The sequence below is a fragment of the Dipteris shenzhenensis genome, chromosome 31 (genome assembly GCF_047967505.1).
Source record: "Dipteris shenzhenensis isolate YYH24624 ecotype China chromosome 31, Dip_SZ_1.0, whole genome shotgun sequence".
NCBI classification, from domain to species: domain Eukaryota; kingdom Viridiplantae; phylum Streptophyta; class Polypodiopsida; order Gleicheniales; family Dipteridaceae; genus Dipteris; species Dipteris shenzhenensis.
The window spans coordinates 14,662,412-14,734,500 of record NC_141626.1 but is presented as its reverse complement, the minus strand read 5'-3'; the positions used below and the strand labels follow the sequence as shown (position 1 = coordinate 14,734,500).

The following is a 72,089-nucleotide window of genomic DNA, read 5'->3' as shown; positions in this document are numbered from 1 at the left end:
TAAAGTTAGTTCATTTGGTCAATTTGACCATCCAAATTGTGGTTAGTAGTAGCTTAAGAGCTTCTAATGTGTTTAGGGTTTAAGGTTTTTGTTTGCTTGTGGAGGTCCTAAATGTTCTTGTCTTTTGTTGTGGAAAGCCTAAATGGTTTTGTATTTTGTTCGGTGTTTCTCTCTAAAGATAGAGGCTCTCTTTGTCTCTTGTATGACACCACCTTTATATTACTCTTGCCAAAATAGGCACTTCCCCACTTTTATGTAATGGTCCTTCCACCACACACATCTTTCACCTCTTTTCTCTCTCTCTTTCACTTCCCCCGTATTCCTTCACCTTCACTTGCTTTTTCTCTTTTCCTTTCCTTCCAATTTACACCCATCGTTCCATTGGAAATATTTATGGAGCTTACACTTAGACTTATAATGTCACTCCAAAAGGCAGGGCCTTAGTGCGATCCCCACCTTGTTTGACCATCCCGAGCAGTTGGAGAAAAGAGCAGAGGATGTCCTTTTCTTACACAACTCATATTAGCAGACAACTACAGCTAGACGCCTTGTCCTAGAGTCCCTTGCAGGAGCGCCACTAGCTGGAGCAACAAGTGCCACGTGAGGTCATAATCGAATTTTGGTCCCGCCTCTAGATTAGGACAAATTTTTGTGTTTCTTCAGGCTTGTGGGCAATAGAGGCGTACCTATTTGCCCTTATTTGAGGAGCAGACAAGGAGAGATGGAGCTTACTGTGAGGCAGGTGACTTGGAGATGATAGCTCACTCGCCTTTCAAAGGATCCGTTAGGTTACACCTCAGGTATGGTCGTGTGGTGGCTAGAAAGGCAGCATGCTTTCTCCATAGAGAGATGATATCCCCAGTCGATAGATGAGAGCATGTCATCAGCCAAGATATCCAAGATCCCTCCCCTCTAGCTCGACCACACCTCAAGCTCTCGTTGGAGGACAGTGTTTGGAGTTGCATAGGATGCTGCAGTCTTGTGATGAGGGGCAGCAAGTTTTGCCGCAGCTATCCTTGATATGATATCATCTATACCCTGAGCCATTTAGGAGCAAGGCACAAAGGGCTCTAGGAAGACCACTGAAAGGCGAGAGGGCATGGCCCGTAGGTATCTTCTATATTTTCACAAATCGAGGCATCCTTTGGTGGCATAACCGTCCACACTGGTTGTTGACACTGGCTTTTGGGGTCCTCTAGGCAGACCCCTAGAAGTGGGCTTCTTGACAGCCAGCACCCCCTTTTTCTGCACCTCATACCTGTGGATTGTTCTCGAAGCTTCTATATTGTTCAATGGAGGTTAGATGGCTCGTGAAGGGACTTGTCTACGGTCTTATGGCTTTGTATCTCCAACATAGTATCTAAAGAGAATTATGGCAGTTTGTTCTTGGCCCATTAATGTGGCATTGTGTATCTTAATCGTAGAATTCTCAGAAATGTCGAGAGGTATTTGATGCTCTTCTGCTGCATTTTATGCGTTGTATGTGAAATTTTTTGAAGTGTGTTGAGTCTCTAGTTTAACGAAATAGATGTGGTGATTAAAGGCTGCATTTGTTGTCGGCGCATCCCTTTGCCGACATGGGAAGAATTTTAACGTATTGGATGCACTAAGATGTCCAAAAAGTGGCAACTGTCTCTTCACGCCAAATACTGGGTGTAATTTGAAGGAACGCAACACCTGATGAGACAATGAAAACCAGTAAGATTGGTTTAAACTGCTTTTTGGATCTCGTCTGAGATTTTTCGTGTTAAACCAGGACGGACTCGTAACCTAGGTCTTCCTGGGTATCTCCTTTCAGACAATGATGTGATCTCAGGCCACTTTTCCTATCGCAGCTTTCACTTTTTGATGAAAAGAAAATTAACAAATCTTAGTGGCATGTTAAAATGAATCAAATGTCGTTTTAAAAAAATGGAATTGAAGAAGAGCCCCGTGATCTCTTCTCCTTGCTTCTACCATTCTTAGGATAATAAAATGGTATCCGTAGCTAATCGGGAAATTTATTGTTTCTGCCTATCCTAGCATGTAACAAGCAAAGTAAAGACCCATAAATTTCCGATTGAAAATTGACAGTGTGTGCAGGCAGTTCCCAATGCAGCTCGTGACGTTTAGCCACTTCACACGAACGACGGTACTTTCTTTGTGTTACTTTGTCTGCGATTATACGCGGATGCTCTCCGTCTAATTAGCACAACCTGACGTAGGAATGTTTCAAATACTTTACAGCAGAAAACTCACGTATAATGATCCACTATCGTAGCATCGGGTTTGTTGTAGCGCGCTGCAAGGTGCTTTTCAGCTAGCGCCAGACCCACTGCATTTGCGATGCCTTGTCCAAGTGGACCTAATTATCCAAGGGAGATCTTCATAAATGCTTGCACCAGCAGCTATCTCTTATAGCGAATGTGCACAAAAAATGGACCCAGTAAAAGAGAGTGCGGGAAAAAATTATTCACCTGTTGTGACCTCTATACCAGGAGTCTCGAAATTCTCCGGATGGCCAGGCGTCTTGCTCATCCATTGCCGAAATTGCTTCAGATCTTCCTCCTACAAAAGAGAGACACAGACACCAAAGAAACACATCACAATGCCAAATACTTCACATAAAAAGAGGTCGAAAGCCGTGTGCCATTTAGCTTAGAGCGTCCACGATCGGACGCCGATCGGAGTGACACGAGATTTCAAAAACACAAAAGTGGTCTTCTACCGGAAGAAAAACGCATTTTCAAAAGGTGAGTGAAGCGATGAGAACCATGGGACAAGCCAAGCTGTTGCGATCACAAAATTGACGCGATCTCGTTTAAAATGCTCCAGATCACTTGCGTACATTCGTGATCGAGCAAGCTGCTCACAAAAATACTGCAGAAATGCATAGCTCACAGGCCTTCAGAACCGCTGATTGCATGAATTACCTGCACGCTGTCGTACCCCGCAAGATGTAGCAAAGCGTAGAGCAACATGCATCCATGCCCAGCGGACAGGACGAAGCGATCCCTGTTGAACCAGTACGGGTTCTTGGGATTGTACTTCATCACCTCGTCGTAGAGGATGTGGCCGACAGGCGCGCAGCCCATGGGGAGGCCAGGGTGGCCGGAGTTGGCCTTCTCGACGGCGTCGATGGAGAGGAAGCGGATGGAGTTGATGGATAGATCGATGAGGGAGGAATCGGCGGAGGTGAGGACGGTATGGGAGGAAGGAGAGGAGGAGGCAGAGATACGGAGGGGGGAGCTGGGAGAAGGGATGATGGGAGGGGAGAACGATGGAGAGAAGGAGCGGGAGAGCAGGAGGCTTGAGGGGGAGGAGGAAGGTGAATGATGCATGGCGAAGCTGGAAACGAGGAGGGAATGGAGAGAGGAAGAGTGCATTGCGAGGGACGCCATAGCCACAGAGCTTGAGAAGAAGGAGGAGAAGATGAAGAAGAAGAAGAAGGGAGACTAGAATTGTTTAGCCAAAAAGCTTCAAGAGCTTAATTTGATGCTCTTGAGAGGTGGCGAAGAAGCTTATGATGAAGAAGAAAACAAACCAACAAACACTCGTCGACTTTGCCTTCACACCACCTTCCCCCCCCCCTCTCTCTCTCTCTCTCTCTGCCTTGGAGTTGCCACTCGCCACTCTCTCTCTCTGTCTCTCTCTCTGCCTTGGAGTTGCCGGTCGCCACTGACAACGCTCTCTCTCTCTCTGCCGAGTGGCCACTGGCAACTCCTGGTCAATGGCAACTCTCTCTCTCTCTCTCTCTGTCTCTCTCTCTCTCTGTGCTTGGGAGTGGCCACTGGCCACCCTCTCGAAGCCACACTCGTCCTCACCTGTCACCCATCTCTTGTCCCTTTGATGCCCATCCCCGCGACATCCCCCCATCATTGATCACACTATCTCCTATGTCATCACATCGTCTCGAGGTCAAGCGCCACCAGGCTTCCATCACACCATCTTGTTGCTGGACGCTTTGAGTTCGATCCGACGCTTCATCACCATGAGGGCCCTCTTGCCTTGTGACCTGACATTACAACATTCTTCTTCTTCCACTTCTCGCCCGTCTTTATTGTTGGTCTAACCAGTTCAATTATGTAAGTCTATGCAAACTAGCCAATTTTGCTCACAATAGGTGTCCGCGTTTATGACTGTGGACAAGTTTTGATCAGATGGTCGAGATAAAATTCTCACCATTGATGAGATGTGCACTTTGCCGACACCCACTCATTAGACAAGTTATCTTTAAACCAAGGCCACATTGTGTGCCATAGGCAGGTTTTCGATTAGGGATGACTGGTTGAGGCTACCCACGCTCACTAATGGCCCCCTTTTTATGGATTGGATCAACATTACACACGTGGCAACCACGTCAGGGCATGTCCCTTTTGCGCACTTCAGTCATTGGCATCGTCCTCCCTCATCCCATCCCCCACACCACCCCAACCATCCCAACATTCTCCTTCTCATTCCTTCTACCCTCCAAATCCCCTCTCACCATGACATTCACCCAAGGACACCAAGTCAACAACCACCTGTAGCTTGCAATCGTTTGTCTCACACAAGTGTGTACCAACAACTAGTCACATATTTATACAACATCAAATGTAACCACACCTATAAAAGTCTATTTCACCATCTCCAATCTTATATGATTTAAACCCCACAAAATTATTTTCTTACCTCCCTTGGACACTCCATGTGGGAAATGAATCAACATTGGACACTACTCTCCTAAGAAAGTCCTCCTTCAGGCCATTCCCCTATATAGTACAGGACGAGACACTAGTCATCTCCCAAGTGCCATCGATCACATGTCACTAGAGGATTGAGAGTCCCTTCCTTACTCTAGCAAGCAATCCATCTTGAGTCAAGTTAAGTCTTCTAATTTTGACTTGAGTCGAGGTTCATTTCTTGCTTAGTCTATAAAACTATATGCTCATGCCTGTGCACCTCACCCAATAGCCCTTCATGGCAGCCCTCAACGAGCACCAATGGGACTATGCAAAGTGAGGCAACTCTTTCCACGTATTATTGATTTAACTCTACCCGCACCCACATCTAAGAGATTTCCTATAGTGTAGTCATTTGAGACCATCCACACGTGTTTCAAACTTTCGAGACTAGTACTCGCTAACGACAATCAAAATTATAGGCTCCCTTAGATGCCCACTTGACAAGACCAAAAAGTCTGTCTCTAGCAAAGCAAGCCAATGCCAAAGTAATGGCACCTACAGATATGAGGTAGTTTGAGGCTGTGTAGCTAGAATTGGACACGTGCTATTTATTGTCCTCCCTACCGTCTCCACAATGTTGCCAAAATAGGTTACTATTTGCAACAAACCTCACACTTGTCTTTATGGGCACTCACATTGTTTCCTCCCCTTAGGAGGTCATTTCCCTCGTGTTCACTCCTATCCCCACCTCAACCATGCCTCTCATGTCCCTCACTTGCAACAAAAGCTCCTTAACGTTTTTCTTGCTTCTATCTCCACAAGCAATTTTGTCATCTTGCTCCCTTTGTTCTTACTCTCAAAAACCACAACGTCCCATCTACAAATCTTGATTGGTCATCTTCCCTTCAAATCATGCATGGCCCTATACTCCTAGCACTAATTCTCTCGAACTTTGTCACGTCCTTTTACATGTGATCCCCTACCCTTTCTGTCATCGGGCCAAGGAATCCTATAGATCTTGTCATGTGGGTACTTGGGGTAAAAAGAAAGGCCTCTTTGAATATGGATTTCATGAAAAAATATATATGCTTTTGAGTATACTATATGTAAATGCATGTGGCTACACCTTAAACTTTTGTGAGTTTCCCCCTTGCTTTTCTTACATGCACGTGGTTGCATAGCAAACCTCTCAAGCCATTCAATGGACAATCCCACATTGAATGTAGCTCTACCTAGCACAATAAGTCTACCATATCATACTAAGTAGTCCTTCCTTAATGTAGAACACTCCACATTTGTCAATCTTACCTATAAGTTTAACACATGCATTATACTACATACTAAAATACACAAACTAAACGGAAACAACTTAATTATGGATGCAGACTAAAACCCAGTGCCATAGGTAAACATTTCGTGCATTTGCCACTAGACCTATGATTATTAAAGAAAGAAGATAAAAACAATGTGCATTATGTGTTTCCCATTATTATTAAATTGGAATTCTAGCTCTACAATTGGTGTGAAAGGAGGTTAATATAGCTCTCATAGAAAAAAGACTCATCTCCTCCCCTTCTTTTTCACTTGAAACAACATGATCTTGCAATATAGCTCCTACAATTAATTTGGAAGGAGGTAAATATAGCTCTCATAGAAAAAGACTCATCTCCTCCCCTTCTTTTCCACCTCAAACAACATGATCTTGTAAGCCCTAACCTTAGCCTATCCTCTTCCATTCGCATGATTCATACCTCTAGTATCACTTTTAGGAGTTATCACTAACAATTGCCCAACATAACCACTCATGCCCTTTTGTGCATTGTGCTCCATGCTTCTAATGCTATGCATCTACCCTTCTACCCTAGTCAAATCAATTGACATGCATTTCTAGATATCATCGAGTTGTTGACAATGTTGGATGAAATGTCAACTTTATAGTTTTTCAGGTGCTCTTATTCCACTAGAAATATAATAGCTAGATAAGAATATTAAGCCATATCAATTTAAGACTAAAAGACTAGTCAATAGGTACTTTCTTGATTGACTAAATACCATATATCTAATCCTATTTCCAAAGTCTTGTGTCACGCATGATGGTAGCAATAAATATATGTATTTTAAACCAACCCAATTTATATAACAATGTGTGCAATGAAGTTTGCAAAATACCCTCCAATAAGTCTTCTTAGGAAAATAAAATAACTTTATTTACATAAAAGGCTTTACATTAGGAAATTTTGAAATTCGTTTATTGAAGTAGTGGCATGGATGTACATTATCTAAAGTCTGTTTTTTGCATTACTTGATCATCTTTCAATAGTGCATTCCCTCTCTTTAAAATCTTGCTCACGTAAGACTCTTTTTTGACGGGCTTTTGAGCAAACAATGGATCCGATATTTATTATTCTATATTTATCACATCAAGGTATTTTGAAACACCTCAAAAGCTATATTTTTAATTATTATTCTACATTTATCTGATATTTATTATTCTACATTTATCACGTCAAGGTATTTTGAAACATCTCAAAAACCATATTAGGAATTTGCATTCGCAAATAGTTTTTTATTTACATAAAGCTAGGGAGAAAAAGGGGAAGACAAGTGTAAAAATTGAGTGGCAATAATTGTTAGATATTCTAAGTAAGTTTTAAAGGTAAAATAACGTTCAAACTTAGTACAATTTTCAATAAGCCAAACAACTTGACCAACAAAAAGTTCATCCCAAATGTACTACCATGCATAGTAGGGTCTAAAAGCATTTATTGTGATAAATATATTGTTTTGGCTTTTGGCCCTTGAGACTAGAGAGATGCTTTCTTGGCTTCTACCCTCATATTGCCATTATCGGTAATCTGAGAGAGAGAGAGAGAGAGATGCTCAATAGGGTTAAGATTCCCTAGAACTTTTTTGATAGTCCGCTTTAAGCCATTGAGTTAAATAAATAAGTGAGTGCATCTTATATTGAAAAAACTATGAGGCTCAAGAAATGGAGTAGTGACATACACTTGATTCTCTCTCTCTCTCTCTCTCTAATAGATTAAGTCATTACTCCCCCTCTTAAGTTATCACTATTTTTATAAATACCATCTTCTTATTATGTTTTGTACCCTTTTTTCAATCAATATATTTTCTTTAATAAATTCATTAATAATGATTTGATATGTTTTGTCCTAGCATAAAGCATATTCTTGCATGTTGTATGCGACTCATGTTGTCAAAGTAACAAAATTTCATTTTGTGGTAATACTCAATAAAACCGTACTTCAGATGTAGTAAATAGATTCCCTCAATGTCTTGAAAACTCAAAATTTACACAAAAGGCAAACAATGTCATAGCAAAGTAGGAATTTAATACTATAACAACATATTTCACAACATTCTAGTCACCGACATTATAGATATATTACTTTCAAGCTGTATGTTTTTTATGTCCTTGCTTCTCTTCCTTTGCATCTTCTATAATAAATATTGTTCACTTTGATTTATACCTTATTGTAAATGCATACAGAAGGATCCCACATTAACCAAGCTCATGCTCCATGAAACTCGTCCCACAATTTCAAAACATGTTTCTTTGCATGCAAAAATGACAACATTCTTAAGATTTGATTATTTTTAACATCACCAACACTACATATGATATGGTGTGGTTGATATTTACTCATCTAACCCTCCCCTTCAACAGCTCTCAAAAGAGTTTAGCTTTTGTATTATGCCTACTTCAAACAGTCAATATTCATGATAGAAATGTAGTTTTCTATCTTGATGAAAAGGAGTCTACATTTCAATTATCAAATATTGTAGCCCCTCTAACATGCTTTACTAGGTGAAAATAGAATACAAGGTCATGTTTTAAGATTTATAGAGCATTATGATTTGTAATGAGATCTATAAAGTGCAATTACAGACATTGCATTGAATTTTTCCATTATTGTAAGCATTTGAAGCTCCCACAATACCTAAGATAATGGTAATTGGATTCAATTTTTTTAAACATTTCACTTATCAAGGAGAGAATGCTAACATTTACCTTTCCAATCGTCTTAGAATCCATATTAAAATTTGAAGTCTATATTACATAACTTTCATTAAAGCAAAAATCCCTATTACAAATTCCATATTCTTTTCATTCTTAATCAAATATCATAAGTGCCATGGTACAAATTTCATACCTATACATCCACTATATGAACCTCTCTATATTGTCAATACCCTTTTCAAGGTGATTAACCACAATTGGACATGTACCAACTCACTTTGGTGATGCCTATTTAACAAGCATCAAAATAGTGTACTTATAGTGACTTTATTTTGAACAAATATTTAATCATAAAGTTTGATTTCAATTTTAGTTTCTAGCAAAGTCACTAACTTTGTCATTTCTTGAGTCACTATGCAACTCTTCTAGTGACTAAAAACACATGAGTTCTTAGGGGTTTGAGGCTCAAATAAGCTTTGATGGCACTCCTAGTGACTCCTTTTTCTCCATGATATTATTGAAAAAATGATTCAAAGCCCTAACCTCCTCCTCTCAAACACTTCCCTCTCCTCCAACTTAGCCTCTTGCTCTAAGATATAACCTCCAACCTCTCTTTTACTCCATCCTAGAACCTCTCTTGCACTCCAACTTCCATTGCCATCTCCACTCCATCCTCTGTCACTATTTCAACCTAATGGATTCTAATATCAATTATGATCCTAATCTCAATAGGGGAGACTTTTAGACCTTTTATATTCCTTGATGCTTGCCACAATCCTTCCTTCTTTCATTGCAAAAATACAATGGCCACTTTTTCTAATCAAATTGAATGCTTACAACTATCCCCAAAACTTCTCAATGCAACCTTGCCCAGTGAACAAATTAGAGCCTACACTACCAAGTCAAATCCTTATGCTCGAAGCACATAAACTAAAAACTCACTACCAAACAAGCCCCTCTCATGTTTGATAGTGAAGGATATAAGAGTGCTTATCATGACACCCATGTCAAAGGACATATCATCTCTCTTCAAGGGCCCATGCAAATACAAGAGCTAGAATCTTCAAGAGTGGAGACGTATTTTAGTGGTGGGAATGGTGATAATGATAAAACAAGATGAGTAACCTAACCTGTCTACGACGAGCTAGCGACCCGCTTCGCTAGGTCTCAAGGATGGGATCCTTAGGTTCCTTTAAGTTCAAGGAGTAAAATTTCAGGTTTTAATTTACAAATCTAATGCTTTTTACAAATTATCAAATTGGATCTTTAGCATTGCCTTTAGTGGGGGAAAATGTTTTCAGTAACATTGCATCCCTCTCTCTCTCTCTCTCTCTCTCTCTCTCTCAATCTGAAAGTTTACAAATCTCAACATTTGTAAGCTTGCAAATTTTCAACCAAATCCTAATGAAGCCCTAACAATGCCTTTATTTGGAAAAAAAATATTTTATACCAATAGTGTGTGTGTGTGTGTGTGGAAATCACCCATTATATGATGACCTCTTATACCAACAACATAACAACAAAACTTTTATAAACACAACAAACATACTAATATCTAAATGCAAATGACAATTTAACAAAAAATGTGTTCTATGAATAAGTATACTTAGTATACTTCAAATGACACATCTGAGAGCAATGTATGAGTATGCAAGAATATAATATGTGCATAAGTTTTCCAGAGACAAAACCCCAAAGCCCACATAGTCCCTGTATCCTAAAAAGAACATAGAGGTGCTATGTGCTCTAATGATCCTAGCAACTCCTTAAAGAATCACACCACAAAATCCAAAGTGTATCCGTCCCCCAAAAAGTATGTCACAGATATGGACAGATAAACATAGAAACAGAGCCTTATATGAGGTAAGGGGCAACAAAATGAACTGCCCTAATAAAAAAAGCCTGCATCTATTTACTGCAATCCCATGCGGGAGTCATTCACGGTTGTACTCTAGAGAGAAGTGCCGGATCACACCTATGCAAGGCAAATAAATCAAGTTAAAGAATTACAATTACCAAACCAAAAGACTTTTGCAAGTCATTAGTTAGAGTACTTACGTGTAGGAGAACAGATAAGGTGCAAGAAATGATATATATATATTCTCCATTTTCCCCACGAAAGAAAGCATTCCATCCTACATGCTCTTCATAACCCAAAAAGCACACAGAGATCCTCTGAGGTCCATAGGCCCCCGCAACTCACCGAGTAAGGATATGATAGTATCTGAGGTGCATGTACCCCCCAAAGAAATGATCTTCGACTTGGAGCTCCAACAAAAAACTCCGAATCTATAAGAAAAAATAATATCAATCTTACACACTAATCTATAGCCAAAATCAGAATCACTTATTGCAAAAAATATAAAGCCACAAAAAGGATAGTTTATTCACCCAAGATAAGATGCAAACTCTAGCAAGTCAATCAGCAGCTGTGGTATCATCAGAGCTGACCAATATCTGGGACCTGTATATTTCTAAATGTCAACAAATATATATTATTAAATAGGTCGGGTTAGAATTTAGCTATCAAACAAGCATGTACCTCTGATATTAGCCGCTAAGTCGGTGGTGAATATGAATGATTCATCCATCCTACCATAGTGCAATAAAGATACACAGTGTCAGAGTATATACAGAGGAGAAAACCACTGAAATCACTAAGCCATAATATTTAGGGAATATACTATGCACTTTATAATATTTCTAAAGAGAATATGAATGGAATATGGTCACCAAAGAAAGTCTGAAGAGGGTTTGAAAGACAAAGAGCATACTTTAGCTTGTTGTTATTGCCAATTGCAAAACTTCCTTGTATACAATGTTGGCGGTAGAAACCATTTCTCCACCATCAGCATTGGCCTCACACGCATCACCTTGAAGGAATACCTTAACAGAATTTGATGATCGGACATGTGAGAAAGCCACATACAGTTAACTACCCATGACTAAACGCTGGCATCGCCAGATATAAGCCAAGAATAGACATCATTCGGCCTTGTGATTTGTTTATTGTCATGGCAAATGCTAGTCGAACGGGAAATTGCCTCCTCCTCATTTCAAATGGAAGTTTCAAGCTACTGGGAAGGAAAGTAATCCTTGGAATGAATGCTCTATCTCCAGCATTGGCACAAGTCATAATTTCAGCTTCTAACACCTTCATGTGGGGTTCTTTGCATATCAATCGGGTCCCATTGCAGAGTCCTTATCGAGGATTCAGATTTCGTAACAAAATGATTGGAGCATTCATCTTCAGAACCAATCGATAAGGTTGTGTCCACCTCCAAGATCAAGGCTGTTCAGATACTCTATTGCATAATAGAAAGGATCTTCACCAGAGTTGATCACTGAATATGCACTTAAATACTCTTTTTCATCCCCCCGCATTGCCCTCAGTGCAGCATTATTGATTGCATTGACCTCAAGGTTTCGAGGTGCTAGAATAGCGCAGTCTTGGAAATATGGTGCATAATCCACAACCCTGGCAAGTCCTTGATACACCCATTGAATAAGGCCTTCCATGGAGTTTGTATTTAAAAGCATTTTCGATGGAATTATGACATCACCTTCTTTTATGCATCTGTTTATCCCATTTCCAATGTCCAAAACCCACTGTATGAATTCATGCTCTGTCGAACTATCACCATTGTGGAGAACTTGCATATTTTGTGTTAGCTTTAATACCTTAATGTATCTCCATAATTTTGAGTAGCATAACATAGCATTGACAATCTCCTCTCGTCCCGCCTTTGGAACCACTGGCAATACCTATCTAAAATCTCCTCCTAATAGTACCACCTTTCTACCAAAGAGCTTATCATTTGACATAATATCTTACAATGTTCGATCCAATGCTTCAAATGCAAACCGATGCGCCATTGGTGCCTCATCCCATATTATCAACTTAGCCAACTTCAAAACATCTGCAAGTTGACTACTGACCTTTACATTGCAAGTGCTAGTGGCATGCAAATCCAAAGGTATCTTGAACTGTGAGTGTGCTATGTGTCCATTGGTCAAGAGCAATGCTGTAATCCCTGAAGATGCACATGCCAATGCGATATGTCCCTCACCAAATAATCGAGACAGCAAACAATTATAGAGAAAGGTCTTTCTCGATCCTCTCAGACCATCAAGAAAGAAAACCTCACCAACATCTACATATATCCTTGCCAAAATCTGATCATATGCAACCCGCTGACAATGATTCAAGGAACTTTCCATCCGTTGGCCAATCTGTGCCTCTTTCTCAGCATTGAACATTCTTTCTTCTTCCAATAAACCATTTGTAGCTGACAAATATGATTTGTCGGGTATAGGCAATCCATCAAACTCTACCAACCTTCGTCCATGCTGACAAAGAATGTGATCCATGCAAATCAATGCCTTAGTTATTGCCACTGCACGTCGGTCGATTACATTCCCCAAACTTGCTTCCAACGCATGGAAGAAATCATCTAAAAGATCGGAGGAGAATCTTTTCCACAAAAGGCTAGGAGACATTGGCTCACAAAAAACCAAAAGTGTGACAAAGAGGTGTCTCAATCGTACACTATTCTGATAAAACACAGCCTCTTGCATACACATAAACCATTCATCATCACTTTCCAACAAACCTCTGGCCACGCATGCTGCCTTGAAAGTCAAAAAAACTTGCCCATCAAAAGTGTGTAGCTCATCAAAAGACTTGCAATCCTTGCAAACGTTAAGCAACATATGCATGAAGTAGAGCTCTCCAGTAGATGGGGAAATATTATACATTCGACCGATGGTATTACCCTGCTTTCTTCTAGTCCACTTTTTACCACCTTTGTTCCAGACTAACTCGCTTGGAAAGTCACCATAGAGTAAATTATTTGAGTCATTGTGTAATTGATTATAAATGAACCATTTTGTGAGAGTAGTCTTTCTGTTTTGGTCTCTATCCACTATGTTTTGCACATCATCATCATCCCAAAATGTAACGTTATTCATCATTGGAAGATGAACCTGCAACCTTTGGACATCTGGTTTTTTATCATGCATAGCATACTCATAAATCCGCTAGCACGCTTTTGATGCTGACACATACCGTGCATCTAAGTAGTTACTAATCTCATCGATGCCACCATCGATTGGGTTGTGCATTTGTGCTTGTCCTTCCACACAATTTATCTCCATCCTGATTCCTAATGGTTGCTCTATCATGGCCCTTGTATATGTATTTATACAAATACTTGACTGCAATAATTGTTGAGCAAATTTCAACATTAATATGTGCCTTGTATTTCATGGAGAGGAAAAGATTAAAAGGCACAATCCAACAATTATCTATTGTAACCCCTTTCAACTGAATCTTTCTACCATCATCTCGACGCATGTAAATAGGATAACCATCATTGCCCACCACAGTTGATTGAGAGAATACACGTGGGTAACGATGACTATATTTGCCATCAATCATGCAAGTAGTAGAGGCATTGACTGCACCACAAGGTCCATGAACATTACACTACCTAACAATCTCATGCAGCTTAGGAAAAAGTGTACTATCGGGTAGCTCTGTGGATACCAATCGATCATAATGACCAATATCCACAGGTTTGAATGTACCTTCCAAAATCAAGAGTATATGCAAGTGTGGCAAGTCTCTCTTTTGAAATTCAATCACAGATACGTACCAGCTACTTTTTAAACAAATCATGCTTCGTAATTGACTGCATCATATCCTTTTGCTTTTGATAAAACACACGGGTTGTCAAATCTGGCCGATCTTGTGCAGTTTGTCCTAGCAGTAATCCTTCAGATATTTCAGGCCAGTTGGGATTGCAAGTAAATGTGATGAATAAATCAGGTTTTCCCTTTACAATGGCCATTGCATCTTGGTATAATTGACACATATATCGTGGCCCTCTAGTGAAAGAAGATGGCAACATGACTCTACGGCCTACAACATTGCCCATTACATTGTGTGCCCCATCAGCTGCATTGACCATGTCCATCAATCCCTAGTAAACCTCTACACATAAAGAAGCTTGATTGTTGCGTATCCAGACCAACCTAGAATCTTCTATACTACTGTACGCATCAACAATGTATTGTTGCAACAATCTCCCCCCATGCAGAAGACATGTAGTTGTATCCGGCCTCACCTGCAAACGGTATGCATAGTACTCTCTTTGCGTAACACTTTTTTTATGTATCTCATGCAATGACATGTCATTAGGAGCATCACTATACAAGATGTATATATGCCAGCCATCCTCTCCTCGAGGAAACAATAGAGCATACATGAGTGGCATGTATGATCGATGCAAATTAGAGATTCTTTTGACATGGCCATTGCGGGTTAAAATTTGAATATCCCAGTTCCCAACATCAGAGTCATCCCCTTGCCTTGGCATGATAGTTGCAACCTTGCTAGCTATGGGAGCCAGGTATTGCCTAGCAGTTGAACGTTTCTCACAGATCACCATCTTCAACTCTGCATGTGGATTTCGTCTCAAAACTTCTCCCACAGCTACCAATGCATTGACATATGGATTGCATGCATGCATCATTCTCTGCAATAACTCCAAAATGGCAGGATCCAAACCAAGCATGCCATCCAAACGGTTTTGCAATTCATGCTCCTTGTTGTATACATACAACTGTGCAAACTGTGGGACTCCTTGTCTAGCTCCAGCAGGCAATAAATTCCCAACACGATGATATATGCTACCATGCACTCGAAAGGTTTGTACACCTCTATTTTTGGAAAACATTCCATCGAGTTGAGCACCCAATTAAACAAAGGCCATCACACTATTATAAGCTCTTATGTTTCGCTTAAATAGTCTACTTCTTGCATCATTACCATTCAATAAAACTCTCAAATCCTCAGGTGGTTCCTCTAATGGAAATAGTGATACACGTCCAACCTTACAACAGTGCTTTCCCACAACTTGATGCACATTTCCTCTTGTCTCTTGCTCCCACAATTGAGCATTGCAAAAACTACAGAAGCGATTCATAACTCCAAGTGACTGAAGAGTAGGAGCACAAAAGACCACTGGGTATAAAGATGGGTGTCCCACATCATCTCTCAAGGGAAATCGGTGCAAAATAGCAAGGCATCCCTCTACATTTAAAACCGCACGCATGTTGTCAATAGTGCGTTGTCTTGCAACTGAACGTCTAGAAGACCTAGTTGCAACCATCCAAACTCTTCTTATTACAATTGGAGTATTTGTTTTATTCCTTTCTCCAAACATATCCTGTCGCACATTGTGTGCACCATCAGGACAAAATTCCACAGTTGTCTCGATGTTTCTAGTAGCTTGTTTTTTTAACATTGTTCTTTGTCTAGCAAAATCACGACGTGCCCTACCTATTGAATGTAACGTTTTTCTCCTATGAAGATGTATTGAATGTGAAGCGCATTCCACCATCTCCTGTAAACAAACACAATGATGTATATATTTCCCTCTCTCTCTCTCTATATATATATATAGTTGATTCTTTGGATAAATGCTGAGTGTTACTCCATTCATGTGTGAATGTAGTGTTGCATTTATTTATAGTTATTTATTTTTTAATTTATGTGTGTACATATATAGGTACACACACACACACACACACACACACATGTTTTTTACGTGTGTATGTGGTGTTGCTATATTTGTAAGTTAATGTCTGTATTTGTTCACATCTATATTACATGTTGCACCATATATAATATATTTGCATGTGTGTGTATGTGTGTGTGTGGCTGTCTATCTATATAACTATCTATCTATTTAACATACATATAGTTGATTCTTTGGATAAATGCGTGAGTGTTTCTCCATTCATGTCCGAATGTGGTGTTGCTATATTTGTGTGTCTATACATTGATCTATATTTATTTATTTTTTAATTTATGTGTGTACATATATAGGCACACACACACACACATGTTTTTTATGTGTGTATGAATGTGGTGTTGCTATATTTGTACATTAATGTTTGTATTTGTTCACGTCTATATTAGATTTTACATCGTATATAATATATTTGCATGTGTGTGTATCTGTGTGCGTGCGCGCGCACGCACATGTGTGTTGATTATTTGAACATATGAGTGAGTGTGTCTCTAAGTACGTGTGAATGTAGTGTTGCTATGTTTTCATGTGTGCACATCTGTATCTGCATGAGCTTACATATATGCATCTTGACTCTCACCTACATGATTATAATCTGCCACTCATCAATTTATTGTGTGTGTGTGTGTGTACCTATATATATACACATATGTTTATATGTTAATTCTTTGGACGTGTGTGTGAATGTGGTGTTGCTATATTTGTAAGTTAATGTTTTCATGTATTCATGTCTGTATTACACGTGGCAATATATGTGTGTGTGTGTGTGTGGCATGTGTGTGTGTGTGTTGATTATTTGGACATATGAGTGAGTGTGCCTCTAAGTACATTTTCATGTGTGCACATCTACATGAGCTTACATATATGCATCTTGACTCTCACCTACATGATTATAATCTGCTACTCATCCATTTATTTTTATTTGAGACACATATGTATACATTTTTCTCTAGAGAATAACTATATTTTAACTTTAAAGTTTTGTTAAGATACAAACGAAAAGGGGATACAACACTTCAAAGTAATTAAATACACCACTCATCCATTCATTTTATTTGAGAAATGTACACTTTTTCCATATAGACAACCACTATATTAAAACTTAAGATAAAGTTGAACAATTTGAAAGTGTCCTTCTTACAAAGGAAAAGTGGATACAAAACTTTGAATATTCCAATGATGAGGAAACTTTGACCTCCAATGCAATATCAATACATACGTATCAATTCAATTGCGATGGATTGCAACTTGGTCTAGCTTCCGGCTCATACGTGTCATCAGAGTTGTCAACCTATTCAAACCAACTTTAAATGTTGACACCTCATTGTGCAACAATTTCCCTTGTTCCTTTAGGATATCTACCTGTAGCCTACATCCTTTGTTACATACAATTGAACCTTCTCCACCCCTTCCGAGAAGATCCTGCATGTACTCATTTGTGGCCTTTACACCACTCTCAATTCGAGAAATCCTTGTGATGATAGTGTTAACAGATGTCCCCGCGTCCTCTCTCATTGCTCCATCACCTTTTGAATGGATTTCGCTCCATAAGGAGCTGAGATATGTCACATTCATTGCATTAGCATGTTCGTTATGCTCACACAATTCATGGATGGACTTCAAATGCTTTGTGATAGCAACATCATTTTGGCTTGAGGAAAACCCTGCTCTTGTGAATCGTCTCATTGTTTGAAGACTTCGACGTCCATCTAAACGTTTTGCAATAGCAATAGTGTTTTGTTTTGAAGAACTATGTCTAGTTGCTTGCTTGGTTGCATAAGTGGAAGGCCCACCCTTTGCAAGTCGTTTCATTGCACGAAGGCCTTTTCATTCACACATTGATGACACTACGATATCCAGAACGGCCTCTTCAGCTAGGACAGTGACCGAAGTCATATTTGCAACTGTGTCCAAAATAACTTGTGAAAATCTTTGTATGTCGATGCATGTGATTGTGTGTGTGTGCATGCGTGAGTGCACTAATAGGTGTGCATCAACTATTTTCTCTTCATGAGCCTAATATACTAATACTCTAGGTACTATGCATTATGCTAACATATAATTGCTAGGGGAGATAGGCCTAAAAGCATGCTTCAGGTTGCAAAAGAGAGTGCTTGGGAAAGAGTTCCTATAATTTTAAAAAAAAACATGCATGTTTGGTTTTCTAATTGTGTGCGTGTCATTGGTACATGTGTGCAGGAAGGTTAAAATGTGTGTCATCACCCCTACCTAAAGAAAATATTCCTTTAAAAGTTTGCACAAACAAATTCCTTTAGAAGCTTCAAAAACAATGTTATCTTTCAACACTCAACTTTCAATGTCACATCTAAGGTCCCCTACCCATGAAGAATGGGTTTTATAAATAAATTCAAGAGATAATTTGAGAAGCCTTTCAAAAAATTTACTCTAGTAACTATCACAGCTTAACTTTGAATGCCACATCAAAGATCCCCTACCCATGAAGAATGGATTCTCTAAATAAATTCAAGAGATAATTTGAGAAGCCTTTGAAAAAATTTACTCTAGAAGCTTTAAAAATCTATTTGGGAAAAAAATCAACATCACCAACCTGAAGTGTAAGTGGTGGAGGGGATGTCCCTGTAATGCAAATAGTTGGCGAGATGCCACCGATTGGATTGGACTACCTACAATAAATGAGCCCAACTATGAACCGTTTTTAAACATATTAATCTCTTTACATCTTTCAAAAAAGTATGCCTTCAAAGAAACTTTAGCTATAGCCATTGTAGTACACACACACACACACAGAGAGAACAAATTGAAGAGATAACTTGAGAAGACTTTTTAAAAATTTATGTATGCATGTAGCCATATCTATTCGTGCACTATGCATTATGCTAACATATAATTGCCAAGGAAGGAAGGCCCAAAAGCATGCTTCAGTTCGCAAAGAGAGTGCCCGAACAGAAGTGCCTACAATTGTGTGCATGCATATTAAAATGTGCATTGTGACCTCTACCCTTCAAGAAAAGAGCTCTTTAAAAGTTTGCACAATGTTAAATTTCAACACTCGAATGTCCCCTATCCATGAAGAATGGATTTTTAAAATACATCCAAGAGATAATCTCAAATCCTTTTAAAAATTTTATTATATCAACTTTCAACACTCAACTTTCATTTGATCAAATCTAACGTCCCCTACCCGTCAAGAATATGTGTGTGTGTGTGTGTGTGTGTGTGTGTGTGTGTGTGTGTGTGTGTGTGTGTGTGTGTTTTCACTGGTACCCTTCAAGAAAAGAGTTCTTTAAAAGTTTGTACAATGTTAAATCTCAACACTCTAATGTCCCCTACCCATGAAGAATGGATTTTTAAAATACATCCAAGAGATAAATTGAAAGCCTTTTTAAAATTTTACTATATCAACAGTCAAGAGTGAACTTTCGTTTGGTCAGATCTAAGGTCCCCTACCCATCAAGAATGTGTGTGTGTGTGTGTGTGTGTGTGTGTGTGTGTGTGTTTTCACTGGTACCCATAAAGAAAAGAACTTGAGCTTCAGAAGCCTCTTTTTTTAAAAGTGCTTTAAAAAGAAATCTATTTAGGAGCTTTCAACACTCAACTTTCATTCAATTTGATGTGTAGGCCATATAAAAACAATCACCACCTTTTGAATTTCAGCTTTTCCTCAATACATGTGTGTAGTCATATTAAAATTTGCATTATGACCGCTACCCTTCAAGAAAAGAGTTCTTTAAAAGTTTGCACAATGTTAAATTTCAACATTCCAATGTCCCCTATCCATGAAGAATGGATTTTTAAAATACATCCAAGAGATAACTTGAAAGCCTTTTTAAAAATTTACTATATCAACTTTCAATACTCAACTCTCATTTGGTCATATCTAAGGTGCCCTACCCATTAAGAATGTGTGTGTGTGTGTGTGTACATTAGCTAATCCAACAAAAGTGAGAAGTTTCCCTATAAAATCAAAATGTTATGCATATTAAAAAGAAATGTCCCCTTTGCCTAATCTTAATATTATTTCCTTGACCGATACAGACCAAAAACTTAAGTTTCCTATCAAGAGACTATTTATACTATTAAATCTGAGAGTTTCTAGTCAAAGAACCTTGTAGAGAAGAGATACTTAAGACCTTGTACCCATAAAAGTGCAAATAAAATTTCTATCTCTAAAACAAAACCAAAACTATATAGATATTAATAAGATTGCTTTGAACTCTTTACACCTTTAAAAAAAGTACGTCCTAAAAAGTTGCATGTAGCTATAGCTAATCGTGCATGCATGCGTGCGTGCGTGCGTGTGTGTAAAGCCATATGAAAATGACAACCAGCTTTTGAATTGTTGCTTTTCTTCATTAGACATATGATCTTGCCAAGTACAAGAAACTCCATAAAGAAAAGAACTTGAGCTTGAGAGTCTTTTTCCTCAAATTATTATTAGCTAATCCCACAAAAGTGAAAAGTTTCCCTATAAAATCAAAATGTTATGCATATACAAAAGAAATGTTCCCTCTGCCTAATCTTAATTATATTATTTCCTTGGCCAATATAGACCAAAAACTTAAGTTTCCTATCAAGAGACTATTTACACTATTAAATCTGAGGGTTTCTAGTCAAAGAACCTTGTAGAGAAGAGATAAGACCTGGTACCCATAAAAGTGCAAATAAAATTTCTATCTCTAAAACAAAACTAAAAATATATAGATATTGATAAATGTTAAATCTCTCTCTCTCTCTCTCTCTCGAAGCTTTAGAATCTATTCGGGGAAAAAATCAACATTACCAACCTGATGTGTAGGTGGTGGAGGGGTTGTCTCTGCAATGCGAATAGTTGGCTGGATTCCACCGACTGGACTGGACTACCCACAATCAAGAAGTCGCGTTTTTAAACATATTGCTTTAAACTCTTTACACCTTTGAAAAAAGTACGCCTTTAAAACTTGCATGTAGCCATAGTTGTGGGTAAAGCCGTACGAAAACGACGACCAACTTTCAAATTGTCGCTTTTCCTCATTAGACATCGTAGTACACACACACACGCTTTCATTAGATAATTTAGAGCTTTCTAATCCCAACTTCACATGTTGTAACCCTTGGAAATAGAATGCTACAACTTTAAATGATCCATCTTGAGCTAATTATGAGATCCTTCAAGAAAAGAGTTCTTTAAAAGTTTGCACAATATTAAATTTCAACACTCTAATGTCCCCTACCCATGAAGAATGGATTTTAAAAATACATCCAAGAGATAATTTGAAAGCCTTTAAAAAAATTTACTATATCACAAACTCTCACCTCATTAAAAACTTGCGTTCATTGTGCCAATGTCTTCAAGACGCTATATAGTTCATCATTGATAATGCAAGGCAGCGCTCAGTCCACGACGGATTCCTCCATGACAATAGAATCTAATAGATTTTGTCGGAATCACATAGATTCCATTGTTCCAGTGAGCAACACGTGGCATATCAGACCTTATCCCAAGGTTACCACAACCACTACAGGGCTTTGTCACAGTGTTCACACATGGCAAGCCTTATAATCCATATCACCAGACACGTGGCAATCCTATCTGCCACATCAGCTGCCTCAAAAGTTGACACATGGCACGATTGCCACATCACCTTATCTCCATGCGCCACATCACCATTGTTGACATCAGCATTTGCCATGTCATCACTCCATCTTGGTAGCTACATCATCAATTGACCAAGTCAAAGTGCCATGTCATCAAGGTTGACCAGTCAACTACCACATCACCATATCCATTTTTTTATGGGTACCAGGTCTTATCTCTTCTCTACAAGGTTCTTTGACTAGAAACTCTCAGATTTAATAGTATAAATAGTGTCTTGACAGGAAACTTAAGTTTTTGGTCTATATTGGCCAAGGAAATAATAGAATTAAGATGAGGCAAAGGGGAGATTTCTTTTATATATGCATAACATTTTGATTTTATAGGGAAACTTTTCACTTTTGTGGGATTAGCTAATAATAATTTGAGAAAAAAGACTCTCAAGCTCAAGTTCTTTTCTTTATGGAGTTTCTTTTACTTGGCAAGATCATACGTCTAATGAGGAAAAGCAATAATTTAAAAGCTGGGTTATTTTTGTACAACTTCACACACACACACACACACACACAAATAGCTATAGCTACATGCAACTTTTTAGGGCGTACTCTTTTCAAAGGTGTAAAGAGTTCAAAGCAATTTTATTAATATCTATATATTTTTAGTTTTGTTTCAGAGATAGAAATTTTATTTGCATTTTTATGGGTACTAGGTCTTATCTCTTCTCTACAAGGTTCTTTGACTAGAAACTCTCGGATTTAATAGTATAAATAGTCTCTTGACAGGAAACTTAAGTTTTTGGTCTGTATTGGCCAAGGAAATAATAGAATTAAGATTAGGCAGAGGGGACCTTTCTTTTATATATGCATAACATTTTGATTTTATAGGGAAACTTTTCACTTTTTTGGCATTAGCTAATAATAATTTGAGAAAAAAGACACTCAAAATCAAGTTCTTTTCTTTATGGGGTTTCTTTTATTTAGCAAGATCATACATCTAATGAGGAAAAGCAACAATTCAAAAGCTGGTCGTCATTTTCGTATGGCTTTACACACACACACGAATAGCTATAGCTACATGCAACTTTTTAGGACATACTCTTTTCAAAGGTGTAAAGAGTTCAAAGCAATTTTATTAATATCTATATATTTTTGGTTTTGTTTTAGAGATAGAAATTTTATTTGCATTTTTATGGGTACTAGGTCTTATCTCTTCTCTACAAGGTTCTTTGACCTAGAAACTCTCATATTTAATAGTATAAATAGTCTCTTGATAGGAAACTTAAGTTTTTGGTCTATATTGGCCAAGGAAATAATAGAATTAAGATTAGGCAGAGGGGACATTTCTTTTATATATGCATAACATTTTGATTTTATAGAGAAACTTTTCACTTTTGTGGGATTAGCTAATAATAATTTGAGAAAAAAGACTCTCAAGCTCAAGTTCTTTTCTTTATGGAGTTTCTTTTACTTGGCAAGATCATACATCTAATGAGGAAAAGCAACAATTCAAAAGCTGATCGTCGTTTTCATACGTCTTTACACTTTTTTTTTTTGTGGGAATCATACGTCTTTACACACACACACACACACAAATAGCTATAGCTACATGCAACATTTTAAGGCATACTCTTTTCAAAGATGTAAAGAGTTCAAAGCAATATGATTAAAAACAGTCCATAGTTTGGCTTATTGATTGTAGGTAGTCCAGTCCAGTTAGTGGAATCGAGCCAACTATTCGCATTGCAAGGACAACCCCTCCACCACCTACACATCAATTTGGTGATGTTGATTTTTTATAAATTTCTAAAGCTTCTAGAGTAAATTTTATAAAAGGCTTCATATAGATTATAGGTGCAACTGAGAAAGAGTGAGAGAGAGATTTAACATTTATTAATATCTATATGTTTTTGGTCTGTATTGGTCAAGGAAATAATAGAATTAAGATTAGGCAGAGGGGACATTTCTTTTATATATGCATAACATTTTGATTTTATAGGGAAACTTCTCACTTTTGTTGGATTAGCTAATAATATTATTGTTTATGATGTTTAGTTAGAGGTGTGTTAAGTTCTCCTCACTTTTTCTTTATGCTGCAATTACGAATTACTTTTTGGTGTTGGTTGTTTGTCGGGCAATTGTTATAGTATTTGGCTGAAATAAAGGACCAGGAAGTGGAACATAAACAAGGAGTGGAACTAAAGCAAGTAGGCAAACAAAAAGCAACATTAAAGATAGCTCCCATACGTAGCCTCCTCTTCTCTCAGATCTCAGTTCCTATAGCCCATAACATAGGAGTATGGAAACAAAAGAGCAGCACCCTTTTCAATATTGGATGGCACAATCTTAACAGCACTACCAACTATTGAATTGAAGCAGAGGCTTATGGAGGCATTTTCCAAGCAGGTTTCAAACCTAGGATATGGGAAGAAGGTACGTTCATAGAGCTTAGCATTCTATGTGTTAAATAGCATTAAGATTGAATCAGTCGATCAACAACTTTGTAGGCCAAAATTACAGTAAGAGACAGCTCACAAACAAATGTGATACTTCAAGGCATCAATATTGACAAGATACTTGGATTACATGAACCTTCTCTTTCGCTTTATGCGAAGAGCTCCTTGAATGTGAAAGTGACACTAAGCAACTTCCCAAAACTTGGGACGTTTTCAATAAACCCATAGGGACATGTTGTTGACTTTCAGCATGAGGTAGACTCATAACTCATCAACTTCAAGCAACTTACCTCTCTTGCAAGAGTTCTATTTGAAGAAGTGGAGATGGTTTAGTTTTTGGGATAGTATAGTAGCCCTTAACTTTTTGATCTGCATAGCAAAGCCTTTTAAAGGGATTTTGCACCGTAGCTTTTTCCCAAACATATATAAATGTTTGAGGTAACTTTGGAATTGATTTTGACAATACATTTGAGACTACTTTGTGATCACTTTTCTATACTCTATAGTTGCTTGTTCGTATATGAAACATATGCTTTTTTGCAATATACTCTTTGCTTGAACATTGTAACTTGCTGAAAGAATCTAACACAAAGCTATAAACTTATTTTGGAATTGTTGCATTAAGAGCTCCCTACTTACATACGTTCTTGGTTTAAGAAAAAGATTTCATGATCTATTTGAACTTCCATCCACAATATTGGACTTATGTTAAGGTAGTAAAATCATATCTTGCATCTTGGATCGTTCTTCTTAGCTATGAGCAAACAATGATTGACTAGTATGTCCCATTGAGACTTTAGTCTCGACACTACGACTCTTGTAGTTCAAATCCATTGGAAGTATTGTTCCTCAAATGGAGCACCTCATTGCACAATAGAATCTAGCCATGCTAGATGTTGACTTGAATTTTTGCCAATCATTTCCATTAAATAGGAACATCTTCTTGGTGTTGACCCATTTACTTGATTACGCATACAATGTGGAGGGCTTGACATTATCGGTATGGAAATGCTTTTTCTATGGGAATGACTACAACTTCGATGCGGACGATCTAGCAAAAGCCATTTCAAAGTTCTTGACAACAACATGCGATTCCAAGTTATTGCTAAATTACATTCCCAGCGTTGTTGTAGAGACTATAGATTGGGATTTGGAGATAGTGAATTATATAGAGCTTAGGAAAGTCACAAGCATAAACTACAATTCAAAATCTAAATTGATTAGCCCCAAGGCTATCTTGCTATTCGACATGGTGGGAAGCGATTACTTTGTTTTCCCTGAAAGAACACCTGTGTAACATCAACGCAAACGCGGTCATTGGCTCCCTGAGGACTGTGTTCTCTTGGATAAACTACTAGCGAAAGAAACATTGTACGGTGCCAAGGATATTGCTATGAAGTTCAAGAGACTCTGTCCATTGACAAACATGATAGATGAGCAAATATGTGAAATTTTTTATAGAATTCCTAGTGACAGAGCAAGGACATGTGGGTCAATTCCAACATGCAAGCACGACGCAGTGGGAGATGCTACAAGTTCACATGGAAGCTTGAAGTATTTCAAACTTATCATCTCATTGACACCCCTTCTTATCCTTGTGCTTCTTGCAAGAATATTTTCTTATGTATGAATACAAGCTCCAAATTCACAGCAATTGCCATGCCTGAGAACGCATGTAATGTGATTGATCAAGAATTGCAAGCATAGCAAATGAAGCTTTGCTCCAAATGTGCAAAGTCCCTCAACCCCGGCAAATTGCAATACATATTCGCAAACTTGATGATGCACTTCATCCGCCTTGCCAGGTACGTCTCGAAGTTGAGCATGGTTGGTGTCCATAAGAATACCATTTGCACTAATCAGAGAACTAAACTATGAGGGGCAATACGGTCTACGAGGGAGTGTAATCATGTAATGGCAAACGTGGAGAAAGCACAACGAATATTGCCACATTTCTTAATTGACAATGCATCATTGCTAGTCGGCATTCAACGTAAGCTAGAGTATAAGCATTGTTAAATGAGTGGGTTGGTTCATCCCATGCTAACAATGAAAGCTCTCCATGACCTTATCTCAATGCCGCTATATGTGCAGAGTAATGTGGCCCTCAACAATGACTGGCTTAACAACATTAATTCAATGCACACACTGCTACGAGTAGAGCCCATGCCTGGCACAACCGCGAGCGACCCAGGGTCCGATGATGTGTTGGACACAGACAGGTTATTGCATGGATTGTACTTTGCATCAAGTTTTTGACTACAATGACTCTGTCGCACATGTTCCGCCATCTAAGGGAAATCATCCTCTTAGCCTTTTTAGAGACTCCTACTACGAGGAGATGTGCTTCTTAAAGCTATCCTTTGGTGAGCAAAAGAGGTACCATGAGCTATGTGATCACAATTACTAGGCAATTTCAACGTGGGAGTTACTACATGAGGATAGAAGATTCCATGCATAACATAGAAAATCTTTTCTTCAAAACATTGAAGATATTGGTTTTGAAAGTGTTGTCATCCACTTGGGTGCGGTTACGGAAAGAACAATTACAAGGGGAGCACCTTTGCGCAATAGACGTTCATCAAAACACAAACACCGAACAAATCTTGAACTCAAGAATAGGCTTTAGAGACTTGGAGGCACTGTGCCCATCATTAGACTACAAGCACAAATTGAAGAAGAATATATTCGCTACTATGATACAACAACTAGTCCCCCCAACATTCTTTGTGACCTTTTCTTGTGGCGGCGAGAGACCCTGACCAAGCCTTCTACAATGCTTGCAAAAACAAAATCCACAAATACAGTGATCATTAGATGATGACCATGCCCTACATATATGTCACCTATTTTGATCGATCCAATTGCGTCCCGACCATGGACTATTATGGATTAAGGACGCACAAAAGTTCGAGCAAACAATCATCGCTGCTCGACATAACTTCCTTCATTGATACATTCATTTTCCTAGATGGAAGTCTACTTGAGGAGTCTTTGAGCATTGCCCATATGCACCACCATCGCAGAGGCTACAAGAAGGTGAACAAAAGATGCAAGTATGGATTCCCTAAGCCACTATCCCATAGTACGTGCATACTACTTCTGCCAGAAGCAGATGAGCACCCAGATAGCATCAAACAAGGATTCTAGCATGCATTGTAGAAAAAGCATCGCTCTCTCAAATAATTAGCCAAGCAACAACAATTTACCAATTAGCTTTGGACCACATTTCGACCAACGTAAAAAACCAAGAGATGCTATCTAGCACAAACCATTGCTATTGGTCTGACCACTACAACACCTACATTTTACTGCTGCCAAAGAGCAAGCCCCTAGCTTAGAGGAGCAACAGCAACGAATCGACAACACCCCTTGCCCACAAGCTCCCACATCACAGTGAACAATGCGCCACACTTCAAGCACACATCACCAAAGCCATTCATTATCAAGCAAGCTTACACCTCCATACGAGAAGAAAGGAACACTACTTGCAGGCAAGTCCATTAAAAATAACTAGCAGTATCTTGTGGATCGCCCAAGGCAGCCATGCTCCTACTCCAACATGCACCAACAACCGAACCGCTGCACCTGAAGATACAAAGATCACACTGCACAGCCTACCGACGAATTCGCCAACAAGAAGCGAGCCCTTCGCGGGCAATTCATTATATCACAATCATGTGTCATATTATTTTAGATATGTGATGCTAGGTGGCATTATAGCTTCTGCTCAATTTGTAGCTCAGCACTTTGACCTATCTTATTTATTTCATTTTGTGACTCAGTAAGCACGAGCATATGAAGTCCCTTGTCAATCAATGAGATCTTCTAATTTCATCGATCTTAACCAAGGCAACTTCTCTAGTAAGAACCCAACGTTCTATACATTTTCTTTTGGTAAAATATGTTGAGGGAGGCCCATTCACTAACTTTGATACATATGAAAGGTAGCTTGCTATCTTGTTTGGTTAACTGCACATCCAAACATCATTCATGACTTACAACTAGTATTGGTAGAGCTCTTTCCAGAGGAATTGCCTCTTAAACTATATCTATTAGAATGCAAGGCTACAAGAATTGATTACCGTTATCTAGGTAGGTTAGATTAGGGTCGATGAGGGTGCACGTCTTCTGCTGTCCATTCCCACCATCACCTGGCATGGAATCTTGGGACTTCTTACTATTGGCTTGCTTAGATCCTTGACCCTTGTGCATGAGCTCAAAAATCAGAGCAAGCTTACAATGTTAAGGAAAGTCACTCATTGCCACTGTGACAACCAAAGATGTTGCTATTACAACTACGATGATGGGGCTACCACACTAACATTGGAGTACCCCATGCATTAGAGGCCCACCTCCCATGTATATCGGTCCTTCCACATCTACAACTTGACAAAATGGGTCCTTTATGGTCCCCCTCTAGTTGGCAACACTAAAATGCATATGTAGGCATGAGTGAAGCTAATAGCGATGTGTATCCCTAACTCACTAGTAGGCTTTGCTAAGGGTTGTATTGAAAGATAACAAGATGATTTAATGTGGATATTTTTTATTTTGCAAAGATTTGTTTGCATGTTAATGCTTTACTATTGTAATCTAAAACTATTTTGATACGACTGAGGGTGTACCCAACCCTCACTATTGTGACATGGAGAGCCATTTGTATTGGGAAATGATAATCCCTCCTCTATTCCCATGTCATAAGTGACCTCATGTATGAGTTAGTGAAAGGTCGTAAGAGAGTATTCTTATTGCAATTTGTGAAATCCAAAATGAGCCTTTTTATTTACCAATGACAAGCCTTGTCTTATCATAAAATGTCATTTACCATCATATCTACCTGGTTTATTTGAAAAAGTCCATCATATATACCTAGTTTGTATGAAAAAATGGGAAAAAGTTATCCATTTCTCTTGTTTCACGTCACATCGAGAATTCTCTAGGCATTGGTAATCGACAAGAGAACACCCCAATGAGAATGAAATCGATGTCAAATTTAGCCACTAGAAAGCGAGGTGAACGTAGATTTCGAGAAGATATTTCAAACCTATTGTATTTTTGTGATGGGGGTGGCATGTGTCATCATAAAGGCTATGTGAAAAGGAAAGGTGAGTTGACGAGGGGGGCATATGCACCACCTTTTTTGTCTTTCTTTCTTTCTTCTATTTGTCAAAGGCACTCGAGTTGTACTCTTGGATCAAGCCTCTCTAAATCCTTAACAAGGTGAATGATATTCAATCATTCATAAGGCCTGCCCAAGATAAAAAAAGTAAACAAAAAGGAATCCACTGAAAATGGTGTAAAGGAAGAGGAGATAAAGGGGAGAGAGAGAGAGAGAGAGAGAGAAAAGGTGGAGATTGTGTGTAAGAAGACTTGAGGAGATAAAGAAGGGAAGAGAAAGAGAGAGAGAGAGAGAGAGAGAGAGAGAGAGAGAGAGAGAGAGTAAGCCACTTTAAAGTCTTGCATTCAAGTCCAATGAAGAAGAGCCAATAGGAAAAATGCACTTTCAAAAATTCAAGAAATGCCTAATTTTTGCTTTGCCAAAATCTCATGGCTACCTTGAGGTAGACCAAAAATGGTGGGTGCTTAAAGGTACATGACGTGCCAAAAACTTTGTAACGAGCCCATCACATCATAGTAAAAGACTTCCATAAATGAAGACATGTCAAAAACTTCCTACACCGCCCATCACATCATTATAAATTCCAAACACATTTATCCTCCTTGCCCCATTGACTTTGATGTAGCCAGGGGGAGGCCTTTACTTTCAAGTAGAAGTGGGGAGCCGCGAGTCAGATTTACTTGCGGTAAAGGCCGACTCATGGCCTCTACCCAACTCTTCATCGCCATAGTTACACTACGCAAGGCACAGCTATCCTGAGACCTACGCTCTTTGAGCAGGATTCGAACGAGGGCAGGCAGTCGCCCGGGTGGCAGAGCCGTGAGTGAGATTTACTCGAGGTAAAGGCCGATCCGTTTCATCACCATAGCCGCACGACGAGGGGTAGAGCTGCCCTGAGGCCAACAGGAGTGGAGCAGGATTCAAACGAGGGCAACCGGGAGACTTGTGAGGTGGTGTCGCTTCTCCGGGGTGGCAGTGGTGGGCACAGGGAAGGCAAAAGGTGAGTTAGTTAACCCTGGAGGGGTGGGAAAAGAAGAACCTTGGGGAAATCCCCCTTTGTTTTGTTTCTTTTGTTTCTTTCTAATTGTTCTTTCTTTGTTCTTCTATTCTTTCTTTTCTCTCATCGCCATAGCCATTCTTCTCTTTGCCACCGACACGTTTCCTGTGCAGCTTCATCGCCATCGCTAAGCCTTCCGAGCTCCCTCCCTCCCTCCCTCCTCGCTTGCATTCTGTCGCCCTCTTCCTCACCCTTTCTTAGCACGGATTCCTCACCACTTCTCTTTCGCCTCCCAATTTCAACCCCTTCTTGCCTTCCTTTGTATCATTTTGTTACACCACCAGCCTTCGTTTTGCCTCACCCATTTTGGAGCTCAGTCAGTCGTAACGCATACTGTCAATGTCTTTTCTCTATCTCTATCGCTGCCTGGGCTTCGTCCTGTCGATACGAGGAGCGATTTTCCGTCCTTCCGTCCACGAGGAGCGCCTTCCCTTCTCTGCAAAACCCGGATCCTAGTTTCTAGATAGGTTTCCTCGAAGGAGAACCCTGTCCAGCGTAAGAAGCAGCAAATTTTTTGCGGAGCTTATAGCTAGGGTTCTCTGCGAAGCACCGGTCGATCCCGAAGCATCGGCCGTTCTAAGCAATAGATAGAACGGCCCTGTCAGAAATCTCTCCCGTGGCTCCTGAGTAGTGGGCTTTCCTCGTGCCAAAATCTCTTGAACGTGGTTTGCTCATGGGGAAGTTCCCGCTTCCACCTGGTTTCAGGTTTCACCCCACCGACGAGGAACTGGTAACTTATTATTTGAAACGGAAGATTTGTGGCCGCAAAATTGAGATTGAGGTTATAGCAGAGATCGATTTGTATAAGTTTGAACCATGGGATCTACCTGGTAGGTTGACCTATCTCAAAGTTTACCTCATTGGCATTAGAAAACAGAGAGACGAAAATTTCAATTGAGTTTTGTTATTTACCTTTGTTGCTTCGTTTTTATGGTTTCAGATATTTCTTGCCTCCAGACGAGGGACTTAGAATGGTATTTCTTTAGCCCAAGAGATAGAAAGTATCCAAACGGCTCTCGTACCAATAGGGCTACGGAAGCTGGATATTGGAAAGCTACGGGAAAAGATAGGTCAATATCTTCGGGCTCAAGGATCGTGGGGATAAAGAAAACCTTAGTGTTTTACAAAGGACGAGCACCCCGAGGAGAAAGGACTAATTGGGTTATGCATGAGTATCGGCTCGATGACCAGGAATGTGTGAGAATACAGGCACCGCAGGTAAATAGTTTTAATGTGGTCCTATTTCATTGAATGATTTAGAATGCCAGGTACTGAGACTGAAAAGTTTCTTTCGGACTTGCAGAATGGATTTGTCCTTTGTCGAATTTTTAGAAAGAGTGGTCCTGGCCCGAAGAATGGAGAGCAATATGGTGCGCCTGTTGAAGATGAAGAGTGGGAATCCTTACCAGCAGTGAAAGGGGAAGGACCTGCAAGAAGCGACCAGCCAGATGCAGGTCCAGGTGAATTTGGGCTCGAGTCTGGTGAAACTCCCCCTCAGAGTGAATGTTGTCCTATGAATCAAGTCACGCCTTGTGAATCAGGGCTTGAGTCTGGTGAAACGCCCTCTCAAAGTGAAGGTTGTCCTATGAATCAAAGCATGCCTTGTGGAGCTTTTGATGGGGAAAGGGGATACGTGAATATGGAGCAAAAACCAACTCATTCAGATGTAAGGGCTCTGGATTCTGAACAAACAAAGGTATTGCTTACTCACTTGGTGCTTGTGGTCATCTGTTATTTGTTTAAAGCTTTTGTATATCTGTTTTTATAGGGGTAAGCCTGTTGGAGGGATGACTTCATGCATGATTCCAGCCGCATCTGTTTTTGTATGTGTGTTTTTATTTGGGGTAACCCTGTTGGATGGATGAGTCATGCATGATTTCAGCGTCATCTGGATATCAAACGTCTACTTTATGTATGTCCCCCACATGATGGTCTAGCTTGCATTTTCAACCTTTTTATTTATTTTTTGCCTTAGATGTGTTCATTTGGGAGAGACAGAAGTGAGATGCTAGCAGTTGTAACTTCGTAAAAACTGCAAATGGCTAAATTTGAGGCAAAAGCTCCAAATTTCTCACTCAGATGTGAGTGGAAGTTATCATAGCCCCAAATTTTTCTCTCAGATTTGAGTGGAAATTATCAGAACCTGTCAAGTCCTGCAAAAGCACAGATTGGAGGCAAAAAGGCCCAAATTTCCCACAAGCTCTTCAAACACTTATACCAGGTGTATGACTGTAAATGCAGCAGTTTTCAGTGGTGGCCCGGCTGGAAACAGCTGCTGCGGTTGGAAAACAGCAGTCTCCCTTGCAAGCTTGGTCGACCTGCACTGAAATGTGCTTCAAAGGCGCCGACCAGGCCTAAGGCAGCCTGTCCAGAGAAGCTCTGTACAACAGGCAAAGAAATGTCGTGCAGCTGATGTACAGCAGGTGGCTTAGTAGAAACAGCTCGAAATCAGCGCAAGTGCCTCCAAAAAAGGGTTGATCAGGTCTGGAATAGCAGGTGTGAATCCCTAGAATAGGATGGCTGATGAAAAACGAGTCGTACAGCTGAGCAGCTGAGCACTGTACAGCAGGGATTCTTGTGCCAAAAGTGCTTCCACAGGGCTGGAAGAGATGCCTGCAGGTGTGGGAGAGGTTTGGGCAACCTGCTCTGACACCAAATGTCAGTGGAGGTGGAGTGAGCAGAAGTGAAGCATAGCAAACAGTTGCTGTTGCAAAAAGAGTAAGTGGAGTACAACAAAACTCACCCTCGCTCCAAAATAAAATCCCTAAGTAGCCCAAGCAAAGGAAAAGTCCCTAATTGGTGACACAATGCCCCTTGGGTGAGGGTGTACTAACCTACTACATCTTACAGAGATTGCTAATCAAGAATGACCTTAACCATGTCTTCATCAGTGCTCTCTCCATCACAAGAGAAAGGACTTAAATGAGAAAACAATACTTCTACAAATTAATGTGGAACTGACATTTGGAGAGCAATGCAAATACTTCGTCTAAATTTTGGAGATGGTTCTAATGGCTTTTGAAGTAGATGAGAGTTCACCAATGTACAGAGTCAACAAACTTGTCTAAATAAGCCTGAAGAAATCATTCATAGTCCTTGTGATAGTTATAGGACCATTACCTGGGCCAAATGGCATGACTACCCTTGCAAGCATGCCTTATCTTAAAGTAAATATTCTTCTTTGATTATGATTTGATGATACCTTGAGGCTTGACTTGGAGTTGATCTAAGATATTTGAAAGTCTTGGCAAAGGATATTGTTCCTTGACAGTAATGCCCTATAGTCAACGTAACGCTTTTAAGTTGGAGGATAATCGTGGCTGGCCAAGAGAGCAGCTCTTCAATTGTATTTATATGAATGAGGATGAGATTGTGTTGGAAGCCCTAAACTTTAAGTTCTTAGACTCCCATTGTCGAAGATGATGCTCACTAATGTTTGCTTGACTGGTCTTCTAGTAATGAACAACGTCTTGTTAGAGAAAAGATTTGCTTGCTATAGCCAAGTCCCATGCAACAGAAAGAGAACTCACTCTGTGTGCATGCTCTATGGAAAGATACTTTCCTGAGAGAATAATCAGATGTGCAACCAGAGAAATATGTATTGTTGTAGAGAACCAAGTACACGAACACCTACAGCATACTATTGCTGAGGTAAGGTATTAAAACTGGCTCCGTTTGAGTATCTACTGAGGTAGGCTCCTCTCTGCCACTTGCCAGTACCTACCAAGGTGAGTCCTGCTCCTCCCCTTATGAGCACACCTTTATGTACTGTTTGGTGTGCTCCTTGAAGGCTAAAATTACTGGTGCAAGGAGAGGACAAATGCCCCCCTCATATGCTGGCCCCCCTTTCTTGACTTGACGTGTGTTTGCTGCCAACTAACCCAAGCGGACCTGCTACGTGGCAAGCTGACCTGGTTTGCCACTCCTGTTGGCTGTCAAACAGGTCTGACCGACCTGGGACCAGGCCCTACTGCATCATGCATGTGTTGGCCTTTGCCCATTCGTGTAGCCCATATATGGGCTTATGGCTGGCGTCTTTCCAGCCCCACAGCTTGCCTGATTGTGGACTGAAAGTCAGCTCTAATTTCTGACAAGGGTGGCCCCTGTGGCTGCCCTAAAATTAATACAAGAACGATCTGAACATGCTGCCGCCCTAATTCCTCCCCCTTCGTCCCATCCTATGCGGCCTACAGTGGGTTGTGGGAATGGAATGGTCACCTCCCCAACACACACATGCTCGGAGCTGCTTTCAGGATCAAGATGAAAGTTCCACATACGCTGAATATCAATGCAAGCTCTCTATTTTTGCTGGCAAAACTTTGATAGGCAGCCCTTGCTCTCCATACAAGCAAAATCATCTTGGAACATAGGTTGTCTTGCCAACCACTTATGGTACCGCAATTTCTGATCATGAAGATGCTAGTGTCTTCATGCAATTGAGGTACCAGGTTTATCCATGAATTCACCATCTTGTCGATTCCACTCGTATGACAGATGTCCATCTTGTTGTTCTCCCGGGTGTAACCTCGTGTAGTGAGATCCCTATGGTTGCTTCCCACTAGTAGGAATCTCTATAGCTGACTTGTCTTTGGGATAATGCTTTCACCAATTGATCTTCCATGAGCATGATCCTCCTCCTTTGATCCTCCGGATCCCACATCTCCACTTGAAAGGCTTTGATAGGATCATCACTTGGTCATTTCGACATCATGTAACTCGGAAAGTTTGGAGAAGCCTCTTGATTATCTTCATTGCTCAACAACTCGAACTTGTTGAAGTCCCCGTCACCAACCTCCAAGGAAATCTTGCAGCAGGCATTGAAAGCTTCTGCAATGAGAACTCGTTTTGTGTTTGTAAGGACAGCTTCCACTATCCATTTGCTAACCAATAAAGGACTTTTGTACAAATATCCACCCCAAAGAAATCTATTGAAGTCTCCAATAAAGTAAATTGAGTAAACGTACCTCGGAAACTCAGTTTGGTATTGCTTGCCATTGTAGCAAGCCAAAATACATCTTCAGTGTCTTTATGTAACTGTGGACGCATGCTCCTTTGGCTTATCAAGCTTAATCTTTGAATGAGCACCTTTATTTGTGCTAGTGGTACTAGACATGTCCTTAGGTCCCAAGACTGAGCAACACCTAACATCCTCCACCACAACATTAAGATTTGTGCACCATGGAACTTTGGGTATGTTGAATACAAAGTTTATCTCAATGAGAGTTTGATTCATCATTAAGAAAAGTTTCTATTTTACCATATTGGTGGATCTAGTGTCAATTGCGTCTTTGGTTCTTTTCTTTGCTTGGTTAGCCTTCTTCTTCTTGGAGTCCTTTGCAAATTGTCCAAGCTTGTTGCAGTAGGAGCATTTCTTCTTGTTCTTGCTCTTCTTTATACTTTTTCCGTTTGAAGAGTGTCTATCATCTTATTGATTCTTGGCATCTTCTTTTCTGGGGCTTACCTTTGACTAGATAGGCTTTGCGTGGCTCACCATTGACCATCGTACAACTTCAATTGTGCCTCCTTTTTAAGCAGCAAACGAGCCTAGTTCTTGGAGCATAACGGGCTTTGACTATACCACCAACCGTGTGAAGCTTATGGACTGGCACCGATTGTTGTTCTCCTTGTGACCAATTGTCATCAATCGATCTTTGACGACATAAGTGTTTCTTTGCTTGCTAAGTATGTCTTCCTTTTGTTTTTAAAAAAAAATTGTTCTCGTTTTTCCCCCCCCTCTTCTGTTTTCTCTGTTAGATTCTGTGTAGATTTTTGGACTTTAGAACAAAATTTCTAAATTTGTACGATTGGATATTTTTATCTCCACAAGTCAATCATGGGTTGACTCTCCTCCCCCCATCAATCATGGCAAATGACTGATTTTGGAGGGTGATTATTCTCCCTATGTTCTTCATTTCATAGAGATCCTTTAAGATGTCCCATGCCTCCTGTGCTATTTCTGCCAACTCGACATGGGTATCACCGCATCCGTAGCTGGCCTGATTATCATGATGCATCCTCCAGTCTGCACTCCTTCGCACTATTTGGATTTGCCTACGCATCCACCACTTTGGCCACTAGCTGGCTCTGAATCTTTCCTTCCTGTTCGAATAATTGGTTCCGTCCAATTTTCCAGCCCCAAGGTCATAGAATGAACTGGCATCAATGATGAGGTTGGTTCCAAGCAGTAGATTATTTAATAGGGATCATGTTATACTGGACTATTCCTAGTGTACGGGTGCCCTTAGATTAAGGAAACCCTGAGGGGAGTCATACATGAGTCTATATATGATCTTTGGGCTCATTTGTTAGTATCCCTTTTGATGGACCCCTTGGGCTTTGGGACCTAAAGCAGCCTATGCCAAGTTTGGCCTAATGCTTGGACTTGTGGACTCTCGAGGTATGGGACGTGGGGGTTGTGACCATGGATGCAGTGCGGTGCTTGGGTAACCTCAAGCTAGGAGGGTAATACTTTATTTTGGATCTACAGCTAGATGTTGAGCTCACCAGCCCTCCCAATATGGTCTTACTAATCCATGGTGATTTTATAGGGATTGGCTTTAGAGTAGAATGTGCAATACGCCTAGTCTTAGGCTTAGCTATCCCTTGCCATAAGCTAGGGCTGTCTTGACATGAGCACAATCTCTCTCTCTTCTTTGTCTGCAGTAGCAGCAGCAACATTGCTAACATTGACTTGTATACTACTGGCGTTGTAATAGTTGTTTGTTTACATTATGTTTGGTCCGCATGATCTTTTACTCATGTGTGGAACCATTAATGGACCTCTGCGAATTTTCTTTTTGATAATGTTAGTACTGACAACTTCATTAATATCTTTTACTCATGTGTGGAACCATTAATGGACGTCATCTTAATGTTCTTTTCGATAGTGTTAGTACTCACAACTTCATTAATATGTCACGGGTGCAGGAATTGAACCTGCTCATGTGTGCGTAGTAACCACTCTTATGTGGTGAACTTTGCCAAGACCGATTTTGAGGTATGGGATTGAAGTGTGTCTGTGGCATCCTTGTGTGTATAGGAGTATGAAGGAATGCTTTCTTTCCATTTCTTGAATATGGATTGCATTGATGTGTTCCTTGGCAAGGAGCTGTTCTTTAGTAATAATCGGGGTGTGGAGTATGTAGTCATACGATATCCTTTTGTATGAATGCCAGCCGATCAATTTGATTGCTGATCTTAATTGCCCAATGGCCAAATTTTGCACGTTAAAAGTTAATAAAAAAGACAAGCAACTCTTGTTACACGATTCTTCTCCATCTTTATTATTTTGTAACCCTATGGATGCTATGAAATTTTAAGTGAGGTTAATTCTGTTGCCTCACATGTGTTTCATTAATTTTTAAAATTTCAGCTATTTCTTGTGAATTGGAAAGTGGATGTAAGCCGAAAATGTCTTATGTTTGTTGAGTTAATGAAGCAATATGTTCTTAATAATAATATAAAATAATAAAATTCTTAGACAACCGTCAATCTTCTATGTTAAAACTCATTCCATGGTTCTGGATTGTCGTCAAAATGATTTCGGACGACATTCCAAATATTTTACACTCTGCTAACTGTCACACACCTTTAAGTTTTCCCCCTTTTATTTCAGAGGGCTGAGTCTTCTATTTGCTATGGAGAGTTGATAGACTAGGCATATTTATCTTTTATAGAAGTATGAAAATATATGTTTGTATTTGTAATGTGCACCTAAACAAGCGTGCCTGGAGTAATATTTTAACGATGCATGTTGCATATTGTCTGTGTAAGAATGTATCGACTTTTCAAGTAGATTCGCGCTATTGTCATACAGTTTGCGTAAGTTTTAACTACGTAGATTATGAGAAGCTGACTTAGTTTACAGCCGACGTAGTGGTCCTATTTCTTTTGCTCTATAGGAGTTCGGTTCTGTAAGCAGTCTCATGCACATTTTTCCCTGGCAGCTTGTAAATTCTTGTCTCTCTCCTGGAAAAAATGTCTTATACTTAAAATTTGATTCTATGACGTCAAAGGGACTAGTAGCGTATGTCTGATATGTCTGATGAAACAGCACCATTTTTTGTGAACTGGGCAGGGCCATGTCTTGTATTGCAGAAGGTTCTGATGTTCTTCTTCCATTTATGGTGATGACTCACGAAAAGGGTTGAGAACTCACACAATATATCTAATATGCAGAAATGCAGTTGCGAACATTGTACAAAAGACAACTTTATTTCACTGGAGTCAGGAAACTGCAGAGATTGAAATTTGTAAAAAGGAATTCCTGAATAAGGTGAGAGCTCACAAGTGGAATCATATTTTGACGATGATTCATGGCTTTGTGAGAGCTCGCCAGAATTGCAAGGAAGTGGACACGAATTTAGGGTAGATATGTTAGAAGGTGGTTTCATTCCAACCTCATTTTCATCTGCTTGGAGACTTCTTTTCAAGAATGCTTTGCTCTGCAGAACCTGTACTACTAATGTACCTTTGTCAGCATGTGAAGGTGATAGAACTCCACACATGCACACACACATGCACACCCCGAGAGAGAGAGAGAGAGAGAGAGAGAGAGAGAGAGAATAACGTCAGCGGAAGGCCTCGCGGGCCTATTGGACACAGTACAATTCAAAAGGACTTATATCATATGGAAAACCCAGAGAGAATCGAGGGAGTGCCTATGGCAGCTCAGCCCCAAATTCTTATAGCTTAACTATATTCAAGTATTATCTTAAAGGTGGCCTGAACAACATCAGTTCAAGACTGAGAGTCTTTAGGTTTGGATTTGGAATCTCTGGTAAGTGCTTTTCCATCCCTGTAAACAGCCCATTTTCCTTCCTTTTGAGCATCCTTCACTTTAGTCAATTCAGTGGCCTTGAGTTTGAGCTGAGTTGGAGTTAGCTCCTCTGCTATCCATATCTTAGTACCTTTGAACTTATTGGTTTGCTTGAGAATCCTTCTAATTACATCTTCAGCTTCCCACTCTATTTGTGGGATTCTTTCCATGATGTTTTTCAGCTTTTCTTTTTTACTTCCTTCAAACCAGCACTCTGGTATCCCCCCTATGCGTATGATTTTTGCACTTACAAGCGTTGGTTCCTGCTCTTGTACTTCTAAGTTCTACCTACATACACATCCGATGTGTTGATTTTAGTGTCCAATGTTGCTGTAATTTCCTGTTTCACTGATTGGAGCTGAGTTGTAACCAAATCCTGGACTTTAGTCACCATCTGTGGTGTGGGTGCTGCTGTTGAAATACTTCATGAATAATTTCCTGCTTCCCTTGTTCTTCCCAAGCACTTTTTTTTTTCTCTAGAGCTGCAAGTTTGAGCTTGAGCTCAGGTATTTCCTGCTGTAGATAATAAATATGCTCGTGGGTCAATCATGCTCACCATTCTCTTATGCTAGATAGTTCTTGGCATATGGGGAAGGCATCTTTGCAAACATGTAAGGGGGGGGCGAATTGAGGGCCGCAATGGAGGAGTATGAGGCTTTGGTTGGGGTCGAGGTAAAAGTCTTGACCCTGGGGAAAGCCATGGGTGTCTTGGCTTCTCCATCCATGGTGGCCTGCGTGTATTTTGGTACCCTCTGCTGTGACTAACCCTCAGGGGTCTCGGCCCAAGCCCTGGTGCGTATGCCATGCTATGAAATGAGACTCACAAACTCCTGTTCCGCTCCTTCTGCTGACGGGCTGTTGTTGACGGCCTACTGTGGGCGCACTGCTGAAGGGGATGCTGGTGTTACACTACTGACGGCGCTGTTATTGGCGGCGCAGCTGCTGCTGCTAACTGTGTGTTGGCGCCCCTGCGCTGGTCAAGGTTACTGACGATGATGACGAAGAGAGAGAGAGAGAGAGAGAGAGAGAGAATTTTCGAGAGAGAGAGAGAGAGAGAGAGAGAGAGAGAGAGAGAGAGAGAGAGAGATTCAGATTTTCTAACCCTTCTAATTGTAGTTAGCTTCTACCTGATATGGTTAATGTATTCTCTTAGGGTCTGGAAGCTATTAACTATATAGATACCCTTGGGGCTAAATACCATGTGGTATGGTGTGTAAGGTAAGGTCCTCAAGTTTTGGCCAAATATGCGACATGGCATCATGAGAAGTTCTAGGGGAACTTGTCAGTTTTGCTTAATATATTTGGAGGGGCTGAGACTATTTAGGAGGCTTGGTCCTCACTATTTGATCACCTTGTAAGCGTAAGCCCATGGAGCTTGGCAGCAAACCGGCATTCTTTTCAGCCAGGGGTAACTGTGTATGCTGGGTTTATGGCTGGAGGGTGAGCCTGATGCTCAGTCAGTTTTATCTGATCTGTATGTGGTCTTTGAGCTAGGTGTCCTACCATTCGTGGTTATGAGCCAAATACAAGAGGCCCTAGCTAGATGTATGTTGATGAAAAGCAATGGAAACTTGCTAAGTTTGTACTGTGTGAATGAGGCTTACACTTTCAGCATTCATGCCTTCTGGGAGTAGTGCTGCCCATTAATGAGGAAAATTTTGACTTTTGTACTGAAGCTCTGGTGGGGACTGAGTTAATTTCAGAGTCTTTCACAGATTACAGTGCCCTTTCTTTTTCACTTGAATGACCCTCTTTGGTCCACTCTTGTATTTTTTGAGTTCTTCCCATAAGGTTAGTTAAAACTGATCTTTGCTATTGCTGCAGCCTTTGACCAAATAGCCATTTGGAGTCGACAGGATGCTTGGTTCTTGTCTTCACTGTGTTCATTATTTATGCTTGAAATGGGTTGTGGTCATGCGTTGTGGCTTTCAAAAGAAAATGAGATTTTGAGTGGCACCAAGACAATAGTTGTAATCTTCGTTTTGTGACTTGTTGAATTACATGATATTTGCCTAAATATTGAATGATATAGGATTGGTTAGCGTGTCCATGATGCTTAGTGCGAATTTTAATCAGGATGATGTTTTTTGTCGGGTGCAGTGTATCAACTTACCTGACAGAATCCTTCCAGATATGCCAAACCAAAGAAGTTCGGTGCGCTTCATGGTTCCTTCTCACGACGGATACTACTTGGGAAATGAATCTGATTTCTTCGCGCCTTCATTTTCTACTGCTGATGAGAAGGATGTTTTGAACGAGATATCTGAGCTTGTTGCGCCATGTCAAGGTGGCAGTGCCAATGAGTTTCATGCTTTGGAGAATCCACATTTAGATTTTAGGTTTGGTCAAGCTGATCCATATCTATCTGGTGACTTTTTGGAGTTGGATGACCTACAACCGCCAGATTCTGAAGCAGAGGATACCACAGGAATTGAGATAAGGTCAAGGAGCCAAGAAAAATGGAAGACGACTGGACGCTACTCGCCTTATGTTCCTCCTAAGTGCCGATTGCAACACCATCATGTTGCAGACGAAAATGATGAATCATCAGTCCCTAGCAGCAAAATAGATTTTAGAGTATCTGAGACTATTCCTGTTGAGGATACTGATCGTGGTCATTGCCGAGATTTGCAATCTGAAGAAGTGAAACATGAATCTAGAGAATTGATGGACCTTACATCTGAGCAACAGGATACTTCAAAGGTAAATGCTGTACCTGCCCATTTTACACTTTGCAGTGGATTTATCTGTGGTGAATTTATCCATCAAGTTGCTAGCCTAAGTTTTGTGCTATTTCAATTAGTTATGGTTTGGCTGGTACATGTTTTCCAAGCATGGCGCCATTTTTCACTAATATTACCATTTTCACTGATTTTGTGGGTGTATGAAATCCTGTTTATGCGGTTATAGAATTAAGGGGAATGTAATGGGTGTTGTTTTTGGCATGAACTCTCCTAACCCTATCAGGTTGTCCCTGAAAGGGACAGAAAATTTCTGGTTGTTCTGACTGAGCAGTGGGGTTTGGCTATTACAGGCTTTGCAAACACGACCATCAGATAATACTTGCACTATAAATTCCCCCTGTCAAGTTTTCAGTCAATCTGTACTAGAACAACTGTTAACTTTTCCAGGTATGTGTGCTTACTTCTTTAGCATGGCTATTTTTCGAGCTGTGTGGAGCAATAAGTTTGCAGTACTTATCCTGGGATTGGGGCTTGATGCAGAATTTTATGATGGAGAACTCTCAGATTTAAAACTGAACGTTCCTTCTCAGAGTCCCATAGGGGGTGGGGAGCCCGATTATGATGATGTTTTGCAGTTTTTTACGGAGATAAATGCCCTTAGTGCCAGTGAGAGAGATTCTTTGGACGTTGAATGTTTGGCTAAAAATATACAGAAAGGAATGTTTCAGTATGACAGTTTACAGGATTGCAATGCTGGTTTCAGTGTACAGGATGGGCAATACTTTGACGCCTTCTCATCTTTCCCAGATAATATTGATGTATTTGGGAATACAAAAAGTTCAGTTATGGACACTTCGGAAGGGGTTAATTGCATACCTTTCACCAGGGAAATTGAAACTGTTTCTACTTTTGTCAACGCTAACGGCGATACTTGGGGAGAGTTTGGACAAATGCAGTTGCAATGTATATCGGAAGGCCATGGAAACGCGGTTGATTTTTGCCCACCATTTTCAGATTATGAGGAAAGTTTGATCGTGAACAGGCTTCAGTCTGCAGCTAGCTCAACAGACCAAAGAAACACATCAGAAGGGCAAGATTCTGGTGAAGCTTGTGGTACAGAGTCTGAGGATACTGCTAAGGGGCTTACAGGGAATAAGATCTCAAAGGGTCTTAGTGGGTTTTTAAACATTTTGGGATCTGTTCCAATTTTACCAGCATCAGCTGCAGATTTGCCTCCAAAAGCTAATCCTCGAGTCGGATCAATAAGTGTCATGGCAAGGAGTCTTGATGTTGGGGCTGTTTCCCTGACATGTACTTGTTCAAAGATTGATTTGCCTTCATCCTGTACAAGCTGCACCTTGACCAAGATTGAGAACAGAGGGAGATTTGTTCGTTCTCTTTCCTTCAGTGGACTGAGGACTAAGGGAGATTCTAATATGGGGTTGTTTGCAGTGGCTTTATTGGGTGCAACCTGGGCCTTCTTCTGGTTGCTGTTAGCTGGAGGGACTTGGAAACTTTTCAGGGGAGTATATAGGCTTATGTTATCATAGTACCATATGAACATGGATAGGCTTCGACCTTTTCCATTATTTTGTATGATACACATGGTCGTCAGCGATCTGATACAGCTCAAGCAGGCAAATCAATGGATGACCCGAATACCCTTGCTAGAAGTTGTGTGAAATGAGCATCTTTACGTCAGTGCAGCTGGGATTTGCTGCCCAAGTCTTATGTCAAGTATCCTTAGGCTTACTGGGTTCTCTATTTTCCTCAGTATCCAATATTAGGTGTAGTCCATTTCCCTTCAAGCTAATTGAGCAAGCTGGAGGGTTTAGCATATTCAAATTCTCTATCTACGTTCTTCTCCAGTTTCGCTAGTTTGCCCAGTTTTTGTAAAAGTAGTTCACAGGCATATTTGGATCTAAAAACTGCCACTCGTTAATATATATATGTAAATATTTACTGTGTGTGTCACATGGAACTACTCTCTTAAAATGAGCAGGCTTTGAAATGCTCTTTCTGTCTGTTGGCCTCATCTTGTGGGTTTTGTAGACTGTCGAGTGTGTATAGACATGACTCCATGTGAAGCATTAAAAAATGGTACTTTTTGATGTCATCTAAAAGAGAGCCCTGGTTAGTATGAATGGGAAACAGTTTGTGAACAAAGTTTGGTTGATGCACATATCCATCAGTAGTTTGGCGATCCATAGATACATGTACATGTACACACTCTTTTTTGTTGGGTGATAACCATTTGTTTTTATATTACAAAAAGAAAGAACAGCTACTTACAACATCAGAAGATATCACTATAGATCAAGAAGGCAGGATAATCTAAATCTTGAGCATGTAGACAATCATAAAATGATTGCTGTAGAGAAGTGATACTTAGCGAGGGATGGATCACCAAAGACTCGATGGCTCTATAGAGTCCAAAGAGCCCAATAATAATGAATCCGATAAAAAGATCATCCCTAGATGAAATCCAAACAGCTAGAATCGCTCGTCAAAGGAAGCAGTGGGAAAATGAGAGTGAAGCCTTTGTTGTAGCAATAACAAGAAATCATGAGATTTAGGGCAATGCTAGAATAGATGATGCATAGAATTCCACATTGTCAAGAAGTGGTAGGAGCAATATGATGATGAGCCAAAAGTTGTCCAAATGGGAGTACTCAAGTAAAATTGTCGCCAAGTGGTAGGAGCAATATGATGACGAGCCAAAAGTTGTCCAAATGAGAGTACTCCAAGTAAAATTATCATGAGAACAACTTTTGCTGAAGAGTTTGCAACCCCAAATGTGCTGCAATCTTTAGCACCACCATCGAGAGAAGCGCCACCATCGAGAGAAGCGTGTCATAGGACAAATGCGATTGGCATGAAGAGAAACAAATACCTTACATACAAATTAGACCATGATATGAGCCCATGATTGTGATCATTTGATAGCAGAATCCAAACTTTGAGGTGTTTAAGAATCTCAAGGTGGGGTATGGGTTGAAAGCATTTGTGACAATAAAGACCAAAGAGGCCTATAATGTTGTCCCAAACCTTATTGTCTAATAGTTGTAGAAAAAGAGAGAACCATGCCAGTGGCATCAAGCACATCATCCACATGACATTCTTTTGAACCAAACAAAATAAGAGCGGAGAGCTATTTGCAAAGCCAATGAGGTGTGAATACCTTCGACTAATGAAGGTTCTCAGCACGGAAGTAGTTTCCTACAAGAGTATCCTTGTCATTCGATTTAAGATGGGAACGAGAGTACTTCCAATCTGAAAGCATACGAGAGACAAAAGGGCATCCTTTTACTCTTGCAATCAATGACCCAAGAGAGTCCCAGTGGGAGGGTTGCCACTAACCAAAAGTTGCAGAAGACAAATGCAATATCAAATATTGCATCATGTATATCCATGGTTGACAACCTTGCATGAACTGCAACATCATTCTCCCCTTAATGCATATGAATAATCAGGATGTTACAGTTCCCCATGCATTTTAGGTGAGCAAAGGTGATTCACTGAAAGCAGCCTAAGAGCTTTCCGGCAAAAGCGTGACCGCTAGAAAATCTCCATGATATTTGACATCAAAAAGAGAGATGTCCTACTTGGTAAACATTATTAAGGGCAAATAGAAGTGGATATATGCAACTAGAATTGATTGAATTATACGATAGCAGACATATAATGGCAAGGTGGCCAACTTCCAATATTATGCATTTTTATGATAAGCACCCAGTCCATTTGCTAAAACTATATCCCCTGGCCATAAGATATGATGCCAAGCTTTGTCATGGAGAGGAAGCAATTTGGATTTCTGAAACTTTACTTGCAGACGACATCCCTTTCTGTGTTTCTCAATGAGCAAAAGGAATCATCAGCATATGCTTGCGCAATCAAGTTTCTGTTGCCATGTATTTCCAAGCCATGCAAGGCACCTAAATGATCCATGCACGGTAGCATGGGATGAGTAGTGATGGCATAATACAAAGTACTGAGAGGACAACCCTATCGTACTAAGCAAAAAAAATCAAGTGATTAGTGTATCACCTGCTAGAATGCCAACATCTTGATTCTCTTAATACAACCAATAAATAAGATGCTGCATTTCCCCCCCAAATTCTAGAATCTTCATAGTTTATGAGATGATGTTGTCGTTGTCTCTCCCAAGTCCAGGTTTCGAGAGTTTTGGTCACCTACAATCGTGTCGTTGCTCATGCTAAGATGACGCTACTGCTGTCTCTCCTAAGTCTAGGTTCCGAGGGTGTTGGTCACCTACAATTGTGTCATTGCTCATTGTAGTATAGATGTTTACAATTGTAGCATAGGTCCTTGGGTCAGATTTCGGTGAGAGGTGTAGGATAAAGTGTGGAAAGCAACTCTCATGGACGCTTAGGTGAGAAAGAGGGCTTGTTCATAACGACGGATGGAGGCTCTCACCTCCACGGGGGTTCAAGGGTTTAGAAGGTGGTTGCAGGGTTCAGAAGGGGGATAAGGTTGAGAGTACTAACTAGGAGTTCTAGGGTTCAGAGAGGGTTGCAGGGTTTAGGAGTCGTCCAAGGTTGGGGAGTGGAGATCTAGTCGCCTTCACGACTTCAAGGGGTAGAGGGTTGAGAAGGAGGATCAAGGCAGGAAGGAGGAGTTGCAAGGTTTAGGAGGAGTCCAAGGTTAAGGAGTGGAGAGCTAGTCACCTTCACAACTTCAAGGGGTAGAGGGTTGAGAAGGAGGATCAAGGCAGGAAGGAGGTGGAGAGAGTAGTAGGAGGGAGGAGGAGAATGGAGGAGGACGACCAGGAGGGAGGGAGGAGGAAAGAGGAGGGAGGAGAGAGGAGGAAGGAGGAGGAGAAAGGGGGGAGGATGGGAGATTGCAAGGATAGAGCATGCTTATCACATGATAGTGTTGAGGGAGCATGGACCCTAGGAGATCAAGGGTGGGCCCTCTTTTGTAGGAGACCTTTTGGGTAAGAGTCACTACAATTTTTGTAAGAACCTCAAGGGTGGACCTCTTTCTTAGGAGACCTCTTTGGTAAGAGTCTCTATACTTTTTGGAGGGACCTCTTGGGTCTCCACTTTTTGGAGGGACCTCAAAAAGTGTAGGCTTTTAGTCTTCTCACTCTAGTTTTAGGATTTCTCTCTCTAGATCTTGATTTTGCAAGTATGATTGGGTATTTTTTAGAGAGGATTTTGGCTATCCTCATCCTTTTAGATTCATCATACCATCTTTCAAGCTCAAGATATTACAAGCGGAGCTTTGCCGTTGCTACTCTACACACACATTGATCTTGTCTTCGTTGTATTAGATTGTACTCATGGCCCTTGCTGCCACAAAGTAAAGAACTCCCCCAGACCATTTGATTACCCGTCCTCGGGTATTTGATGCTTGGAGTGGGAATTTTTGCATTGTGTTCCATCCACAGAGTTTGTGGTTGTCGAGGTTTATTGTTCCACAGTTGATGAAATTTCTTTGATGTGATTGTAGCTATCTTAGTATTCTTGACTTTTGTTGGTGAGTGTTCCCGGGTTTCCTCTTTTTTCAAAAGTTTAAGTCGATAATGATTGGCATTTCTCTTCTTCTTCATGCACGTGGTATCTAGATGCACATGTTGATGGGCTTTGTGTAACATGAAATTCGGTACACAAAAGCATACTTTTTTTCTTGATGTACTCTACTTGCATGTGTCTTGTTGGATTGTGGCGTTTGATTCATTGTCTGTCGTCTGTCGCGAGGGTTGCTTGTAAGATAGAAAAGGATTAGACTTTTGATCATGAGGCATAGGACTTGAGCCCATGTGTGGTATTGACATTGTCAATAACTTTGAAGTGGATGTACTTTCTTTTTGTACTAAATTCTATGGCTGTCATATGTTGTGCTCTTAACAACTTCCTACTTTCACCTATAGATTGTGATAGTGCATGCTTGGAGGGTGGGTGCGTGCTGCCTAAAGTAGATATTCAATATGATCACCTACTCACCTATGGACTTGTCACGGTGTGCCTTGATTTGGAGATGGAGTTCTTGACATATTGGTGCTCTTCCATATGCAATGGGTTTTATTTTTGCTTATATTATGTCTAAACGGAGAAAGTTGTGTGTGTGTTTATGGACCTAACCTATGTGCCTAGGTGTTCAGAATTAGAGAGTTACAAGATTTAAGAGAATCTTATATGCAATTTTATTCCCTGAAGAACATGGTTATGAAACCATGTTATTTGTGGTTCGGTCTCCAAATGGAGTTTTACCATATGCCACTTTTTTACTTTTTATTTTTCTTTTCTTGTCCTTTTTTCTTCAAAAGACCATTATTGAGAACATGTTTCTAGGAAAAACTTCTTTTTATTGGTCTTCCAACAAGGTGTTGAATCTTGACTAGGCTTGTACTTGAATCAATAGGTGTATTGGCAAGTTGGACTAGTATATGGAATTGACACTTAAGGTCATCTGTTGATTTGCATTTTCCAAAAGTGCAACCACATCATTTGCAATAATGGATATTTGGATTGTGTTCCACCATCAATTATGCATGCCTCTATTGATTTTTCTTTTTGTGTTGATGAATGTAGATTTGTATCTTTTATGAATGTAGCTTTGGATCCCGTGGGCTTGATTCTTTTTTGTTGAAAGTAGTTCATTTGTTGTAGGATTGGATGGAACTCTTTTTGTCGAGGAACTTTGTATTGGATGACTTCATGCTCAGTGTGTGCCTTGTTTTTGAGGACATAGAGTAACCTGTGCAGGTTTTGCAAATTATTGTTTAGGTACCCAAACTTCTTGTAGCTCATTGCATGGTCTATTAATAGTTGCAAGTTTTGTTGGAGCAAGGGGATTCTTGGCTTTCTTTGATGCATCTTTTGGAGATGCATAATCTTCTATCCAAGTGTTAATGTTTATTCACTATAAAGCATTATCTAGCTTGATTTTGTCCTTGGTTGTTTCCTTTGCACCCAATTATATGGACTGGAGTGCTCGTTGTGGCTGAATGACCCTTTCCTTTCTCGTTCATGGGTCCATGTTGACATTTTCTTGTGTTGCAATCTGATTGTGTGATTTTTTTGGAGTACTCTTTCAACTTTATTGTGGAGCTTATCTTGATGTGAGATTCTTCTTGTTATCTTGATATTGTTGATTCCTTTTGAATTTTTACAATTGGTGTAGATATTTGATAGGGGTCAATGTCCATTGCTAGCATTTTTTTGAGTCGAGCGAGATCCTCTTTTAAGTCTTGGATTTCATTATTTTGCTCCACAAGGCATGAAGTGAGTTTCTTCTTTCAATCATGTCCTCTTGTAGTTGTTGCCCGAGCTGTGTCGACTGTTGTTGCCAAGTATTTTGGAATTTGTACATTAGTTGAACATGCTCTTGCAAAACAGCCTTGAGTTATTGCAAATCTTGTGGTGGGCCCGCTCCCTCTTATTCTCCCCTCTTGAATGTGCTGAGAATTGTCCCTCAAGGAAGTTTAAAAAAAAGTGGAATTTTGAGACTTATCACAGAGAATGCTTTGTACATCTTGTTCATGCATGTCAAGAGCCCTCATGATCGAGATGTTCTTGAATACTAGACTCTAGTTTTGCATCACGAGATGGGCATGTGTCACAACCTTCTGGTGCTATCCTTTGGATTTCCTCCTCCTTTGTGCAATTTAGTTTGGTTCAGGGTCATCAGTTGATCGTACATTCACATTAACTTTCTTAGCTCCTTCTTCTTCTTCTTTTTTTTGCTTCTTGGCCAACTTTCCATTGTGCACATGTTAGTGATAGGTGATTCTTTTGAAATCATTGTCATATTATGCTCATTACTCTCTAATGCGTTTGATGATCCTATAGGCATTTCCCTATGTGTATCAATGGATTTAGAGATGATTGCCCTTGTGTCACTATTCGATTTGGAAACCTGCATTTCTAATATTCCTTCAATCACTACCCGATCCTTCTTAATTGATTCTTTAATCGTCATTGTGGCATCATATACCTCTGTTATAGTTTTGCAACTATAGTGATCCAATTGCTCTTTAATTTTTTCATGCAAGCCCTTGACAAAAATTTTGAATAACTGGTGCTTTGTTAGTGACATATTTCTCTCTATTATAGTATTTTTCAGCTTGTAGAAATAATCTATCATAGTGTCTCAATTCTTTTGAACTAGTGTTGGTAATTTCACTTTGTGAATCCCATTGTCTGATCTTTCATGATTGCCAAAATTTGTGAATGTTGCATCCTGATTGAGATCCATCATTGTTCCATAAAAAACTGGAAATTATATTGTCGAAGCATGGGCCATGACCTATGTATTTCTACATTCATTTTGAGGTACCAATAAAATGGTTCTCCAATAAGAGCTTGTGGGAACACGTTTAAATAATCTTCCTCTTGCCTTGACATGCCTCCTAACCATTTTTCCTCAAATAAAGCAATGAATTCTTCAAGATTACCTCTTCTTGAGAACACAGGCATGTATGCAAGTGGATCATGTTGCATGTCAAGTTCTTGTGGTATTGACTCCAATTGATTTATTGTTTTATTAGTATACATGTCAATGTATTTGGTGTAGCCCTCTAGAAGTTGATCCCATATGGGTTCATTGTGGGATGTTGAAATTCTCTCGTTGAGGAACGATGCTTCCTCGAACAATGCTAATTTGTTGTGATGAAGTGGTGAACTTTGAGTAATGCCTTGACAAAGTTGCCCAATATTCTGTAGCAATAATGCTTTTGAATGGCCAAACTTGTTGGTGAAGAGTGCAACCAATTCTTATATGATTTGATAAAGTTACAATGATTTTTCTCATGATTGGCCTTGGAAATGATATCCAAAAGTACGTTGAATGTATGGGAAAATTCATGCCAAAGATTCTCTCTTAGTGTGCGAAAGTTGGGCTTTGACAAAGTCCAATTTGGCCACCAAAAGAGTAAGTTATGGCTAGTTGAAGATCAGGTGAAAATTAGACTTATAAGGAACCTTTGGCCTTTACGTTTAGGTGTAAATGTATGTCAAATTGTAAGACTATATTTGAATAGACTTTTTGGCTTAGGAAAACTTAACCTAAGATGATCAAACTAATTAATAGGGGTTGGTTGGTTTAGCTATGGTTGATCCACTCAAGCAGTGTACTATAGTGGTGGCAGGAGGGGGGTTATTGGGGCACAATGCACGATGTATGATGCGTGTCCATTTTGAGGCACGGTGTGGCACGATTGCATAGGTGGTTAGGGCATGGCACACGTCCAATGCTCGAGGCACGACAAGGCACGAAAAACAAGGTGCAGGATGTGAAACGCCTGCATAGCAGGTGCCATCAGCATAGTAGTAAGCGATAGTATGAGTAGCCACCATCAGTGTGGATGCATGCAGGTGCCGCCAGCGTGATGGTGGGAAGCAATAGGAGTGCACGGCGAGAGGTGCCACCAGCATGGATGGCGCATGGAAGGTGAGTGCTATCATCATAGTTGGAAAGCATGGCATGTGCACAACGGGTAGCTCTGGCACCGAGGTGGGAGGGTGTAGAGCTTGAGAGAGAGGGGGGTTACAAGGAGGTTAGAGAGAGGGTGAGGGGTGGGGTAGATAGAGAGTTAGGGAGTGATAAGGGAGAAGAGGGAGGGGTGGGAGTTAGAGAGAGGTGTGGGGGGTGAGGAGACATGGGTTGGTGGGGAGAGAATGGAGGGGAGGGGGAATGGAGAGGGGTGGCGCAGAGAGTAAGGGGATGGTAGAGAGAGGAAAGAGGGTGGTGGTGGAGAGAGGAAGGAGGTGGTAGAGAGATGAGTGGGGGTGATGGTGGTGGAGAGAGAATGGGGCTATGGGGAGGAGGAGAGAATGGAAGAGGGGTGGGAGAGACAAGGGGTAGAGGAGAGAGGAAGGGGATATGAGAGTGGATAGTGGGTGGGGAAGAGAGTCAGAGGGAAGGTGTGAGAATGGAAGGGAGGGTGGGTGGAAAGAGGAGGAGAGATGGAGAATGGAAGGGGAAGGGGGGGATGGAATGAAAGTCACAAAGGTGGTGGAGGGGAAGGGGGGAGTGATAGAAAATAGGAAGCAAGAAGGGGAGGGAGGTTCGTGGAGGTGCTTGATGGAAAGGTGGGGTAGATATGGTGGAGGTGGTCGATGGAATTGGAGGGATGGACAGGAAAACTGGAGTTGAAGGGGATGGAGAGGGTGCAAAGGAAGGTGTAGGTGGAGGTGGCGAAGATGGATGGAAAATGGAGGAGATGGGACGGAAAGGGAGGTGGAGGTGGAGGGGAGGATTTTGACAAAAAAAACTGGTGATGGAGGTGAGTAGGGGTGATAGAAAGTGGAGGTGGAGGGGAGGAGTTTGATGGAAAAAATGGTGGTGGTGGAGGTGGATGGAACTTGGAGCGGACGAAGAGAGGGGAGTGGCTTGCAAATGTGAGGGGAAAGAAATGAGGGGGCGGGGGGGGGACGCTGTTTATAGGATGTGGGTGGGGTTTAAAGGGTGATTAGTGGATTAATGTGCTTGTGTAAGTTACCATTATTTTGGATGTAAATCTCATCATTTTGCAACAATTGGAAGTATTTTTGCACTCCTTTTCCTTGAGAGATATATGTTGGTAATTCTTGAAGGGTTTCTTTTTCACACACGCAAACACGTGCTCCGCATTCTCTTTAGACACTAACCTCCCCAGAATGTTGTCACTATCTCTTCCAATTCTAGGTTTCGAGGGTGTTGGTCACCTACATTCGTGTTATTGCTCATTGTAGCATAGGTATGTATTCACAAGTGTAGAATAGGTCCTCGGGTTGTATTCTAGTGAGAGGTGCGGGCTAAGTCATGGAAAGCAGCTCTTGTGCATGCTTAGGTGAGAAAGAGGGCTTGTTCACAATGATGGATGGAGGCTCTCGCCTCCATGAGAGTTCAAGGGTTTAGAAGGGGGTTGGAGGGTTCATAAGGGGGATAAGGTTGAGAGAGCTAACTAGGTGTTCCAAGGTCCACAGAGGGTTGCAAGGTTTAGGAGGAGTCCAAGGTTGAGGATTGGAGAGCTAGTCTCCTTTACGACTTCAAGGGGTAGAGGGTTGAGAAGGAGGATCAAGGGAGGAAGGAGGAGGTAGAGGGAGGAGGAGGAGGTAGAGGGAGGAAGAGGAGGAGGAGGGAGGAGGAAAGAGGAGGGAGAGGAGGGAGAAGGGAGGAGGAGGACGATAGTGTGAGGACCCAAGGAGATCAGCACATGAACACCAATGTGCAATGAACACTAAACCTGACCGAATGGGAGTTTCTTTCCATTGAGAGATTTATACATGTTGGTCTCTACACAATTCATAGGAGACTTATTTGTGGGACCTCTTTTGTAGGAGACATCTTGGGTAAGAGTCCCTATACTTTTTGTGGGAACCTCAAGGGTGGGACCTCTTTTGTAGGAAACCTTTTGGGTAAGAGTCTCTACACATTTTGTAAGAACCTCAAGGGTGGGACCTTGTTTGTAGAAGACCTCTTGGGTAAGATCCTCTATACTTTTTTGTGTGACCTCTTGGGTCTCTACACTTTTTGGAGGGACCTCTAGGGTCTCTACACTTTTTGGAGGGACCTCAAAGATTGTAGGCCTTTAGTCTTTCTCATTCTAGTTTTAGCATTTCTCTCTCTAGATGCTGATTTTGCAAGTGTGATTGGATCTTTTTTAGAGAGGATTTTGGATATCATCATCCTTTTAGATTCTTCATACCATCTTCCAAGCTCAAGATACTACAAGGAGAGGTTTGTTGCTACTCTACACATACAATGATCTCATCTTCGTTGCTTTAGAAATGTGCTCCTAGCACTTGTTGCCACAGAGTAAGCAGATGAAATCCAATGAGCAGTGTCAATGGCTTTAGCAATATTCACCTGTAATAAGAGAACATGTTTTGGCATATTCTATCCCAATATAGGAATTGGCAATATTGTCAATAATATGTTGACAGGGGATAAGACCATACTGAATAGGAACCCATCATGTAGAAATCCATTGATCCAGGCCACAATCATCTAGCAACTAGCTTATAGATGAGAGCATAAATCTGTAAAAAACTCACATAAATGCTTTTTGGAAATGATTTCACCGAGCTTTCTTCCAACTTTGGCATCTGAACTGCATTTTCCATGCATGATTTACCATATATAATATATAATGCAAGTGAAATAGCATCCTAATAGATAAAACTCCACCATGAGACCATCCCACCTCATACTTTCCATTTCCTAGATGCTCAAATGACATATTTCAATTTTGTCTTTGTGAATGAAATTTCTAGTGGCATAGCCTGTTACGAGATAGAAGTGGGTTGACATGTCAAAGGAGATCTTGGGGAGCTGACATCACATCGCATGATCTAGTATCAATAGGCCAACATGATTAGCAAAATGAGAGACATAAGACTCAACAAGTTGCACTCTAGGATTGGCCCAAGTATCATACAAAGTTTTAATCGGGCAAATATTAGCAAATTACCTCTTATAATGCATGTTTTGAAAAACTTATCAATAAAAGTCCTCTACGTGGCCCTAGTTTTCCATTTTTGAACCTTCTAGTGGTCATTGCATCTAAGACAGTAAGAAGCCTAGCATAGGTAAGCAACCTCCTCTTTAGTTAATTCCCAACGATGACTGAATTTCGTCAATTCATGATAGGTCCTTTTACCATTAGCAGCATCCTCACTGAATTTACGCATAAAACTTTTACCATAGTCACAGATGACATGCCACATGTGGGTGACAAAAGTTGTCCATGCATAATTAGCATCTATGTGACAATGTGTCCAAAGAGGTGCAATTGTATGTCTCACCAAATTTTTATATGGCTCATGATGCAAATGAATATTGTTTACTAAAGTAACCTTTTATCTGACAACCTGTCCTATTGAATTTCATAAAAAGGAAGCTACAACCATAGAGGAGCATGGTTCGAATGTGAGAAAGCATAATTAGCTAGCATGGTACAACTGAAGGCATCATATGGTTGCACATTATACATACATTATACATATACCGGCGATCTAAATGGGCACAATAAGTGAGCTGCACATTATCCTAAAAGGTATAACTAGGAAGCAAAGGTTAAGTCTCTTTACAGAGGTCAACAAGACCAAACTGAGAGAGTAATTGAGTCCATTGCAATCTCTTAGAGGAAAGCATATGTGTATGGCTCAAAGTGTTGTCTCCTAGTTGTGGAACATTATTGAAATCCCCATAGAGAAAGGCATTTTTCCTCCAAGGATAATTCAGCATATCTCACCAGATCAAAGCTCTTTGGTGAAAGGATTGTGGAGCATACACCAAAGCAAATTCACCTATCCCTCCTTGCATGCATTGGCACACGCACGCCACACACACACGCATGCACGCGCGCGCGCACACACACACACACACACTATCCCTTCCTACATTGGTTTTACCACTTGCTCATTAGAGTTCCCCTTGACAGCCCCCCTTAATTTCCCTAATTTCTCTTCCCTCAAACTCCCTTATTCTCCCCTACACATACACTCACACACACACTTCCTATTCATCCCCCCTTTACTTTTTCCTTCTCCCCCCCCCCCCTCCCCCCCTTTTTTCTCCTAATTCTCTAATATCTATTCTTCCTTTTTTATTTCTCCTGACTTTACCTTAAATTCTTCCTCCCTCTTTTCCCTAATTTTCTCCCCCTAATTTTTCCTATTTTACTCTACTCTCCCTAATTCCCCGCAATTTTCTCCTAAAAACACCTTCCCTAAGTTTCCCCTATTCCCCCTAATTCCCCCTAATTTCCCCTAATTTTCTCCCTACTCCCCCCTTTCTCCTTGTAATTTTTCTTATTTCTTAACTATGTTTTACAATTTTTTCTATTTTTCTCCTTTTATTATACTTTGTTTCTCAAATTTTCACTAATTACCCTACTCTACTTTTCACTAAATTACCCTACTCTTTTTTGTACTGTGTTCTTTATTTCTCCCTTTTTCCCTTATTAATTCTTTCACCAACTTCTCCCCTATTTTCGCTATTAAACTAATTCTCCCCTATTACGTCCCAAGGCTCTCTAAAGCTCTTTTTGTCCCCTATGCTAGGCCTACCTATGACCTTTCTACCCACACTAGTAGCCCTTAATGCTACTCCCCACCCGCGCTCATGTGCACCTCCTGCCATCCTTCTCTCGTCAGCTTCCTCAGGCTCTTCACCTCCTCAACTTCCCCTGTCGCGATGACTAGCCTAGCCCTACCTTTAAATTAAACCCTCTCCTTCCACTCACTACCTACCCACTACTCTCAGATCCCGTTGCCCATGCTCCCTATGCCCTGCCTCACTTCCATCATTCCCCAAGCCCGCAGCCTCTGCACCACCTTATACTCTCTTGCCTGCTCCCCAAAGTCCCCCCCACTGTGCGATACCCTTGCAAAACCTGCTTTATCCTTCACCTCTGCCCACTCCTCTACTCACTGTGTGCTAACCCTCCCCCCTGCTCCTCTATTCTTTACCTCTATATCATGACCCCACCCCCCCAACCGTGGCTGATGACTGCAAAGCTTTCTCGGACCGTATGCAACACACATGCGATTCAACTCGCTGCCCTTCATGACTATGGACTCGTAGGTCCAGTGGCCTTTTCATCTTTCTTGAACCCCCCCCCCCCCCAAAAAAAAAAAAAAAAAAAACTTTCCCTCTTATTTCAAAAACCCCCCCTTAAACTTTTCCTCTTATTTCCCTCTTATTACTCTTATTTCACCCCCCCCGCCCCCTTATTTTATATTCGATTTTGGCTCTTTCTTTCAAATCTTTTTCCACTTTATTTTTTTCTCCAAACCCCTAATCTCAAAGTACACTTAGTGCCTTTCTCTAACCTTTTCCTCCCTCCTTATCCTTAAATTTCTCCCGTTTTTTTTGGGCATTTTTTTCACTTTATTTGATCCTAACTTTTCTTTCTTTGTTCTAAATGTCCCCCTCCCAATTTTTTTAATAAGTATCCTTAACCTATTTTATTTCCCTCCCTTAATTTTTCTTCTCAAAATCCCCCTCTAATTTATTTAAATACCTATCCCCCAACTTTCTGCTTATCTTTTTATTTCTTTATGCTTTAAATTGTCTCTTTTCAACCTCCTCCCCTTCCTCTCATCTCTTATCTCCTTACAAATAAACCCCCGGTCTTTCCCACCTGTCACACTTTCACCTAACCCCTCCATTTCACTATCCCTCCCCTTATTTTTATCTAAAGGATCTCTATTAACACCTTTTTCCCATATCTTTAATTTTTCATAAAACTTAAATTGCTCTTCCGTCTGTGAAAATGCCTCACTAATCATTTTTACAACTTGCTTTGTAAAGTCCATTGTTATGTGGATATTTTTATTATGACTCCGATAACAAGGGAGGGGTGTTATGACACCTCCCTTCCCAACTAAGTTTTAACCAGTTCTTACCATGTTTTTCTTGTTGGATGGTGGTAGGTAGGCAGACTCCCCCCTTCAATAAAAGTGATGCTGCCAACGACTTATCAAAGCTTTACTGCTCACATTTTCTCTTTTGGAAAAAATTGTTCATCCTTTAATGATGCTACTTCGTTTTTTTAGGAATGTTTATTGCAAAGTTTATCTATTAAACATTTCTCTTTCCTACTCCAAATTTGTCTACCTTTTATTTTACTTTGTTTCTCAAATTTTCACTAATTACCCTACTCTACTTTTCACTAAATTACCCTACTCTTTTTTGTACTATGTTCTCTTTTTCTCCCTTTTTCCCTTATTAATTATTTCACCACCTTCTCCCCTATTTTTGCTATTAAACTAATTCTCACCTATTAAGTCCCAAGGCTCTTGAAAGCCCTTTCTGTCCCCTATGCTACAACCTTTCTACCCACAGTAGTAGCCCTTAATGCTACTCCCCACCCGTGCACTCATGTGCGCCTCCTGCCATCCTTCTCTGTTCAGCTTCCTCGGGCTCTTCACCTCCCCGACTTCCCCTGTCCCAAGTATCCTAGCCCTACCTTTAAATTAATCCCTCTCCTTCCACTCACTACCTACCCACTACTCTCAGATCTCCTACCCATGCTCCCTGCACCACCCTGCCTCACATTTGTCATTCCCCAAGCCCGCAGCCTCTGCACCACCTTATACTCTCTTGCCCACTCCCCAAAGTCCCCCCCACTATCTAGCGCCCTTGCAAAACCTGCTCTATCCTTCACCTCTACCCACTCCTCTCCTCACTGTGCGCTAACCCTCCCCACTGCTCCTCTATTCTTTACCTCTACATCATGACCCCACCCCCCCGGGGCTCGGCCATGACTAATGACTGCAAAGCTTTCTTGGGCCCTGTGCGACACATGTGCGATTCAACTTGCCACCCTTCACGACTGTAACTTGCAGGTCTAGTGGCCTTTTCATCTTTTTTGAAACAACCCCCCCTAAACTTTCCCTCTTATTTCAAAAACCCCCCTTAAACTTTTCCTCTTATTTCCCTCTTATTACTCTTATTTTAACCCCCCCCCCCCATTCTTTTATAGTCGATTTTGGCTCTTTCTTTCAAATCTTTTTCCACTTTAATTTTTTCTCCAAACCCCTAATCCCAAAGTACACTTAGCGCCTTTCTCTAACCTTTTTCGTCCCTCCTTATCCTTAAATTTCTCCCTTTTTTTTGGGCATTTTTTCCACTTTATTTAATCCTAACTTTTCTTTCTTTGTTCTAAATGTCCCCCTCCCAATTTTTTAAATGAAGTGTCCTTAACCTATTTTGTTTCCCTCCCTTAATTTTCTTCTAAAAACCCCCCTCTAATTTATTTAAATACCTATCCCCCAACTTTCTCCTTATCTTTTTATTTCTTTATGCTTTAAATTGTCTCTTTTCAACCTCCTCCCCTTCCTTCCATCTCTTATGTCCTTACAAATAAACCCTCGGGCTTTCCCACCTGTCACACTTTCACCTACCCCCTCCATTTCACTATCCCTCCCCTTATTTTTATCTAAAGGATCTCTATTAACACTTTCCCATATTTTTAATTTTTCATAAAACTTAAATTGCTCTTCCGTTTGTGAAAATGCCTCACTAATCATTTTTACAACTTGCTTTGTAAAGTCCGTTGTTATGTGGATATTTTTATTGTGACTCCGATAACAAGGGAGGGGTGTTGTTTATGACACCTACCTTCCCAACTAAGTTTTAGCTGGTTCTTACCATGTTTTTCTTATTGGATGGTGGCAGGTAGGTAGACTCCCCTCTTCAATAAAAGTGATGCTGCCAATGACTTATCAAAGCTTTACTGCTCACATTTTCTCTTTTGGGAAAAATTGTTCATCCTTTAATTATGCTACTTCGTTTTTTAAAAATGTTTATTGCAAAGTTTATCTATTAAACATTTCTCTTTCCTACTCCAAATTTGTCTACTCTTCACTATGGAAAGGGGTGTTGTAAATGTCTACACACACACACACACACACACACACACACACACACACACACACACACACACACACACACACACACACACACACACACACACACACACACACACACACACACACACACACACACACACACACACACACATTTTTCTCCAAAAAAAAATCACATGCACACGCACACATCTCCGTGACTCTAACCCCAAAACCACCACTTTGTTGTAAGTTGGATAGATTTTAAAATTACCACAAAGAGAATCCACACACACACACACACACACACACACACACACAGAGACACGTGCGTGCACACACACACACTTGTCTTCTACATTCTTACATGCATTGATGTACGCACACACACATACTCTTAAACCCCCCCAAACACACACACACACACACACACACACACACACACACACACACACACACACACACACACACACACACACACAAATGTTTCTCAGTAAATTTTTGTCACACATGCACATTGCACCCCCCCATTTTTTCAAATTAACCCCCTTATATTTTAGTTCTTACCCTTGCTAATTTTATTAACTTTATTTTTTTCCCAGTATTATTTTCATTCAGGTCTTGCTTTATTTAATTTTTACTGTTTTAATTAATTTATTTAAACTAAAAAATCTTCTTATCTACTACAATTGTGCCATCTTCCCTTTTTCCTAATTAGTGATCCAGGTACGCTTGCAGTTGATTGGATCACTTCTCGCCTTTGTATTACTCTTTTATATATATATATATATATATATATACCTATAATTATCTACAGTGTCTTACAAACATATATTCGTGATGTATATTTTTAGTTGTAGTTTATTGATGCTCTTTTTACAATCAGTGTTTTATTTTACTTAATGTGCATAATGTATATACTTAATTTCAACTTTTTTACTTGATTCTTATGCTTAATTTCAATATATATAATAAGTTCTCTTTATAAAGCTCTCTTTTATTTATGCAAATGTTCCCCCCGCTTATTTTTTCAAATTTTTTTTTCTAATCTACATGGCTTTTTAAAGAACGGTTTTCTCCATCACTTACTCTCTTGTGCGCCTTCGACATTTTCTTGGCTAGTCTTCTCTATTTTTGCGCACGTTATAATTCTTCTATCCCTATCCATAAACTCTTTAATGGCCGTGCTGTGTTGCCTTGTCTCCACCTTGTCTAATGCACTTTTTGTATGTACCTTGTTCATGCACATAATGAACGGCCTTCATGGAGGGTTGTCTACTTACTGGCTTCTTTTAAAAACCTTGCTTACTCCCTCTTCATCTTGTGTGCCTCCTCTATGGATTCTTTATTTCGATGTTCTTCATTCCTCTGACTCACAGCTCCCTCATTGTGGTTCTTCTTTGTGCGTCGCACTACTCTTCCGTTGGATTGTCTCGGTCGATCTTCATGGCAGGTCACCACTCTGTTTCCCACTCTTTTTGCTCTGTTCCGTACCTTCAATCTTTACGTCCCAGTCTTCTTTGCTAGCTACCACTTCTCTTGTGCCTTTTTGATAGTCCTCTTTCTCCTTATCATGCAATTTTGAAGGTTTTTGGGTTTTTCTCTACCTTATTGGTGTTTCTCCTTGTGTGCTATGACTACTCCGGTCATGGCTGCTCCTTCTCTAAAAATTCTGGACCCAAAGCATGGTATGTGACCTTCTTCATAGTCTATGTTGATAGTTCCCACATTGCTTCGAGCTTCATGGTTTTCCCTTCTCATTGGCTACTACTTAATAGGTGCTTCACCTCCCCCTAACCTTTTGTTTTTGCCTCATACAAGCCTCTTGGTAGGCCACCCTTTTCTCACTGGTTTGCCTCCAGCCCTTCTGCCCGGCTTCTTCTTAGGTGGTCCCTTGTTTGGTTTTGCGCATTCGACACATTACGTTACCTTTTTGCATGGTAGTCATGTTTTTTTGCCGATTCAATGGTATGGTTGACTATAGGTCTTCTAAGCTTAATTACCTTTGACAATTTTAATTTGGTTGGTCATAAGTGCCTTAGTTGTTGTTTATTCTTTTTTTCTCCTTTAATTAACTTGGAAATCATGTTATTGTCGCCAACTACTTGTTCCTTTGGAGATAGTTATTGAATTATTTGGCCTAGCTTTTTTAACTATCCACTTATTTGCACTTAGGTTATGTTCCCTTCTCGGCCTCATTGCCTTGTCTCCACCTTGTCTAACGCACTTTTTGTCTGTACCTTCTTCAAAGGCCATGCACATAATGAATGGCCTTCATGGAGGGTTGTCTGCTTATTGGCTTCTTTGTAAACCTTGCTTACTCCCTCTTCATCTTGTGCACCTCCTCTATGTATTCTTTATTTCTATGCTCTTCATTCCTCTGACTCTCCTTGCCTTCAGCTCCCTCATTGTGGTTCTTCTTTGTGCCCCACACTGCTCTTCCATTGGATTGTCTCGACCGATCTTCATGGCAGGTCACCACTCTATTTCCCACTCTTTTTGCCTTATTGCGTACCTTCATTCTTTATGTCCCAATCTTCTTTGCTAGTTACCACCTTTTCTTGTGCCTTTTTGATAGTCCTCTTTCTCCTTATCTCGCAATTTTGAAGGTTTTTAGGTTTTCTCTACCTTATTGGCATTTCTCCTTGTGTGTTGTGACTACTCTGGTCATGGCTACTCCTCCACTAATTTTTCTGGACCCAAAGCATGGTATGTGACCTTCTAGCTCCCACATTGCTTCGAGCTTCAAGGATTTCCCTTCTAATTGCTACTACTTATCACAGGTGCTTTGCCTCCCCCTAACCTTTTGTTTCCGCCTCATACAATCCTCTTAATAGGCCACCCTTTTCTCACTGGTCCTGCCTCCAGCCCTTCTACCCAGCTTCTTCTTAGGTGGTCCCTTGTTTGGTTTCATGCATTCGATGCGTTATGTTACCTTTCCACATGGTAGTCATGTTTTTTTACTGAGTCAATGGTATGGTTGACTATGGCTCTTCTAAGCTTAATTACCTTTGACTATGGCTCTTCTAAGCTTAATTACCTTTGACAATTTTAATTTGGTTGGTCATAAGTGCCTTAGTTGTTATTTGTTCTTTTTTTTCTCCTCTAATTAACTTGGAAATCATGATATTCTTGCCACCTATTATAACTACTTGTTCCTTTAAAGTTTCTTTGGAGATAGTTATTGAATTATTTGGCCTAGCCTTTTTAACTATCCGCTTATTTGCACTTAGCTTACGTTCCCTTCTCGGACTCTTGGATTTTTCTATTTTATATATATTTATATATATATATATATACACATATACATATACATATACATGTACATGTACATACATACATACATACATACATGCATGCATGCATGCATGCATACATACATACATACATACATACATACATACACACACACACACACACACACACACACACACACACACACACACACACATATATATATAGTCACCACACACACCTTTATATAGTGAAATAATTACAAACGTGCATTTGTTTATATGATATAATTTAGCTAATTTTGATTTTTTAGAAAAAATGTTTTTTATTGAGCTACTATTTTTTATTATAAGTATATATATACTCATTTTTTAACATTTCCTTCTTTCTTTTGTTTACTTCTTTCCTCCTATAGCTTTCTTTAAAAAATTTCTTGGATTTTTCTTTATATTTATTTATTTATGATTTGTTGCTTGCTGTTATGTTCGTTTAAGAACTTAGTCTTGTTTCTTTTTTAGTTTTGCTCCAGTTTCTTTAATCTACCTAACACGTTTACCCCCTGCCCTTTAAGATTTATTCATTTTTATTCTATTAATTCAATTAAAATTTAAAATTTATTCATATAATTTTATACTTATATTTGCCTGAGTTATGATAATTATTGGCTAGCACTTTGGCATTTTTCATAATTATGACTGGCTTAAGCATTTTAAAAGTAATTTCAGTAGTGCTTTTTAAGTGATTAAAAGCTATCTTGTGTAAGGAATATATATCTTTGTCTTCTTTTCAAATGTTGTTCGCAACTTTGTAATTTTTTTTTGAAAACCACCTAGTTTCCCTAAGTTTTGATGTATAGGCTAACCACAAAGCTCCTACTTTTCTCAAAGTAGATTATGAATAATTGTTTCTCAAATTCTTTATCTAAATTAAATGCTTTAAAAAAAATTAAAGCTTACACTTTCTTCAATTATATCGATGTGCCAATATGGGTGTGGATTACCCCCCATGATAAAAGCATGTTTTAATTATTGAGTGGTTTACCTCCCATAATGGCACTTACTCCCTTGTTTTAATTATTGAATGGATTAAAATTAATCATTTCATGGCTTTCATGATTTCTTTGTTGCTTTTTTCCTATGGGCAAGTTATTTTTTAGTTCAATCATTTATTTTTTCAAATTGTTTTGACCTTTAAGTGCCATTCATGGGCATGGATTACCCCCCACCATCTTCGTCTTCAATCATTAAAAATAAAGAGACATTTCACTTTTCCAAAAGGGGTGGACTACCTCCCTTGTGTTTTTTCAATAAAGAGGTGGACCATCCCTTGGTTCCCTTTAAATTGGTAATATTGGTTCCCTTATCATCTCACACAATTGGGTGGTAGGGTAATGATGGATTTGTGACACTGAGTGTACATATAACATGGTTTTTGCAAAAAAATTACATTTGTGAATCTAGACGGTTGTCTTTTTTCCTAGGTAAAGCAATAACATGCCAGGGAATACAGGCATTACCTGTCTACCCAACCAAAACTATGATGTTCTAACACCTAGTTTTTCTTGGATGGTGGCAGGTAAGTGGACCCCGACCTCAAAGCTTGCCTATTTTTGTACTAATTCTAGTCATAGCAAACTCAATATAAAGAAGAATTCTTTTGCCAGCTTTCCTATTTTCTTTTTATAAAAGTTTTGGATTGCAATATTGTCCAAAGGTACTTCAATTTAAGTGCTTTTTTATCCAAATGATTGAATTAATTGTATGGTTCATTTATTGATGGGATTATTTTATCTAAACACACACACGCATGCACACATGCACATACGCACATGTGTGCATGCGCACACACATACACATGTGCATGCATGCATGCGTGCGCGCGCACACACACACACACACACACACACACACACACACACACACACACACACACACACAAAGACACACACACACACACACACCCTTCCCCTCCCCTAGTAGGGGGTGGTTAATTGGTACAAAAGGAGACCTTCTCGAATGAAGGAGCGATGAGTAAGGCCAGACCATAGGGGACTATGGAGTATAATACTTACACAAGGATTAGGGGTCGATGAAAATAACACCAATTTGAATACGGGATGGACAATAACTCCCCCAATTCATACACTATGAAAATGGGAGAACTTTAGCACCCATGGGGGGTAGTAGGCCTTCATTCTTGACCCAAGAAATTGGAGGGCAAAACAATATCAAGGTTGGAACCGATAAAGGTCCAACCCCCGAGTGTAGACATTGTGATTAGAAATATACAAAAGAACAACAATCAACTCTAAAGGGTGCTAGGAGCAGCTACAATGGATACGTTGATATGTCTAAGGTTCTATGAACCTTACTGCACCTGGGGTAGAGAGCACCTTATATATGATGTGGTGGTATGCAGGCAGCAATGCCTATAGTTAGACCTGCAACCTCAACGGCTATAAGAAGTACATGGGTCATCGGATTTACATGATGTGGAGCGGCGCACCAGGATACGGGTGCAAAAGGTAAGGGCTACATTACTACTACCACAGGACTACTACGACTTTGAACTGCGCAAGAAAAGGGATCCAAAGTTGGTCCATCAAGGCTAGTAGACGATCTTGGGAAGGGGCCCTGAAGTACGTGAGCTTCCCTTCATCCAGTGCACCTTCCAAGATGCCTGAAATTCTTGCAAATCAGTAGCAACTGCTAAGAGCCTTTAAAGACTCTACTACAACTACGATGGCCTGCTAGCAGAGCTAACAAGCCAGCAAGGAGAGAGTTTACACCTGGGCGAACAGCTCAATCCCTAGAGAAGTGAGAACTGACAAGGTCCAGACTACCTCGGGGTACGTGACGAACAAATGCTCGATAATGGATGTGAACTAGGTGAGTGCAAGTGTTATAGCACTCGGTGAGCCATGCCACCCGTAGTGGAACTCTATCAAGAGATTTTGTGTTTCTAGTAACTTGCAAGCAAGGGCAGGAGGGGCCAATGTCGAGACCCTCTGTTTTCTTCCATACTTCTTAAATCTCCTTCACACAAATGTGGATGGTGAGAAGCACACTGCATATAGAAACATGATAGATGTAGTGAAATACTAGAGCTCTAGTCTCTTCTCTTCACATTTTTGACGGATGCTCCTATGTGCTCTTTGGACTCCATTAAACCCAAACAAATGCCTTGGCCACCAAGCGTCATTATTACATAGAAAAACGGAGCTTCCTGCGGATGGTCGTCTAGAGCAAGAGTGACTGTTTAACATTTTTTTAGGTGAAATAAGGGTCGAACACAATTAAAGTATACACCGTGTGGGTCTACGTGTGGCATTACTCAGAATAGGGGAGATAATCAGCTTCATCCCATTGCGGGTAAGTGCATGGTATCATCTAGAGCTAATGCTCTGATGCTAAACCACCACATGGACATAAGTGTACCTACTGTTTAGCACTCATTTTGTTTCGATAAGAACTATCTCCACTGTCTACTACTATGTTGAGCAGCGCTGGTGGGTGAGGGACCACCACAGACAGACCTTCCTCTGCATGTAACGATCGATAAGCGAAAGGAAGGGAGGGTAGGAGATATCCCGCTGGGCATTCATCCAAACAAAGTTCTGGCAGGACGGAATGTAATACAACATGGAGCCTTATCGGACTAATGGGAAGCACCCACGGCTTGTTTACACCGCCGTTTGATACCTTGTGAGAGTTGGATTTTGCGCGACCGAATGAAAGTGGCATGTGTATCATTAGAGGACCTTTGTGGTGGTTACAGAAGCCACACTAGAAATAGAGGAACTCGGATACGAAGGTAATAAGTAACAAATAGTCGCGCGACACAAATAAGTGCAAAGTATGAGAACGTTTCCATATGCTCTTTGATCTAATCTATGGTTTGCACTTGCATAAGTTCTACTTGGTTAAAAGTCTAGAAATTTAGAGGGATTTACTCGATGTTTTTAACAATGATGACCATAGAGCGGGTTGTTAAGGTTGGTAATGCCCATTAGGGAACTAATACATAGTACATGATAATGCTGGGTCGGGTTGGTTCGACATGGGGCAGCCTATGAATAGCATGATGATGGGTTTGATATATACTATTTTTCACTTCTTAACTCTAACAACTCTTGAGATATTCTTCTAAATCATGTAGATGGACATGGATAACAACTATATAGGGGTTACGAAGCCTGTCTTCCCTCTGAACTCTAACTTATGACGGTTTCTTTGGATGGTGGTAGGTGAGTCCCTATATTTCTCTGCACGGTTTGCTGAAGAACATGTTTGATGGAGCCGGAGAACTCTATTTTGGTCAAAGACAAGAAAACAATGGCTGGATTTTTTGATAGAATAATCCTTCCCCTTCCTTTTTTATTCTCGAAGTACTCTTTATGCAAGCAGTCCCATGGTCATGATGGCTAGAATGTCACATGCTATCTTAAAAACATTTTAAACTTATGTTCCATGCTTCTATTACACAAATGGGAATGGAGACTTCTCTGAACTTATGACGGAATGGAGTTTAAACCAGAAGTGAAGCCTTGAATTGTGAATAAGTGTAGATAGCTTTTTTGGGAATGTCGTCAACAATTATCTGATGATATCGAGATATTCCCTAGGAGCTGGGAATGATGCACATAATCTCAATTTTGTATATGTAGTTTGGTTGATAGTTTGTTGAACATGAACATATTTTGTTATTTCAAAAAATGGCTGCTACACTTCAACAATAGCACTAAATTAAAAATGCCTTAAATGATCCCATTGTATGGGAAGGACTTGTTTGGTTCTAACAAGAGATTCTTGGAGAAAGGAACATTTGGTATGTCTGTTCATAAAAAACGGGATTGAATAGAATTAATAGGGGTCTGAGAGTAGTGTAGTCATGAAACCAATGGGAAATGGATGAATGGAATGGGGTGATTATGTTGGGATGTTCCATGGGAAAGCATCCTTATTGAAACTTAATAGAAGATTAAGAGATCAGATAGAGTTGAATAAACTTGAACTAGCTTGGCATAATCTTTGGATTCTCATGATTGGAAATATAGGGGAGACAGTGATTAAAGAATGTACTGATGTTGCAACAAATAGTAGATAGGATAAACCAAACACACACACACACACACACACACACACACACACACACACACACACACACACACACACACACACACACACACACACACACACACACACACACACACACACACACACACACACACACACACACACACACACACATGTACGCATGTATGTGTGCATTCATGCACATAGATATATATGTCTCTATCTATCTAGATATATATGTCTCTGTGCATTTACACACATAGATATATATGTCTCTATCTATCACCATCTCTTGTGTGTACATGCTTACGCTCACATGTATGCATGCATATGTAAAACATTGTGCACACAAAAGGCATGCAAGCTATCTCTTATTCTCACAAGCCTCTATGTTCCACCAACCACCCTTTACGGAAGAGAGTGCTCATGTGTCTACATAAATATGGTGCAAATATAGACAAAATTGTGAATGGCGGGTATTCTTAATAGTGGGGCCAAAAGGCTACTAATGATTACATGGAGTGTAGAGGGCATATTGTTTCTTTTAGAGGTGAAAGCACTTGCCTTACTGTGGAATGTAGAGAAGGGGAAGACTGTTTGCTCATGGTCCCTTTTTGAGCCTATGAGAAGGCTTGGGGCTACTTGTTGCTGAAGTTGGTGAATGGAATCAAGGAATGATAACTCTTGTATTAGATGAACCCTTCCCCCTTGCTTGACAAAATGGCATAGACTCTTTGCCCTTGAGGAAGCATGGGGGGTACTATTGCTTTTGCTGCTTGTTAGTGGATTGCAGTTACTTATTTGTTGTTGCTATTCTTAGAATTAGACTGCAGCATGATCAATACATTGAAAACTTTTTGGTAAAGGGAATAACGACCATAGAATGGAATTGATGCATATCTTCCCCATCCAAATATAAGAAGCACTAAGTTAGGTATTTGTTGGGATGGTGGCTAGTGAGTTGGTCCACCTTTATCAAGCTTTTGATACATGGTCATATCACAACAATTATGAACTTGGCACCATATGAATGGAAGAATTTTCCAACAATTTTTTGAACCATGAGGAATATGAAAAAGGGTGAGACTTTACATTTCCAAGTGTTAGATATCAATGCTCCACTCTCGTGTAACTACGCGGGAACCAGCTACTCTACTTGTAAGCCCCCCATATGAGGAGAAGGCATTTGAGTAGCTTGGTTATCCAGTAGGTCCTGGTTTGGACACCAGATGGGGGCCATGTGTGGCCTGATGGTTGGACGGAGTTGGCACACTGCCAAATAGGCTACATGCAAGTGCGGGAAGGCATCCCATGACTGACCGCACTGAGGGTAGATGAAGCATTTCTCGGGGCAGCCCACTCTCGGGTTGCAGGGCCCGTTTGGAGTCCTAGATGATCCCGGATGGTTGTGGGCCGAATGGAGACCGTAGGTTAGTTGCTCTATTTACACCACAGTTCTATCGTGTGGTCGATGGCCTATTTCAGGACCGACCCCTAGTCAACCATTTAGGGCAGACTGGGTCGGTCACCTAATTGGGTCTAACCGACTACGACTAGTGGCTATATAAGAGCAAGCCCGTGAAGCTCATTTCATCACTGGCTATAGCAATCTTGATTCCTTAGCATCCAGCCTTTTTCCTCTATTGTTTCTAGCACACCATCGAAGCTCCTCTCACAGGAGTGCATGGTTGGGAGGCATCGCCATCTATTGTATCAGTTCTACAGTAATCAAATTTTTGATTCTCCATACTATCTGTTTTTCTCTCTTACGTACAAGATCCTGTTATCTGTTGAGCACAGACGTTGTATTGTTTTCTTACATGGTATCAGAGCCTAGACTCTAGCAAGAAGATTTGGTAGTGTGTTTCTATTTGCAAGCAGATTGTGAGAGATGGCCCAGCCCGCAAGACTGCGAATCCCACTGTTCGACGAAAGCGAAAAGTTGGACGGCCCTAACTATCCACTTTGGAAGTTCAAGATGAAGACCGTCCTAAGCGCATACGAGCTTTGGGACACTGCTACTAGGGTGGACGTGAGGCCAGTTGTGAGACTGGGATCCAGCCAATGCAGGACAACAAATAGTACCAACTGCGGATGAGATTCTCGCGTGAATAAGAAGAAATGCAGATGCGATGTGTTCTATTGTCTGCAGTGTAAGTGATTCCATCATGGTGTTAATTCAACATGTCACCACAATGGAGGAGGCATGGATGGTCTTGAAAAATCAGTACGAATCCACGAATCAGACACAGATTCAAAATCTGGAGACTCAACTCGTGAACGAGAAATTGTCTGAGTCTAAAGCAGTAGAGAAGTTCATCACCAGGGTGAAGAATCTGCGTGATCAGATGACTACGATTGGCATCACCATCACCATTTTATGCATCTCCTTTAAAGAACTAAGGTTTAGATGACCAAACCTCTCATGCCACAGCTTAGTGTTCTTCACATCGGCTCGACCACTGAAAGCTGAGAGTTCGTAGATGTTGTTGCGCCGTGTACCTTTACCAATGACCTTTCCTTGAAGATCCAGAATTTGTGCACCATTCTTATCGAATTGAACTTTGAGGTCCCGATCCGTGATCGGAGAAATGGATAACAAGTTCCTCTTGATATCTGGCACATAAAGAACATCGGACAACTGTTTTACAACTCCATTTGACTTGAGAGCAATCGTACCTTTTCCTTTTGCTGGATATTTTGCATCATTGCTAACTGCTACCATGATGTCATTCCCTACTGGCTGTATAGAGGTATACCAATCCTTCTGACTAGTCATGTGGCGTGATGCACCACTATCAATAATCCAAGGTTCATTTGTAGGTACATGAATTGCCTACGTGCAAATCTCCTCAATTGCTACGAATAGCTCTACTAGTACTGCCTGTGCGGTGTTGCTGGACTCTTTCTTTACTCGTTCTTCTCATCTGCAACCTTCTTCTGGTAGTCATTCTGCTTATGCCCTCCCTTGTTGCAATAGAAGCACTTGATCTTCTTCTTTCTCTTTTTATCATCAGAAGAAGATGGGTTACAAGAGTCCTTACCCTTACCTTTCTTTGATCTAACGTAGAAAGCCAAATCTTCCCCAGTCCTCATCTTTTGATGCATCTCCTCCTTCAGAAGCATCGCATTGAAATCCTCAAAGTTGAGGGGCAGATTTCTATTCTCCGTATTCAGCGCTGTAACAAGACCGTCGTACTTTGGTGGGAGAATCTGTATGCACCTTCGTGCTAGATGCAGTCATCTGCAAAATGGGCAGGAGTATGATGAAAGGGAAAGATTTGCCGAAGACTTTCTGGGATGAAGCATGTAACACTGCAGTTTACAATTCTGAATCGTAGCTACACGAAGGCTGTGAATGGGGATGACTCCACTGCAGGCCTTTTCTGGTAAGAAACCTTCAGCTGCACATTTCAGAGTTTTTGGATGTGACTGTTTTGTGCATGTCCCTAATGCTAATAGGACCAAATGGGAACCGAAGAGCCAGAAGTGTATTTTCTTGGGCTACAGTGAAGAGGCGAAGGGTTACCATCTCTATAACCCTGTTACCAAGAAGGTAATTGTAAGTCGCGATGTGGTCTTCTCAGAATAGCCGCATCAATTGGAGGAGGATGCATCCTTCCCAGACAACTAGGACCAGGATATCCATCCAGTACCACCACCAACAGCAGACCAAACTCCCCCAATGGCGCTTAGGAGGATTCAAGATAAAGAAGATGAAGAAGAGCCTATAGAACCACAATGGCAATGGCCATTCCTGAAGTGGGTAAAGCAACTTTTGGACGGTAAAGAACCTCCAGCCATTGAGGAGGAACCATCCACCGCCGGTCCAAGAGATTAGAGGAGCAAAGAAGGGCACAGGAACACTTGGTCAACTATGCTTTGATGACTGAGGCGATCCCTGCTGATGAACCCAAGTGTCTTGAAGAGGCACAGGGTGATGATAGGTGGATGGAGGCTATGCAGTCCGAGTATGGCTCCATAATGAAGAACAACACTTGGGACCTTGTGGATCGACCACCAAAATGCAAGGTAATCGGCATTAAGTGGGTATACAAGACCAAGTACAAGTCTGATGGCACGTTGGATAAGTACAAGGCTCGACTCGTGGCAAAAGGATTCGCACAGGTACATGGTTTTGATTATCAAGATGCTTTTGCTCCCACAGCTCGACTAACCACAATTCACAGTGTTTTAGCTTTAGCTGCCAAGGGAAGTTGGCCTGTGTTTTAGATGGATGTAAAATCTGCCTTTCTGAATGGAGATCTCAAGGAGGAGGTATACGTGGAACAACCACCAGGTTTTGTGATCCCCGGTTCAGAAGGTAAAGTCTGTAAACTGAAGAAGGCACTTTACGGGTTGAAACAAGCCCCACGAGCATGGTACCAGTGGATTGATGCCTACTTTCTGTAAAATGGGTTCAGAAGGAGCCTATCTGATGCAAATTTGTATATCTTTAGAGAAGGAGGCAGGTGTATGATTGTGGTCCTTTATGTGGACGACCTTGTCATAACAGGGAACTATGAAGAGAAGATCTGGCAGACAAAGCATTTGCTAGGAAGAG

General features: G+C 40.5%; 3 protein-coding genes across 4 annotated transcripts in view; 1 reads left to right on the top strand and 2 right to left on the bottom strand.

Annotated features, from left to right (window-relative positions):
- The window catches only part of LOC147881079 (transketolase, chloroplastic-like), a 14,661-nt gene extending 11,222 nt beyond the window's left edge, over positions 1–3,439 (bottom strand). Inside the window, exons 1-3 of one of the 2 annotated variants that reach the window (XM_087402235.1) lie at positions 2,913–3,439; positions 2,457–2,547; positions 2,239–2,344 (exon numbers count right to left, since the gene is read on the bottom strand). In XM_087402235.1, coding sequence (XP_087258361.1) covers positions 2,239–2,344; positions 2,457–2,547; positions 2,913–3,380 — 665 coding nt within the window. In that variant the 5' untranslated portion in view covers positions 3,381–3,439. Of the gene's footprint in view, positions 1–2,238; positions 2,345–2,456; positions 2,548–2,752; positions 2,849–2,912 lie in introns of those variants that run through there. The other variant, XM_087402236.1, reaches the window with a different exon arrangement.
- Positions 3,440–11,874: 8,435 nt separating this feature from the next.
- LOC147881078 (uncharacterized) lies at positions 11,875–13,125 on the bottom strand. Its single transcript, XM_087402332.1, has 2 exons — positions 12,565–13,125; positions 11,875–12,306 (listed from the first exon to the last, which is right to left on the bottom strand). Exons 1-2 carry the CDS (start codon positions 13,123–13,125, stop codon positions 11,875–11,877), a joined length of 993 nt encoding a protein of 330 aa, XP_087258458.1.
- Positions 13,126–30,458: 17,333 nt separating this feature from the next.
- Positions 30,459–43,904, top strand: LOC147881077 (uncharacterized). Its single transcript, XM_087370318.1, has 6 exons — positions 30,459–31,238; positions 31,349–31,626; positions 31,712–32,104; positions 41,327–41,929; positions 42,261–42,357; positions 42,451–43,904. The coding sequence occupies exons 1-6, from the start codon at positions 31,082–31,084 to the stop codon at positions 43,458–43,460; spliced, it is 2,538 nt and encodes an 845-aa protein (XP_087226444.1). The 5' UTR covers positions 30,459–31,081; the 3' UTR covers positions 43,461–43,904.
- Positions 43,905–72,089: the final 28,185 nt, after the last annotated feature.

Excerpts from the sequence above, each read along its gene's own strand:
- LOC147881078 (XM_087402332.1), bottom strand. The coding sequence starts at position 13,125 with ATGTCTCCTAGCCTTTTGTGGAAAAGATTCTCCTCCGATCTTTTAGAT. Across the intron at positions 12,307-12,564 it reads CTAGCACTTGCAATGTAAAG|GTATTAAAGCTAACACAAAA; the intron begins GTCAGTAGTCAA and ends AGATACATTAAG.
- LOC147881077 (XM_087370318.1), top strand. The coding sequence starts at position 31,082 with ATGGGGAAGTTCCCGCTTCCACCTGGTTTCAGGTTTCACCCCACCGAC. Across the intron at positions 31,239-31,348 it reads TGAACCATGGGATCTACCTG|ATATTTCTTGCCTCCAGACG; the intron begins GTAGGTTGACCT and ends TTATGGTTTCAG. Across the intron at positions 32,105-41,326 it reads TGGATTCTGAACAAACAAAG|TGTATCAACTTACCTGACAG; the intron begins GTATTGCTTACT and ends TGTCGGGTGCAG.